Genomic DNA, 72,089 nt, shown 5'->3' with positions numbered 1-72,089 from the left:
GAAAATTTTTTATTACATTTTTTAAAAAATTAGAGTGCTATAGTTTTACATAGTAGTTGGGTTCATTTTGACTGTCATACATGCATGGAATTTTATTTACTTCGTTTTTGTCCTTGCCTCCCAACTCTGCCCCACTTTTCCTGCCCTCCACTCTTCCCTTATTCTCCTTCCTCTACTCTACTGTTCTTCCTTTTGCTTTTTTTTTAAAGGAGGGGGGAGAGAGAGAGAGAGAGAGAGAGAGAGAGAGAGAGAGAGAGAGAGAATGAATTTTTTAATATTTATTTTTTAGTTTTCAGCAGACACAACATCTTTGTATGTGATGTTGAGGATCAAACCCGGGCTGCACGCATGCCAGGCGAGCGCGTTACCACTTGAGCCACATCCCCAGCCCTTTTTTGCTTTTTTATTCTTTGTTTATATTTGACTGTGCATATACGTAAAAGTGGAATTCCCTGTGGTATATTTATATATGTTCATAGTATGATTTTGTTTAATTTATTCTGCAATTCCTCCTTTTTCCTATCCCTTCTCATTCCCTCTAAATCTGCTTCTTCTGCTCTACTCACCTTCCTTATATCTGTATGATATCTAATCCCCCTCTCCTTTTTCCCCTTGACTCAGACAATCAAGGGTCAAATATTTTTCTCACCATTGTAAATTTTGAACACAAATAAACTCTAAGTGGTATCTTAGGATATCAGAACTGGAAGAAACTCAAGGTCTGTGTCTTCATCTTTTTTTAAAAAAAACATGTTTTTAGTTGTAGATGAACACAATATCTTTATTTTACTTATTTTTATATAATGCTGAGAGCTGAACCCGGTGCTTCACATGTGCTAGGCAAGTGCTCTACCATTGAGCCACAACCCCAGCCCCTGTATCTTCATATTTATAATCATTGTGCTATCACTGTTTAAACACACAAATATGCAGCATCACAAATGTTGGAAGTCATGAACTGTACCTGAAGTGAGCTGAAATGATTTTGAATAGTGATGAACTTATTCTCAAAACAGAAATGTGTAGTTGGATCCATAGATGCTCAGGATTGCCTGTGTAATTGGACAGTCTCCAAATTAATTTTATGTAAGTACAATGTTTATGAGAGTATATGTAATTCAAATGTTCCAATATTTAGTTATCTATTATTGCAACTCAACAAGAGCCACAACAATTTGTTTAAACCATAGTGCATCAAACATATTTTATTAGAAAAGAGTATGTTACAAGTGCTAATGTTAAAATTGTTAGCAAATAGTGATAATAGCAAAACAGACCCGCTTATAATTAATTCGTTTTATTGTTTTTACTTCTCTAGACAATGTTTACACCCTCATTGCCTATACCTATGGGTGGATTGCTTTCACTGACCTGGCCTTGGTATGCCAGTAGTTTCCTCAGAAAGTCAGTTTTACAGTTTTGTTCTAAAACTTTCCTAGAAGTCCAGTAGCATCTGCTTCTCTAGCCTTGCCCACCATTTTGTAATCATTGAATTTCCTTTATTAATTTTATTTTTTTCCAGTGGAATGACATTTTTAATATGCTTAAAGAAATAATTGATAAACTGAAAATATCTTTTAAGAATGAGAAACACTTAAAGACATTTTCAGATATCCACTTCTCCCCCCAGATAACAGAGTTTAGCTCTAGGAACCCACAATAAAAAATGCTCTATTGGATATATTTCAGGCAGAATAAAAGTGATTTTAGATGGAAGAATTGGGATGGGAGAAAAAAGAAATAGCAAAGATAATGAGATATGTAAGGTCAATTCTAAATAAATATTAAGTAAAATAATAATAATATTTTGCAGTTTTATAAATGCAAACATACAAATAATTACCAGAGTCAGGGGAAGATTAAAGAAGTTAAAGGTTTTAAGGACCTTATATGAGTATGGAAGGTGAAGACAATGAGTAATTTTTAACTTTGACAAGGTAAAGATACATGTCAGAACTTCCAAAATAAGCATTGAGAGAAGTATAACCTAAAACTAGTGGAGTACAAAAGACTCTAAATTATCCAAAAATAAGGTAAGGGTGGAAAAAATTTAGAACAGGTATAACATATCACAGATAAACTGTGGATTTAAGTAAAAAATATTAGTAATGAATAACATTAAATATAAGAAAGCTAAAGATTTCAGTTAAAGGAAAAAGTATAGGGATTAATCAAGAAGAAATGTGAGCTATGGTCATACATAAAATTCTCCAACCAAAACTGGAGGAAACATATTCTCTTAGTATGTATAAAATATTGACAAATATTGGACTTAAAATGGGTCTTTAAGAAAATTTCAAATGATTGAAATTAAAAAGTGTATAATCTTTAACCACAGTTCAGTTAAATCATAAATCAATAATAAAACAACCTTATATTACTTTATATTTGTAAATTAATAGACATGTTTCTAAATAAGTCATAGATCAAAGAAGAAATCAGTGTGAATTAGAATACATTTTGTTATGATAATAATTAAATTAGTACATATCCAAACATGTAAGATATAGCTATAGGAACATTAACAATAAAATTATAGCATTCAAGTCACATATTGGACAAGAAAGCCTAACTATTAATAAGTTAATAATATACTCAAGATATTAGAAACCAAGGAGTAAAAAGAAAGAAGAAATAATGAAGACATAAGAATGGAGCACATTTAGTAAAGATAACCAAAAAAAAAAAAATTAAATAAATAAAAGCAAAAAATGGCAAAGACTGCTTCTTTCAAAAGCTAATAAAATTTTCCAAACTTTTGGCAATACTCATGGAGAAAAAGAACCCACAAATAACCAATATAAGAATTGAAATTAGAATATACTAAGAAACTATAGAGATTAAACATTAATATGATGTCATGTATGGTGATATATGTCTGTAATCCCATAAACTCTGGAGGCTGACGTAGGAGGATCACAGGTTTGATGTCAGGTTGTACATCTTAGCAAAACTGATTTCACAGATTCAGTCCATGTTTGGCCATCTCCATTGCTCTGGGCTGGTGGTGAGATAGAACATCATGGCAGAAAGGCATGGAGGAGTAAGCTTCTCAGCTCCTGACAGCCAGGAAGCAGAAAGCTCTATTAAATTTCTTTTTGTTTAAACTAATTACCTTTGTATTTTAACCAACCAACTAACTAGTATAGTTATCTGCAACTAAACCCTGACTTGTACAAACAATAAGGGAGAGATATATGTACTTAGAGCAAGAGCTGTTGAAAACATTTATTATTCTTATGTTTATTCATTATTTCAACAAATACTTAAGGATCTCTCTCCATATATAGCTTTTACCTATGTGGTTTTCAAATCTGGAGTGTTTTCTATTGATGTTGTTGAATTTGGGCTATGTGAAGAAATAGTACATGTGATGATATCCTTCCTCATAACATAGATTGGACAACTGTATTGAGAATCATTTGGCTGTAAGAAACAAAAATAAACTTAAAGTGCTTCAAACTATCAGGAAATGAATTATGTCACACAACTGGAAATTCCAAGATAGGTCAAATTTTGGTGTGATTAAATGATATCCTTAGGGATCCAGTTCTTTTTGTCCATCTTTTCTGCTACTGTGCATGTTAACTTTGTCCTTATACTGGTAGTAAGAAGGCTGAAATTTATCTAGAGACAGAAATGGTCAGAGGAAGTAGGGAGAACAGTTCTTTCTTAGGAGTATGTTGATTGCTGTGATATTTCAGCTATACTTACAGGTGATCAATAGGAGGGTGGAGAAGGGAATACTTCCTAGTATGCAGAAGTTTGAGCAGTATAGCTGGTTATCCCTTTTGCCTGGAAGTTATCTCATTTGCTTGGAAGAAAAAGTTTGGCTTCAGAAATTTTAATCCATGTTACTTGGCCCTGTTGTGGCATAGTACTTCATGGTGGGAGTGTGTAGCAGAGGAGGCCTATTTACTTCAAGGTAACTAAGGAAAAAAAGGAAGGGGACAGGAATGCAATATTCCCTTAAGACCATGACCTCAATTACCTAACTTCCTTCCACTGGGCCCCACCTCTTAAAGGTCCCACTGCATCCAATAGTACTATAATCTGACAACCAAGCTTTTGAAACATGGACTTTTGGAGGACAATTTTGAACTATATCATTATTTAAGAGAGGATTTTTTTTTTTCAGGGAACACAACCACGATTACATTCAATTAGAATTTGAGACTGCCAGCATGGTAGGAAGTCAGCAAAAAAGAGAATTACTTTGTTGATTAGTGTGATTGCTCTTGTTCATATTTGGAGTTACACACTGACCCACTGAGACATCTTTGGTATTATTTTCATTATAAAAATGAATGTTGAGAGCCACAGCCAAAGGGGCCCCAGCAAACTTCCAGCTGCCAGCAAGCTTCAGACTGCCCCAGCAACATCTAGCTGATTGGCTCCTCTGCGGTGATGTTCATTGGGCTGTTTCCCTGCCCTTCAGACTGCCAGCTGATGATTGGCTCACAGCTGCCCCAGCAACATCTAGCTGATTGGCTCCTCCACGGAGCTGCTCATTGGGTGACTTCTTTGGCTCTGCCCACGCAACCCAGCCAATCGGCCTCAAGAGGAGGAGGATTGTGGGAGGAAAAGGCTGGTGTGGGGGAGAGAGGCTTGTGGAAGCCGGTGGTGGCAGTTGGGCTCTGAGGGTTTTTCCCTGGAGCTGTTTTGTTTGGCGTTTGTAGTTCTAAAAATAAAGTTAGTTTCTTTTTGACAAGTGGCTCCTGATTTGTGCCAAGCCAGACTTCGGCATTTGGTGGCTCGCACGGGGAGCAACTGAGGGTAAGTAAACTGCTCGCCCCTGAGGGCAGGGCGAGAGGATGGGGAGCCATTCTAAGTCTCCTCTTTTGTTTTGCTTCGTTTTTGTTTTAACTTTCCTGTCCCTGGAGATGAGTAAGAGGGAAGAAAAACCACTCACATCTGAGGAAAAACTATTTGCGTTTGAGGAACAGATAGGGAGAAAGGACGGATGCATATGTCAGGAGGATAGAAAGGCTGTTATAATGATTTTGTGTGGTTCCCTTTTTATTGGATTCTGTCTCGGTTTTGTTTGGCGTCATCTTGTTGGGTTGTATTATAGTAGAAATACGGGATCAGCAATTAGTAAAAAACAAACCGAAAGAGTGTTAAGTAAATTGTTAGAGGAAGGAAGCTTCCCAGTAAAACCGAGAGCAGTCAGGGCATACGTTGATGTGATACAAGAATATAGCCCATGGCTTTTTAAGGAGGAGTTGTTAGATATATCACAATGGAACCATCATGGTGAAGATTTAAAAAGAATAGAAAAGAACAACCCAGGGACTCTGCCAGTTGGCACATTGTCATTGTGGACGTTGGTATCTAGTTTGCTTAGTCCAAAGCCTTCAGTTCAGACAGAGGTAGAGGAAGAAGAAGACATATTGATTCAAGTAGAAGAGGAAGTCTCTCAAGTTAGTCAGAAAGAGGAAAAGATTCAAGTGAAAGAGAAGGTCTTTCGAGATAGTGAGACAGAGGAAGAAAGTTTAGAGCAGAAAAATCTATCAGGGGAAAATTTAAAACAGGAGACTGCTAATAAGACCCTTTTATTAGAGAGCATAAGTGTTCAACCAACAGCGCCACCTCTACAGGAGACTGCTACTAACAGCACTCTATCACCAGAGGGCATAAGTGTCCAATCAACAGCACCACCTCCATATGCTAAGAGACTCCCAACCCCCGCAGTTGATAGTTTGGATCCTGAGACAGGATCTCAAGTATGCCCTGTATTTGAGGTAGGAGGGCAGCGAACTTACCAGGGTTTAAATTTCAAATCAGTGAAGGAGCTAAAAGAGGCTGTAGCAACCTATGGTCCTCAAGCACCCTTCACTGTAAGCTTGGTCGAATCCATTACCAACTTAAGCATGACGCCAGCAGATTGGGCTAGTTTGTGTAAAGCTGTGCTAAATGGAGGACAATACCTGTTATGGAAGGTTGCCAATGAGGAATTTTGCAAGGAGACGGCTAGTCGAAATGCAGCAGCTGGTTATCCTCAGAGAAATCTAGATATGTTGTTAGGAAAGGGACCTTATGAGGATCGGCAGCAACAACTTGCATATGATCCTGGTGTATATTTACAAATTGCTGTAGATGCAGTTAGGGCATGGAAGACTTTACAAGAACCTGGAGGTTTACAAGGTCAATTATCTAAGATAATACAAGGAGCTAATGAACCTTACGCTGAATTTGTAGATAGGCTTATTCAAACAGCTACCAGAGTTTTTGGGAATACAGAACAAGCAATGCCATTTATAAAACAACTGGCTTATGACCAAGCGAATCGTTGGTGTAGAGATATCATTAGACCATGGAAACAGGAAGATTTAAACACATATATTAAATTATGTAGAGACATTAATGAACAAGGGCAAATTGTGGCAGCTGCAGTAAAACAAGCTTTAGATGCCAGAGACATTAATGAACAAGGGCAAATTGTGGCAGCTGCAGTAAAACAGGCTTTAGATGCCAGAGACATTAATGAACAAGGGCAAATTGTGGCAGCTGCAGTAAAACAGGTTTTAGATGCCAGAGACATTAATGAACAAGGGCAAATTGTGGCAACTGCAGTAAAACAGGCTTTAGATGCCAGGCCAAGAACATGCTACAATTGTCAACAAACAGGACATTTTAAAAGGAATTGCCCCATAGGAGGAGGGTTTAACAAAACTAGGTATCAAACAAGTAGAATACCGGGTATTTGCCCACGATGCCGTAGAGGGAGACATTGGGCTAATGAATGCCGTTCTCAAACCACCATAGAGGGTACTCCATTATATTGGGCTAATGAATACCGTCCTCAAACCACCATAGAGGGTACTCCATTATCAAAAAACGAACAAGGACAAGGTGTTTATCCACAATATCGTGGACAAAGGCATCAGGCTCCGTTGCCAAAAAATGGACAGGGGGCCCCAATGCTCCGGGGCCCCAAACCACAAATATACGGAGCACTGGAGGAACCCAGCAACCCCAGCAACCCCGTCAGGGTAGTGCCCAGCACATCAGATCCCTCATCAGACAAACCAGAGGGAGCGCAGGGTTGGACATCTGCGCCTCCACCAAATCAGTACTAACTCCAGAGATGGGAGTTCAAATCATTCCCACAGGGGTAAAAGGACCTCTTCCCAAAGGAACAGTAGGCTTATTATTGGGACGCAGCTCTTCTACTCTAAAAGGACTTTTGATAAGTCCTGGGGTAATTGATTCCAATTATGAAGGTGAAATAAAAATTATAGCCAGTTCTCCAAAGGGTATATCAGTAATTTCACCAGGAGATAGAATAGCACAGTTACTAATAATACCAAGCCTACATGATAAATTTTCCAGTCATGTTGTAGAAAGAGGTTCCAAGAGATTAGGCTCCACAGGTGTAGATTGGGCTATGCTTTCTTTAAATTTAGATTCTCGACCCATGCTAAAACTAAATATTCAAGGACATGAATTTAATGGGCTACTGGATACAGGTGCAGATCTTAGCATCATCTCTCGTCAAGAATGGCCAAAACATTGGCCATTACAACAAGCCACTCAATCGCTTCGAGGCCTAGGAGTGGCGACTAATCCCGATAGAAGTGCAATGCTATTAGATTGGAAGGATCCTGAAGGATGTGAAGGAACTATACAGCCATATGTATTGGATTATCTTCCCGTAAATTTATGGGGACGAGATGTCTTAGATCAATTAGGTTTGACATTAACAAATAATATCAATCAAAATGCACCCACTATTATGGCTAGACAAGGTTTTAGGAAAGGAAAAAGATTAGAAAGACAAGAACAATGTATAGCAGCACCAATACAAATAGATCAAGGAACAGACAGACATGGGTTGGATTTTCACAAAGGGCCACTGAGACAATAAAAATTACATGGAAATCAGAAAGACCAGTATGGGTTCCTCAGTGGCCCTTGACTAAAGAAAAGACACAAGTAGCCCATGATCTGGTCAAACAACAATTAGCGGAAGGACATATACAACCTTCTGTATCTCCCCATAATACTCCCATTTTTGTCATCAAAAAGAAATCTGGTAAATGGAGATTACTGCAAGATTTAAGAGCCATTAACAATGAAATGGTCATTATGGGACCTGCTCAATCGGGGATTCCTCAATTGTCTGCTTTGCCAAAAACTTGGTATGTTTTAGTTATAGATATTAAAGATTGTTTTTTTTCAATTCCAATTCATCCTGAGGATAGTCCACGTTTTGCATTTACTATCCCTGCACTAAATCATGAAGGTCCTGATCAGAGATATGAATGGAAAGTACTCCCTCAAGGGATGGCTAACAGCCCAACTATGTGTCAAATTTATGTTAACAAAGTAATCCAGCCACTTAGAAATCAAAATCCTGAACTACAAATATTTCACTATATGGATGATGTGTTATTGGCACACAAAGCTAAAAACACATTGCTAGAATGTTATGCCACACTTACAAACTTATTAAAAAATTATAATCTAGAGATAGCAATAGATAAAGTACAATTAAATTTTCCAATTAATTATTTAGGAGTTCTATTATCCTCAACCATGGTCCGTCCACCAAAAATTCAAATACGAGTTGATCAACTCAAATCACTTAATGACTTTCAAAAGTTATTAGGAGACATAAATTGGATAAGGCCTTATCTAGGTATTCCAACAGGAGAATTGGGACCTTTATTTGATATCCTAAAAGGTCCATCAGATCCAAATTCACCCCGAATGTTAACGCCTGAAGCAAGAAAGGCATTAAAAATCATTGAAACATATATGGAAAATATGCATTTGGATAGAATTGATATAAGTTTGCCTTTATTATTTATTGTACTACCAACAAAATATATTCCTACAGGAGTATTTTGGCAAGAAGGTCCATTATTATGGATACATTTATCTTATTCTCCTAACACTATTCTTACTAGGTATCCTGAGGCTGTAGGACAATTAATACTCAAAGGAATAAAAACAGCAAAGGCAGTGTTTGGAATTTCTCCCCATAAAATTATTACTCCATATACTATGAATCAAATTGATGAATTAGCTAATGAGTTAAATACTTGGGCAATAATAATGTGCAAATCTAATGTTTCATTTGATAACCACTTACCATCTAATCCTTTATTGTCTTTTTGGTCATTGCATCCTGTAATTTTTCCAAAAATGACAAGAAAAACACCTATCATGAATGCTCCAAATATATTCACTGATGGGTCAAATAATGGTACAGCAGCAATAATTACACCTAATCAAACTTTTACATTTTTAGTACCCAAACAATCAGCTCAAAAGGTAGAGCTTAATGCAGTATTACAAACTTTTGTGATGTTTAAAGATTCTGTATTTAATTTATTTTCTGATAGCCAGTATATAGTTAATGCTATAGTATCCCTTGAAGATGCTGGTAGAATTTCCCCTTCTTCTACTGTTTTCTCTTTGTTTTCCACTATACAAAGTTTAATCTGGGACAGAAAAGATCCATTCTTTATAGGACATATCAGGGCACATACAGGATTGCCTGGAGCCCTTAGTTTGGGCAATGATTTAGCAGATAAAACTACACGTGACATACATATTTTCTCTATACTAGAAGAAGCTATAAATTTTCATGAAAGATTCCATGTCAATGCTAATACTTTACAAAAGCGTTTTAAAATAACTAAGGAACAAGCTAGACAAATAATAAAACAATGTCAAAATTGTGTGACCTTTTTACCACAAGTTAATCTTGGAGTCAATCCTAGAGGATTGATGCCTAACCATATTTGGCAGATGGACGTCACACACTTGCCAGAATTTGGAAAATTAAAATATTTGCATGTTACAGTTGATACTTCTTCTGGATTTTTGATGGGCTCCCTTCATGCCGGTGAAAAAACTAAAGATGTTATAGCTCATTGCTTACAAAATTTTGCCACTGTGGGCATTCCAAAACAGTTAAAAACAGATAATGCCCCTGGTTATACGTCTACTTCTTTTAAACAATTTTGCTCATCATTTGGCATTACTCATATAACAGGAATCCCATACAATCCACAGGGTCAAGGCATAGTTGAAAGAGCTCATCAAACTATTAAAATGTACTTATTAAAGCAAAAAGATGGAATTGGGAAGGGGTATATATTCCCCAAAGATAAACTTAAAATAACGCTTTTTACTCTAAACTTTTTAAATTTGGATTCATCAGGACTTAGTGCTGCAGAAAGGCATATGTGTCCAAAAAATGTACATAAGCCCAAGGTACTTTGGAAAGATATTCTAACAGGACAATGGAAAGGTCCTGACCCAGTAATTGTCTGGAATCGGGGGTCTGTTTGTGTGTTTCCACAGGAAGAACAGCAGCCGATTTGGATTCCAGAGAGATTAACCAAGGTTCTGACCCAGAACAGCAGCCGATTTGGATTCCAGAGAGATTAACCAAGGTTCTGACCCAGTGATTGTCTGGAGTCGGGGGCCTGTTTGTGTGTTTCCACAGGGAGAACAGCAGCTGATTTGGATTCCGGAGAGATTAACTAAAATCCTGACCCAGTGATTGTCTGGAGTCGGGGGTCTGTTTTTGTGTTTCCACAGAGAGAACAGCAGCCGATTTGGATTCCAGAGAGATTAACTAAAGCGATTTCTACAGACCAAAAAGAAGATGATTTAGCTCAAATCCATAATAGCTGATATCCAAAACTCCAATTTGGCTATCCTTACATCTGCGACAGAACCAGGATGCTTTTTTCAATATCTATTTTATTATTGCCCTTTCCCATATCATGAAGTTCTATTTTATTTTTTTGAGCTCATACAGACCTAGGTTAATGTTTTGCTGATCAGTTCTATTTTTTTTTGACTATAGAGTTTTTAAACATTGCAATAGAGATTTTACCTGTAAAAAGTTATAAGGCCTTTACTATTATGTTATGTGTTGTATGTATTATATTATGTGTGCACACTTGTGTTTTGTGTTATATGTTTGAATTTATGTATGTCCAATGTACGTATTTCCATATATCATATATGATGAGCGCTCATGAAAAGATGGATCCAAATATTTTTTTTTATTCACGTGATTTAAATGGTTTAATTTAAATTGGGTAAATAACTGTTAAGAATTGTTTTAATATGTAAACAAAAAAGGAGGTTAACAGATCTGTTTGTTTACTCTCACCTTTCGTTTTCATTATATTTAATAATTCTCTTCACTATAATGTAAATTGTTAAGAAAATTGTTTTCTTTTAGTGCCTTCTGAAATGTTACCTAATTTTTTCTTTAGCCATTATTGCCAGAATTTCTATCTTCATCCCAGTGCCGATGAAGATAATATAAATTGTTAAGAAAATTGTTTTCTTTTAGTGTCTTCTGGAATGTTACCTAATTTTTTCTTTAGTCATTATTGCCAGAATTCCTATCTTCATCCCTGTGCCGGTGAAGACAAAGAAAAAACTAATCTACAGTTTCTGCAATAGCCATCACTGAACTGCTTACAGAACTTGCACTGAACTGCTTACAGAACTATGTGTCATTTGTATGCATTGTGAACTATCTGTTGGTGCAGCGACTTGTGGTAGTGTTGGGGTATTTTTGCTGATGATATCATCGGTGGTACAATTTTCCCAAAAGGAGCCGTCAATTGACTTGGTATATCTTCCTCCCTTCTGCTTGTCATGATCATTCAGCTAAAATTTGGGGGTCAACAGAGGTGAGGCAAAGAACCTCACCCCCCCCCCCCGCTGAGACCTCTCCACAGGTGTGGCTGTACTGGACCGGTAGTCAATGACGGGTAAGATCCAATTACAATGGTACCAACCTAAGACAGGAGGCTGACGCCCTGAGGTCAGCTCATCCGAAGACGGGTAAGGACCATATGTATTGGACAACCTAAGGCAGACACGGTCCATAAGCCACATGCTTGTTGTTTAAACAGAGAGGGGGAGATGTTGAGAGCCACAGCCAAAGGGGCCCCAGCAAACTTCCAGCTGCCAGCAAGCTTCAGACTGCCCCAGCAACATCTAGCTGATTGGCTCCTCTGCGGTGATGTTCATTGGGCTGTTTCCCTGCCCTTCAGACTGCCAGCTGATGATTGGCTCACAGCTGCCCCAGCAACATCTAGCTGATTGGCTCCTCCACGGAGCTGCTCATTGGGTGACTTCTTTGGCTCTGCCCACGCAACCCAGCCAATCGGCCTCAAGAGGAGGAGGATTGTGGGAGGAAAAGGCTGGTGTGGGGGAGAGAGGCTTGTGGAAGCCGGTGGTGGCAGTTGGGCTCTGAGGGTTTTTCCCTGGAGCTGTTTTGTTTGGCGTTTGTAGTTCTAAAAATAAAGTTAGTTTCTTTTTGACAAGTGGCTCCTGATTTGTGCCAAGCCAGACTTCGGCAAATGAACATCTTTGTACATCTCTCTTTGTATACATAGTGAAATAGTAAATACCTAAAATGGAATTTGAGTCACAGAGTAGGTGAATATTTAACTTTACAAGGTTTTGTCAAAGGAAAAAAAAAAACCCCAAACCACCCTGTCATTGTACCCATTTGCACCCCCATGAGCAATGATTAAATTCCTATTTCTGTAAATTCTTGATGTTATTGATTTTTCTAAATCTGATAGAGTGAAGTGATATGTTATTGATTCAATTTGTATTCCCCTGATCACCTGAGGTTGAACATTTTTTTCATTTTTGTCTATGGTGATATATTTATTGTGGTATAATTATTCAATAACACAGGAAAATAAAAAAAAGATATCAAGCAAGTTAGTTACAAGTTGTATATAGAGGATAACTTCACTTTTGTTAAAAAAATTAAGCGAATCAACAAGCGTACGGAAAACTGGAAGATTATATACCAAATTATCAACAGTATTACCTCAGTACAGTGATTAAATATTTTTCCTTTGCTTTTGTGTTTTTGAAACACAATTATTTCTGAAACAAACAATAGGTGCTAAAGAGAGATACAATTATTAAAAACAGGAGTTAGGAATGCAAGAAGCCAAGCCAGGTGCCTAGTTGTCAAGGTCTGAAACCCAAAGCAAATTCATCCAGGTGACAACATTCAAGGCTAGAGGTAGAACACTTTTCTTTTCTTATTGAAATGCTATTTATCCAATTGTTTCCTTTAATTGTGATGATCTCTGTGTAATTACATTTAAAGAGACTTTATGAATATTAAGTGGCACCATAGCAAAATGATGCTAGCAACTTGGTTTTGAGTTGCTATAAAAGGCAATTATTTTAGAGTAGTTTCTGTGGTAGTATTTTAAAAAATAGTGTCAATTCTCTGTTTTCCACAAGAACAGTAGTTATATTCTGGGCAATGATATGTACCATATCACAATTCAATTTTTTTTTCATTTTTTGTTTTGTTTTCATGAAAGAAGAAAGCCAGTGCAGGATTTTAAATTTATATTTGATAATCTGTAAAAGATGCTATGCTCTGAATGTGTTACCCAAATTTCACGTGTTAAAAACATAATTCCCATATTCCTTTCTTAATGGCATTTGGTTGTGTAACCTTGGAATAACCAGGATAAGAAGAAATCATGGAGGTGGGGCCCCCACAGTAGCATTATTAGCTTTTTAAGGAGAAAAGAGATCTGAGTCAGCAGCTTGCTGTGTCTCAAGTTGTGATGCTCTCTGCTATGTTATGATGTAAGAATAAACCTTAGGTGTAATAGTAAGAATTTTGATCTCTGAGTTACTGTTAGTAAAGTTGGGTGTCCAACAGTATAATGTGGATTGCTTAGGAGTGTTGCCTGTTTAGAGCAACTCCAAATACTGCAGTTAAGTATGGGTCACAGCATGCCAGAGCTAGGAGGCATCCTCACAATCAGGCTATCCAGAGCTCATTACTGGTGTCTGAAGGTGTTAGGTGCAGAACAGTCTGAACTATGTTATCTGCAGGGCAGGCTGAACAAATGTTAGCTGTAGGATAGCCCACACACTCAAAACCCCCTCTGTCTGGTCCTTTATCACCTGTTTGCGTCAAACCTGAACATTCAACCCACTCCCCCTTGTGCCAACAAGGCAGCTTGCAGACCCAGAGGCCCCGTTAGATTTGGGCTATAAAAACTCCTTCCTGCTGGGCCCCTCTCTCTCTTGCTCTCTTGCTGTCTTGTTTTCTTGCTCTGTCTCTCTCTCTTGATCTCTCTGTCTCCCTTGCGTGCATGCTCCCCCCCCCCTTTCTCTCTTTTCTCCTCTGTTTCACTGCTACAAAAAGATCTCTTGGTCGCTCCCAGTGTTGTGGTCACTTTCCTTTCAGAAGGCAAACTGCAATTTGTCTCACTTATAAGTTCTTGTAATGTAACAATAGGTTGAATATCTACTATCTTCACTGTAGTCATGTTAACATCCAATACAGCCCAATAAAACTTTTTGCCATGATGGAAAAGGTCCATACCAGTACTATCTCAGATAGTAGTTAAAAGCCAGGTGGCAAGTGAGCCCTTGATATTGTGGCTATGATGATTGAGGAATTGATTTCTTAACTTCATTTAATTTTGAATAATTAATATTTGCATTTAAATAGTACTATTTAACTAGTGTTGGCTGTAGAGTAGTGTGGTGACTAATTGCAGTGACTGTAGCAACTAGCGAGCATATCATAGGAATGCACGTGAGGAGGAATAAGCATCCAAGACAGGAATATAAACAAGTTATTTATTTGTGTTGATGTATGATAAACAGTCAGGCTACTGACATGGCCTCAGCCTAATACATGCATTTATTGAATAAGCAGTTAACAAGAACCTATACGGGTTTTAAACGGGGCAGGGGTACACAAGGCACCATCCAAGGAGTTTAAAAGGCGCAAGACATTGGAAAGAGACGATATTTCACTGGGAAGGATCCTGACTCAGGCCTCGCGAGGGCTTCACGTGCCACGAGAGCTCCACTGCCCAGGGGCTTCTGGGTCATGGGCTGGCCCCAGGGGCTTCTGGGTTGTAGAGCAGTTAGTGAGGTCACAATTCTGTGGGGTGGCATACTAGAGTCATGCCATCCGAGCTTCGGTCAACAAGGCGGAGGACTAGGTCCAAGAGCCGGGCAGTGCGGGGGGCACGAGCAAGGCTGGTATCTTGTGAGGCAGGGTGTAAGGTGGAGAATCCGGCTACCGCCACTCATCCAAGGAATATCATTTCTGGTCGCGAGGCCATCATGGCAGCCATGCCTCAGACTAGCTGGCTGACATCTCTAAGAGGCTTCAGGGCCAAGACACGCCAATCTTTGATAAAAATGTGGGCCCGCAGGAGATTGGGATTTGTCATGCTGTCCATCATGGCCCTACTGTTGCTGGGCTGCTACTTCAGCTGTGGTGAGTGCTGATTCCGGACTATACCAAGCGTCACTAGCGATCGATGGGTGGGGGGCACACCAACTGTGTTCCTTTCGTCCTCTCAGTGGTCTTCTCCCTGCCCAAGCCAACTTTGGCCTGGGCACGTCTTGGCGTCCTTCCTGTGTTTTGTCCCTCAGCCTCCTCAGTCACCCTCACAAATTCCTTCCCTCCCTCCTTCCCTCGATGTCCTCACTGCCTGTCTTCTTTCACCTCCAGCCTCCCTAATCTTCCCACTTTTTTTATTGAGCAGAAGTTCAAACAGTGTAAGGGTATGTTATAGTGAGTGGTTCCGGTGATTTAATGTATTGAAATGTTCAATTATTACGTTTATTTGGTTCTAAAATATTTTAATTCCCCCCAATTAAAACCCCCACCACTGACTTGTAATTCCCCATCCTATTTTACAGCATTGTATTCAGGACTCAGTAGTATTCCATTGCATGGATATGCTACACTTTGTCCATCTGTCTATCAAATTTACCAGATTTGGGTTTCCCTTTTAGGGCACAATTGTGCTTTGGATTTTTGTGTACAAGTTTTGTTGTCATTTCTGGTACTACAGAGTGAACCCACAGGTGCAATACCACTGACCTACATGCTCAGACTTTTTTTTTTTTTTTTTTGGCACCCGGAATTGAACTCAGGCACTCCACTAGTGAGCCACTTCCCCAGACCTATTTTATATTCTTTATTTAGCTACACTCAATTCCTTAGCCCTCCCCATTGCTGAGGTTGGCTTTGAACTTGGAATCCTCCTGCCTCAGCCTCCCAAACCAATAGGATTATAGGAGTCTGTCACCATACCTGGCACTATTTTTTTTTTTTTGGTACCAGGCATTGAACTAAGGAGCACTTGACCACTGAACCACATCCCCAGCCCTATTTTGTATTTTATTTAGAGACAGGGTCTCTCTGAGTTGCTTAGTGCCTCCCTGTTGCCAAGACTGGTTTTGAACTAATCCTCTTGCCTCAGCCTCCCAAGCTGCTATGTTAATAGGCATTGGCCACTGTGCCCAGAATTTATTTATTTTAAGAAATGGTCTGGCCAAGTTGTGAAGGCATCTGAAACTTGTGATCCTTCTGCTTCGATCTCCTGAGTGGCTGGCATTGCAGGTGTGTGCCAGCATGCTAGGCCTTTTACAAGTTCTTCTGTAGACATACTTTAAGTTCTGATGAATTTGTGGATTTATTTCTGGGCCACCAGTGTGGAATTATGGAGTCACATGGGAACTCCATATTGAACTTTTGGAGAAACTCTCAAGACTGTTTTATAAAGTGACTAAATAATTTTATATCTCCACCAAAAATATTTGAGGGTTCCCATTTCAACATTTGTTATCCCTACTTTTTGATTATGGTCGTCCTCATAGATATGAAATGGTATCTTCTTATGGCTTTGATTTGTGTTTCTCTAATATCTAATGAGATTAAGCATTTTTCAGGGACTTTCGTTATGCTATTTGTATATCTTTGCAGAAATATATTTTCAAATCATTGGACCATTTTTTAAAATGCATTGTTTGTGGTTTCATTGACAAATTGCAAGAATTCTTTATGTATTTTGTATATTGGATCCTTATCAGATAATGTGATTTGCAAATATTTCTTCCCATTCTACAGATTATCTTTTTACTTTCTTGATAATGTTTTTTGATGTGCTAAAGTCCTTTTTATCTATTTTTCCCGTTTGTCTGCTTGGGTGTTTTTAGTAGTTGTGTGTGTGTGTGTGTGTGTGTGTGTGTGTGTGTGTGTGTGTGAGACAGACAGAGAGAGAGAGAGAGAGAGAGAGAGAGAGAGAGAGAGAGAGAGAGAGAGAGAGATATCTAAGAATCCATTGCCAAATCTAAGGTCATGAAGATAACTCCTATGCTTTATTCTGAAAGTTTTATTATTTTAGCTATTATATTTGAATTGTTGATCTACCTTGTGTTAATTTTTTTATATAAGGTATGTTAGCAGTGTTTTAACATTGTTCTTTTGTATGTGGATATCTATTTGTCCCAGCATTCTTGGTGGAAGAGATAATTCATTCCCTAGTAAACAGTTTTGGCACCCCTGTTGAAAATTAGTTGACCATAAATTTGTGGATTTATTTCTGGGCACCTAGTTTGATTCTTTAGATATTCATGTCTATCTCTTTGCCAGTACTATATACTCTTTTGATTACTACAGCTTTATAGCAAGTTTGGAAGTTGAGATATATGAGTCCTCTGATTTTGTTCACCCATATTGTTTTGAGTATTTAATATATCTTGCAAATCTATGTAAATATGGGAGGAAGCTTTCCTATTTCTACAACAAGGCCATTGAAATTTTTATAGGGTTTTCACTGAATCCATAGCTCACTTTGAGCCATATTGCCATTTTGACAACCTTATTTTCTGATCCATGAATATGAGATGTTTTTCCTTTATTTGTATCAGTTTCCAGTTTATTTGAGTAAGGCTTTGTAGTTTTCACTATATAATTCTTTATTTTTTAGATGTTATTGCAAATGAAATGGTTTTCTTTTCCAATTGTTTATTGCTGTTATATAAAAGCACAACTGATTTTTATGTATTGGTTTTGTATCCTGCAAATTTGCTACATTTGCTCAATAGCTCTAGTACATTTGTTTTCTTTTTTGAATTCTCTTGTCCTAATGCACTTATAGGCTGGTTCTCCCATTCAGTGTTGAATGACAGAGCATGTCATTTTCTTTTACCAGACATTAAAGGGAATTATCCTATAATTATATCATTATGTATAATGTTTCTGAAGGTGTTTTTTTGGTAGATCACCAAATAGCAAATATTGGTGTGAAACATATTACCATAATACCTATTCACAGTAAATTATTTTTACATTTTCTCACATCTTTATCAAGATTCAATATCAACAGTATTCTGGATTCATAAAACATGAGATTTATACAGCTGTTCCTTTATCATGTTATAACAATTTATATGTGCAACTATTTATGAAAAGTGTGGTATCTAATAAAATTTCCTAGAACTCATGCTTAAATTTGTCTGGATCTGATATTTTCATTTGTCTATTTGCTAGTAGGTATTTTTGTGGCCTTTTCCAATATTCTAGATATAAATTTTATTTGTAAATGGAGATAATTTTACTTCTTACTTTTGACTTCGGATGCCTTTTATTTCCTTTTGTTGCATAATTTCTCTTGCTATTATACTCAGTTAGTATAATATTGAATAGCAGTGGTGATTGTGGGCCTGTTTGTCTTAATGGGAAAGCTTTCAAACTTTCACCATTGATTATGATAATAGCCATTGATTTTTCATAAATGTTCTTTATCCATGCTGAGGAAAATTTCTTGTTTCTAGTTTGCTGAGGAAATTTATCAGGATAGGGTGTTGTATTTTGTCAATTTTTTTCTGCATCAATTGTAATGATTTTTCCTTTCATCCTACTAATGTGGTGTATATTACATTGGTTGCTGTGCTTGTGATTTCTGTTGAAACATCTTTGTATTCCTGGGATAAACTACAAGTGGTCACCATGGATATCCTTTTAATTATGCTGTTCCATTTGGTTTTCTAGAATTATGTTGAGGAATTTTGAATGCATATGTAAAAATAATAATTGTGTGTAGTTTTCTTGCTGTGTCTTGGTCTGGCTTTGGTATCACATTAATACTGGCTTCATAGAATTAGTTATGAAGTGTTCCCCTTCATTTTCCCTAAAACCTTCTTTACATTATCTCTGCCACATCTAATAAATTCCCTTACCTCACCACTTAAAGTACTAACTTCTGTCTATTCTCTAAAAGCCTTTTCACCTCTAACCTCACCTTACTAATCTCCCTTACTTCACTGCTCAAATTATTTATTCTTCTTCCCTTTATAAATATCTTTCTTTACATATTCCCCCTCACAAATCCCTTCCCATCCTCACCTCTTATTGCAAAACTCTAATCTTTCTTATGTTTACTCACATAAAATGCCTTCTTTTCTCTCTAAAGCCTTCCCATCTCAAAGTATTTCCTTTTCTTACTTTGTGCTTAAAGGCCCTTACTTCCTCAATGATATGCTCAAATTTCTTCTCTCCCAGATCTCCACTTACAAACACATTTTACTCCCATCCCCCTCCCAGAGTAAATAACCATCTTAACTTCCCCTAACATGGGCCTTCTTTCTCTCACTAATGCATTCACTTCTTCACCTTCCCTTATATAGACATTTTCTCCCTTGCCTCTTCTCAGAGAGTTCTTACTTCGCTTATCTCTAACATTTATTATCCTCCTTCCTTTATCAAAAATTTTTTACCATGCTCTCCACTTACAAAATTATAAACTCCCCCACCTTCTCTAGCAAATACCTTCACTGCTTCCACTATCCTCACAGTTTTATTTTCCTTCCTTTCTTCCACTTGAAAGGCTTTCTTCCCTCAATTTCCCTTACAAAGAAAAATTTCCATTTGCTCACAGAGTACTAAATTCCTTTACCCCCTTTCCCTATAAAATTTACTCCTTCAACCATGTTCACAGAGGTCTTTTCTGTGGTTTTTGCCTAGGTCCTCCCTTTCTTATCCTCACAAATACTTTCCTTCCCTCATCACCTTAAAAGTCACTTAAAAGTCCTTATTGAACTTCCATTTAGTTTCCTTCATTTCTCAAAAGATCTTCAGTCCCCCACATCCTTTGAATAGTCTTCATTATTGTTCTTTCCTCTGTTTTCCTCCTAAGACTTTCCCTCCCTCAAATTCCTTCCTTTACCTCTTTGTTTATGTTCCTCCAATCTTTCGCTTACTGCCTTCTCAGTATCCTTCTTCTAGCCTTTCAAAAGGTCTCCTCTCCAGATTTTCTCTCTCTCTCAAGTATCTAAAGGTAGTTGACTTCTTCCTTCAAAGCCTTATTTTCTTGCTCTACTGAATGATCTTACTGCCTCACTTAAACTTTTCCTCCCCACCTCCTCCAAATTTCTCCCCCACTCACTCAACTATTTTTTTTTCTTTCCCCTACTATTCTATCCTTCCATCCCTAAGTCTAACATGGCTTTCTGAAAAGAGCCTGCTCTATCTTATGGCCATGATGGCCTGTTCTTTCTACCAGTTCCCTCACAATGGTATTATACCTCCCCATCTGAACAAAGGCCTTAGATTTCCCAGTGTCCCTTACTATTTCCAGCTAATGTCCCAAGTCCAATGACTTTTCATTCTTCTTACCTCTAATTTCAGTGGCTTCTTTCTCTTTGCCATCTTCAGATGCCTTTTACCTCCCAACCCTCTGCAAAGTTTTCGTATAAGAGATAGACAAATAAATATGGGGCAAGGACATTGCAAATAAAAGAACAATATACACTATGTTCCAACTATTTGGATTTATACATTTTTTCAGGGATTAAATTCAAAGTTAAAAAAATGTATGCTGTGCTTTATCAGCTATTTAAAGAAAAGTTACAAAATAAGATTGCTTTTGAAAAATAATAAAGATACTTTAAAATTATTTATCATATTACCAAAATTATTTGTATTTATTTTTCTTCCAATTTGTATATAATACCAAAGTATTTCTGAATTATTTGTATTTTATTTGAAAGTTAGTACAACACTGAAAGCCTCCTCATCCTCTTAAAAGGCAAAAAATAAAAATAAAACCTAAAATTTAAATTGTACTTCTAATTTTGAGTAGAGCTCCCAGAAGAGAACTGTCTATTCAGTGGGATTTATTTATTTTAATGAAGACTTTTTCCATTGTAGGTTAATTTTCTTCTAATATAATTCACAATTCATTCTTTATATTATCAGATTTCCCATATTCCCAGGAAGTAATATGTAACTGTATGGGTTAAATATAATTTTGCATTGAAAATGTTTTCACTTAATTAATGTAACTAAAATGCCCTATGTTATGGGTTGAGCCATAGCTCCCCTCAAAATGTTCAGCATTTTAATCCCTAGTACCTGAGAATGTGACTTTATTGGGAGATAAGGTCTTTATAAAAGTGATCAAGTTACAATGACGGGATCTACAGTGGACTCTAATAGAATATGACTGGTGCCCTTATTAAGTAAAGGGAAAATTTGTTTCTAGACCCAAATGTTGAGTTCTAGGAAGAGGTAAGAAAGACTTTTTGAATAGATATATAGAGAAGGCAGACTTCTTTAAGTCAAAGAAAGAAGCCTTTTCTCATAACCCTAAGCTAAACCCCTTAATTTTGAACTTTTAATCACCAGAATTGTGAGACAATACATTTTGGTTTTAAGATACTCAATTTATGGTATGTTATTTTAATAGCAAAGTAATACATATCCAGAGGTAAAATAATTTGTCCTTGGCCTTGGAGAATTATAGTGAAAGCAGAATATGTGGTCCTGGTATTAACATTTCCTTTGTCTTTCTTAGACCCTTCTGAGTTCTCTTGGATTTAATACCACCAAGAGGAATTGAGGTTGAGTGACTGAAGGTAACTCTGGGATATCTCTAGTTTATATTGTAATTTGGATTCCTGGACAAGTTACTTTTTGGGTTATACTTATACAACAGTCATATGGACCAGTGGCATGAAAGATGAGGAGCAGATTGGAGACTGGCATTTTGATCCCAACTCTCCCACCAGTTCTTTAGAAACAGGGAGCACTTCCAAATTCATTCTATGAGGCCAGTATCACTCTGATTCCAAAACCAGGCAAAGACACATCAAAAAAAGAAAACTTCTGACCAATATCTCTAATGAACATAGATGTAAAAATTCTTAATAAAATTCTGGCAAATCAAATACAAAAACATATCAAAAAGATTGTGCACCATGATCAAGTGGACTTCATCCCAGGGATGCAAGGTTGGTTCAACATACAGAAATCAATAAATGTAATTCATCACATCAGTAGACTTGAAGATAAGAATCATATCATCTCAATAGATGCAGAAAAAGCATTTGACATAATACAGCACCCCTTTATGTTCAAAACACTAGAAAATATAGGGATAACAGGAACATATCTCAACATTATAAAGCTATCTATGCTAAGCCCCAGGCCAACATTATTCTAAATGGAAAAAAATGAAGGCATTCCCTCTAAAAACTGGAACAGGACAAGGATGTCCTCTTTCACCACTTCTATTTAACATGGTTCTTGAAACACTGTCCAGAGCAATTAGACGAAAGAAATTAAATGGATGCATATAGGAAAAGAAGAACTCAAATTGGTACTATCTGCTGATGATATGATTCTATACTTAGAAGACCCTAAAACTATTGAATCAATTCTTATTGTGTATCCTTTCCAGAGTAGATAAAAAATGAGAAATAAAGATGAACTCAGGTAATATCATCATATTGCTTTAACTCCTGGATAAAATATAGTAACTAGATTCTGTTTCATTATATTATAATTCTTTATCTGTTATTCTTGGGGTGTGAATGAGGCATTGCACATAGAAAGTGTCTGCATGCCATATATATAATTGAGCAACACCTTACTCTTGCTTTAACCATGTGTGCATGTGATGTAGTTGGTGAATCCCTAAACTAGGAGTTAGGAGACCTTGATTGTTGTTATTCTGCCACTGATGTGCTTTATGACCTTCAGTGGATCATTTTACCTTTTAAGACTTCAGTTTCTTTGCTTTAAAAATAAAAAAAACTGAATGCATATTATGCCTGATTAGTAATTTGTATTATATCTTCTTAACTCTTGGTTATCTTAAAGCTACCAGTTAGTTATTTTTAAAATTTAAACTACCTCAATTTGCAATGTATATTTATTTAAAAAGGGAACTGTGGCAGTTATAAGTGGAAAACTGGTTGTATTTGCTGTGATGAGATGACAGTATCAAAATACATACCCTGAAAACATAGTAGTGCTAATTTAAAATTTTAAATAATAGAAATAAATGATGAAAGACACAGAAAATATTTACTCATTTTACATTGTACTGAACACTTCATGTAAGACTTCATTTAATCATTATAATCTTTCAAAGTAAATATTATCCCCATTTTGTACATAAGTAACCTGAGGCAAAGAGAAGATTATTAACTTGCCCAAGTTCACCAGCTAGTATGTGACAGAGCCAGAATGCAAATTCAGGTCTTTTTTTTTTATTGGTTCTTTTTGGTTGTACATGACAATAGGATTCATTTTGATATAATTATAAAGGCATGGGATTTTTGAGACCATGGTCCAGAAAAACAACTGCATAGGTAGACCTTCAAAGTCCAAACAGAATCTTTTGAAACACCATTAGCTGCTGTTCTCATTCTGTCTCCTCACCTTCTTTCATTCAGTTCCCTAGTGCAGACCTGGCAACATAATTTGTAAATGAAAATACAGGCTCCCTTGTAAGAAATTTATTATGGATTTCAAGTTGTCAACAGCCAGTAGCAGAATATTAGATCAAGCATAGGGCCCCTCTAAGAGAAGGGACCTGGCACAATTGTAAACACCACATATCTAGGAAGTTCTCTAAACTGAGTCTGATTTTTCTTTTCCTTTGAAATGCAGTTTAGATTTTCAATCTTTTTTTTTCATAACAGGGAAATTAAAAGATAAAAACTCTTTGTGACAGGGAAACATAATTGGTTGTTTACCATTTCCTGCTGCCATTTAAGGAAGCTGACTCCCAATAATCTTTTATTTGCTGAGCATGCTAATGAGTCTAAGGATGCAAATTAAAGGCCAAGAGGATGAAATTATTCTGCATATGAAAAGCGTTGCAAAAGGGAAAGGAAGCTGGAGGCAGCATGGCTGGAGAGGAAGATCCAGGAAAAGATTTGTGTGCTGGCTAGCTGTTAGGAAATTTGGAAGAGAGGGAAGGAAAGATGACAGTGAGCCTGGGGAAGAAAGAACAAGGATGTTTAAAGGGATTTTATAAAATTTTACCATTTGATGTCACTTTTGTAGGCTTGAAATGCTACTAATATTTTTCTTTTACACTTTTAAATAAATACATAAATAACAAAGAATTATACATCTATAAGTATTCCATCTGTATTCCACCTAATTGTACTCATACCACATTTTGAGTAATAACTGTTCAAGTTAATTTTTAAGTAATTGTCTTTAATAGTAGAGAAGAAACCATAGGTGAGCAAGGTTAAATGTGTTTGAAATTTGTTCAGGCAACCACCAGTGGTGTTATTTGAGTAAATATGTTTAATTCTCTCCCCAATTTCAAATACCTGTTGAAATTACCAAAAGATTATTATCGTGGACAACTGGAAAACCTAGAAGAGTGCCATCTACTATTTGTATGCCAAGAATATGGTCTTCTGAAAGAATGAAGGCCAGACAAAACTGAGAGAAATCAAAGCAACCTGTGTTTCTCCTCAGATTCAGCACAAGCATATCTGGAGGCTAAGGCATTTTGATCTAGGGATTCTACAAAGAGGAATAAATCTCTGTCTTTGAGGGACTCAAGAGAAAACACCACTTTTGGGATATAACCTAAAGTGGAGACTCAGTGTGTGGTATGCTATCACCAGCCAATGCTGCAGATGACATGCTGAGTCAAGTGGTAATAAGTATGGTCAGTTGGATAGGGGGGCCACTAAGAGAAGGGCAGTACAAAGATCCTGGTAAAGCCTCTTTTAACTATAATTGCCTCCTTGTGTCATGTAGGACAGTGAACCCCCTGTAATCATGCAAAATTAATTTAATTTTGTGTCCCCTGATCTATAAGTGCTCTTCCAGGCCCTTAGTGTAGCCAGCTACTTCAAATCTTAATTTGTTTTAGCTTAAATATCACCTCAGAGAGGCTAACCCATATTTAAAGCAGGCTTTCTATCTTATTCTGTATTAGTATTTACTTTGTTCATAGCACTTATTACAATTTGGAATTATTTAATTCATTAGTTTACTTGTTTTTTGTCTGTCTTTTCTACTGTATTATAATAAGCTCCATGAGAGAGGGAATCTTTTTTTTTTAAAGAGAGAGAGAGAATTTTTTAATATTTGTTTTTTAGTTTTCGGTGGACACAACATCTTTATTTTATTTTTATGTGGTGCTGAGGATCGAACCCAGTGCCCCGCGCATGCCAGGTGAGCGCATTACCGTTTGAGCCACATCCCCAGCCCGAGAGTGGGAATCTTGTCTGACTTGTTCACTGATGTAACCTACCCAAATGTAAAATATAATAGGTATTCAATAATAAGTATAACTTTAAAAAAATATTGACAAGATATGTCATGTGCAGCAAAGATAAAATTTTCATACACTTATGCATAGTGTTGAATACAAAAACAGTTAAAATTCAAGTAGAAATGGAAAAAAACTACAATAATGGTAGGAAACTAATATATATCTTTTAGTATTTGACATAGAAAATATAGTTCATTCAGATAATAGAATTTAGCTTGATTTAATATTTATAATAGAATTCATTGTGAGAATACATTTTCAAATGACTTTGGAAGTTTTTATTAAAATGAGAAAGAAAATTTATCATTGATATCAAGGAAATTTAAAAGTGTAAGTCAATATTCCTATGATTCTGTTCTTATATTACTTTTGTAAGTGGATAATTTCCTAGGGAAATGAAAATAATGAAATTGACTCATGGATAAGAAGAAGTAAAAAGTTAAAGAACTATACCCCTCCAAAAAGTAGACTCAGAATTGAATTGATGAATTTTCTTGAAACTTAATGGATAAAATAATTATTATACTGTTTAAACCATCTCACTATAGAAAAGATAGGAATCTTCCTAGATTATTCTATGAAGCAAGTATAACTCCTATGCCAAAATCTATAGGTACAGCAAATAAAACTACAGATACACTTAAGAATGTTGATCCATCCTGGCATGGTGGTGCATGCCTGTAATCCCAGCAGCTTGGGAGGCTAAGGCAGGAGAATCGTGAGTTCAAAGCCAGCCTCAGCAAAAGCAACTTAGTGAGACCCTGTCTCTAAATAAAATGCATAATAGGGCTGGGGATGTGTCTCAGTGGTTGAGTGTCCCTGAGTTCAATCCCCGGTACTCCCTCAAAAAATGTTGATCCACAAAGCCTACAATAGCATTAGAACTTGTGGGCTTTATTTCAGGTATGCAACATTATTTTAATATTGGAAAATATTAATATTTAACAGTTGATATACAAGAAGAAATATGGTCATGGAAATAAATAATGACATCATTTGATAAAATCCTGCTTCTATTTTAGATTAAAACTGAAACAACAGAAAATTTGTAATAAATTATGATTAGGGGGCTGGGGATGTGGCTCAAGCGGTAGCACGCTCGCCTGGCATGCGTGCGACCCGGGTTCGATCCTCAGCACCACATACCAACAAAGGTATTGTGTCCGCCGAGAACTAAAAAATAAATATTGAGAATTCTCTCTCTCTCTCCTCTCTCACTCTCTCTTTAAAAAAATTATGATTAGATAAATACATCCTTTATTTAATAAAAGATATCTGTCTTAGGGCTGGGAATGTAGCTCAGTGGCGAGGGCACTTGCCTAGCATGTATGAAGCCTGGGTTTAATTCTCATTTCTTATCTATCTATCTATCTATCTATCTATCTATCTATCTATCTATCTATCTATCTATCTAAAGCTAGCATCCAACATTATACTTGATGAAAAACTAACATTCCTATTAAAGTCAAGGAAAACTAAGAATGCCTATCATTATAGTGGTTATTCACCATAGATTTAGAAGTAAGTTCTAAGTAGTGGAATGAAAGAATAAAAAGAACCATGTAAAACCACAAGAATGGGAAATTATACTCCATGTATGTATAATATGTCAATATACACTCTACTGTCATATATATCTAAAAAGAACAAATAAAAATTTTAAAAAAGAACTATTAATATTGGAAAGAAAGGAGACAAAACTGTCTATACTTATGATAATATGATTGGCTATATGGAATAAAACTGAAGAACAATAAAACTAATGAAAGTAAATTTATGGGAGTAAGTAGGTAAGAAAATATTAAGAACAAAAACAAATAACTCTCTTATGTACCAGAAATCAGCTATAAAATGTGGTGAATGGATAATATTTATATAACAACAAAATATTTATAATACCTGAAAATAAATATAAGAAAGGTGCAGGATATACATAAATGCAACTATAAACTTTTACCCAGTGATATAAAAAGAGACTTGAATAAATGGAGAAACAAAACAATAATTAGGTGAGAAAACTTAGCAAACTACCACTTCTTTCCAAATGAATCTGCATTTAACTGAATTTATGCCTAGCATGGGACACACAGTAAATAGTTTTTTGAAAAAATGCTTAAATAAATGAATGCAATCACAGTAAAAACCTAATTAGGATTTTTTTTGACTTGACAAAATGGTTCTAAGGTTCATCTAAAAATTCTTCAGAGTTCAGAATAAAATTTTGATAAAAAAGATTAATGAAATAATTGCTAGTTAAGCTTATTAAAACAGAACAATAAAAGATCAATTTTCACTGGTATTGGTGCATGAACACATAAATTAGTGGAATCATAAAATGTCAAGAAACGGGTCTATATAAAAACTTAGAATGTGATGATCTTATAAATAGAAATGATGGATTTAATTTTCTTCACTTTTTTTGGTTTATTCAAGAATTCTAGACAGAAAAGTAGGTTTTTGTTCTATTTCTTTAGCAATTTTAGCTATTATGGCTACACAGTAGCACCAACATTTTTCTTCATAGTCTCTTAGATAACTTATTTCTAGTTTCCTCTAGTCATAATAACCTATTATATATTTTATGAAGATCTGAAAGAGAGGAGTTTGAAGGCTCCAAACCTAAAGATATGGTGAAAGGGAAATGCTCATTACCATGACCTGATTGTTGTGTGCTATATAAATTATTGAAATATCACACTATAGAAAATATTGACAATTAATACATGCTAATCAAAAATATAAAGGATGAATTTAATAAATAGTATTAGGAAAGCTTAAAATGTATCCCTAATTAATAACATATCCCAAAATGTATAACAAATGGATTAAATATTTTAATTTTAAAAGTGAAATGTTGAAGGAACCATTAGAGTGCAGAATGTCTTCCTAAACATGACCTGAAAAGCAGAAATAACAAAAAGATTGATAGATTTTAAGAAATAATAATGAGATTGATAGATTTGATTACAAACAAAACTTGAAATTTCAGAACCTCCCATACATCATAAATCATGTAACTGACTTCCTTGAAAAAATATTTGTAACTTGTGGCAGATTAAGACTTAAGTTCCCTATTACACAATTGAATGTATGAAAGATGTAAACTTTTAACTGATGACTAAAGGTGCAAATCAAAACAAAAGGCATTTTATTTTAATTTGGCCACCAAATTAGGAAATTACAAAAGACAGAATGGAAGAATATTGGTACTTTCTTGTACTACTTGTAGAAGTATACTTTGGGGTAGCTTAGTTGGAGAGTAATTTGCATATGGTCAAGAGCCAATCAATAAGAATTTATGTTAAGAACTTTTTCATTAATATCTTCATATATATATAGCTCCAGTGATAATCTGCAAACCAGTGATAATCATTGCAGTGTTCTTTATAACAGCAATAAATTGCTAACAATCTAAATTTTTTTATATGGAAATAGTTAACAGTTATAATTGAGCTTTATATTGAAATACTGGGATATTATTTTTTTAATATTTATTTTTTTAGTTATAGGTGGACACAATACCTTCATTTTTATTTTTATGTGGTGCTGAGGATCCAACCCAGTGCCTCACGCATGGTAGGTAAGCGCTCTACCTCTGAGCCACAACCCCAGCCCCCTGGGGTATTATTAAAGAGAATGATAGGTAATAATGATATGGACAAACCTTTGCTAACCTTCTATTTTATAGGAGAGAATTGTGTAAATATGGCAAAAATGTTCTTTGAAATACTGAGAAAGGAGGATAAGGAAGGTTTTATTGTACCTAAGACCTTAATTTTTATCATTATATAAGGAAGCCAACATATTTGCCAAGAATTTCTGTGATGAGTTCTGATTTAGTTGGAATATATACTTTTTCAATTTATAGGCCTTTAAATGTCAGTGTTGTTTGTCAGAGGGAAGTTCACTATTATAAATCATTTCACAGGGCAATAATAGAATTTGTCAGCCTAAAGTTTAAGCATTTGTAAATTGAATACTTTCTTAGTTTCATAGGAAAGGAGAACTATATTTTGATTATTAATAATACCTATGATACTGTGAGATTAAAATACAATATCTGTTAGCTATTAGACTTTCCATAATTAATTTCAGCAAAGATAATTGCTGTTAAAGGGTCATTGATAGTAATGAATGCTGTATATGCTGTGATTAATAATTTTAATTTTTCCAAAGGGTTCTCAGATTCTGTGACTGCAAATGAATTAATCCTATGGAAGAATAAAGATGCTGATGGCCAATCTTTGGAAGAAACATCCACTTGGAAAACTCTGTTGATTTTTCTCTTTCCAACAAGTAAGTTCTTATTTGACCTTTTTGTCAATATCCTTGTTTTGAAAACAGAAAATGGATCCTGCTCTGCCCTTTGCCTTAGGCAAGATAATCTCTCTGAATCTCAATATCCTCATCTTTAAAATGAAAATATTTACCACAAAGTCTTGTGAGGGTGAATCAAGACAATTATTTGTAAGGCATTACATAAAGGTTTGCTATTCTTCACAAAATATATTTCCTTCACGAATACCTAAAGCTTTCACAATTTACCTGAATAGCATTGCCAGAAATTTAGTCATTGACTCAGTATTGTGAAATTGATGTTGTCTGTGGCATTAAACAGAGTATTGTGTGGCTTTGATGTTTTGAAGTATAACAGATGTTTTCCCATCTGTTTTAATGATAAAAAGTACAGGTTTCAAGTCACATCTTCTTTTTGTGATTCTGTATATAATGTGTTTATCAAGCACATGATAACCCTTGAGAATTATTAACTACAAATAAACATGTTTCTTTTTGTATAACATGTGGTGCACTTTCAAGCAGAAGCTTCACATAAATTGACCTGTGTGAATTGCAAACATCAAGCTTTTATTAAGAATAGTGCAGAATTTATTCTAACAAAATTTGATGTATGTTTATGAGCACAAATTGATATCCACTGTTTAATTTCAGACCCTACCACCGAATTCTATGACCTTGCATAAATCTTTTCCTATTTCCATATACTGCTTCCATTAAGTACAAAATAGTCATTAAAATACCTACTATCAATGAGAATAGCAGAATAATTGAGTTCTTTAAAATAAATTAAAATACTGGAATGGTCAAATTGAGTGAAAAAATGAAAAACTGGGAAGGTGTTAATGTTATGTAGGCTAAAAGAATGTTTTACTGAGTGCCAAAGTTGGTCATAAATAACAAAAGACAATTTACACTTTAGAGCTTATGTAAATTGTCACATATTCATAATAGCTATAATATACAAACACTGAAACCATATTTTAAAAGTTATTTGCATTTCCCCCAAATTTCTCTTAACCTGATAAAATTAATTGAGATAAAATCATTTTTATGGAATAATTTTTTCAACAAAATCAAATTGTTTCCTTTTTTAGAAGCATCTGATCTATACTGATTCAAATCTTGAGTGATTAAATATTTATAAAATGTACATATTATCTTGTTTGAAAAGAATAACTAAAAATAGCTAATGGAGAGCATTTTGAATGTTTCAACACAAAGAATTGATAAATGTTTAAAGTGATGGATATATCAGTTACCCTCATCTCATCAACACACACTGTATACATGTATCAAATATCACACCAGAACTCTATAAATATGTATAATTAATATGTGTCAGTTAAAAATAAAAAATAATAACTACATGTTCAAAAAATGTGAACTATTTTAATCAATTTGTTTCCTCCTCTATGTAATTGGAGATAAACACTCTTACTGTTCAAGCATTAAAAATAGCCTTGTTTGCCATTGGACTGTTGTTTGCAAAATATTCATCTTTTAAAGATTAAAATGATAACCTTGAGACAGACTGGTAAGGAAGCTTTAGAGGTCAACTGATCCTTCTTCCTCTTAGACAAAATTTCATATTTCAAACTGATAAAATAGCTTTACTCTTTCTTTAAAAGTTTGACACTGTTTGTCTTTGATATGCATTTTCAGTGTTACTTAGGATGTGAGGAAGCCATAAAAATTAAATATGTCTTAATAAGTGAGCAATACATTAGAGCAAAATTGCTCTGTTCTTTAAAATTACAAGTGTCTCTTATTGAGTTTGAAAGTTAATTTTAATATCTAGCAAAGTTCATCAGATGCAATTTAATTATAAAATAATAGAAGTTCAGCATTAGAAGGGACTTAGAGATTATCTAGTCCAGTATCTACTATGATTTAAACCCTCTTTTTAGCATTCCTGGAAAGTAGTATTTATACAATGCTAATAATGGTGAGAAACTCAGGATGAAGGCATTCTATCCCATCTCTAACTAGATCCTGACTGTTGTCACCCTTTCCTGGGTGTCTGACATTAGAACTCAGTGGGGTATTCCAGATGAAGTCCAACTTGGGGAGAGGAGAGTTATTGTGGGCCTAGCAGAACTGAAGATTTCTTAGAGTATATAACAGTAGGATAAACTTATATATCTCAAATGTCTAGAAAATGAATATCCAGGTCAATTGGTAATACATTAAGTTTTTAACCTTGTAGAATTTACTGTGGTTCTTTATTTCCTTATTTTTAAAATGGAGATTATAAAACTTAGTTTGGGAATTTGTTGTGAAGTTTAGTAGTAATGTGGGTAAAGCAAGGTGTCTGTCCAAAGATGTGCTTAATGAATGGTATCCATTATTATTTTTATCTTAACTTCAGGAATTGCCAGTCTTTAAAGAAAAAGAATATAATAAAATGTATTGAGAGGTTAAAATATACTTAAAACAATTTAATTGTTCTTTACTGATGTTTTAGAATGATTATAAAATATTTGTTTTTTCTTTAAAGCCTGTAATAGTTGAACAAAAGTTTGAACTGAATCTATTTTTGCCTTAAAACATACCTTAATGTATATATTAATGTATAATTTTGTTTGGTATATGTCTGTTTATTTAATATATGTATAACATATTTAATATATGTCTGTTTAATTTATGTACTAATGTAAATCTTTGATGTATGTTTTTCTTTTTTTTTTGTTTTGTTTGGTATTAGGGATTGAACCCAGGGGTGCTTAACCACTAAGCCATATCTCCAGCCCTTTTCATTTTTATTTTTTGCTTTTCTTTTTGAATAAAAATATGATGTTGGCTCTTTTAATAGTTGTTTCTTTTTTAATGTAGTATGTTGTTTTAAAAATTAGCTGTTTGAGCTTGAAAACTTTTAATTTTAGATATACATTATTTTTTAAAAAAAATTTATTCTTAAGTTTCACATGGACACAATATCTTTATTTTACATTTTTTGTGGTGCTGAGGATCAAACCCAGTGCCTCGAGCATGCTAGGTGAGCGCTGTACCACTGAGCTACAACCCCAGCCCAGTACATTAATTTTTTTTACAGTTGCATGGAACCTTGGTGTTTATGACCAAAACTGCTGCTTTTTAAAAGTTATAGAATCATAACTTAAGGGTAAATGGAAGAATATTAAAATATATTATAGTGCCTGTATGATAAGTGTACACAAATGTTGGTCAATACCAGTGAAATCACTTACCTTACTCTTTCACAATAAAACATATGAATTTTACTTATTGATGCATTCAGTGAGTTACTGTAGCTTAGTAAAATTAAGTAAGAAGTTGTCTGTGATATTGTCTTAATGGAGTATTAACTTTAAGAGCATTTAGCTTGTGATTTAGATCATTATGTGTTATATTTTTATCACTACCACTCAGTTCGTAATTTATATTTCCATTTTTTTCTCTTTGATACTGGGGATTGAACCCAGGGGCACTTAACCACTGAGCCACCACCCTGGCCCTTTTAAAAAATATTTTATTTAGAGAAAGGGTCTCTCTGAATTGCTTAGGGACTTGCTAAGTTGCTGAGGCTGACCTTGAATTTATAATCCTCTTGGCCTCAGCCTCCTTAGCCACTGGGATTACAGTTATACGCCACCATGACTGGTTTCCTATATTTTTTTAAAAACTGCCTTACCAATGATTTGTTGACAATTTGTATTTTTCTTCATTACATCTACAATTAGAAATGTGATGTTAGCTAGGAATGGTGGTACATGCCGGTGATCCCAGTGACTCAGGAGATTGAGGTAGGAGGATCTTAAGTTCAAGGCCAGCCTCAAAAACTGAAAGAGGCCCTGAGCAACTTAGTGAGACCCTGTCTCAAAATAAAAAAAAAAATTAAATAGGACTGGGAATGTATTCAGTGGTAAAGTGCAGAGTTCCATCCCCAGTAGTAGTATAATAGTAGTAGTAGTAGTAGTAGTAGTAGTAATGTGATGTTAAGTAAATCTGGTAATTTTTCTTGTTTTCTCATTTAACTCTTATTTTTCAGCATTCATTTGTATTTCTATATGTCATCCAATTTTTCAAAATATACCAGTTTGTTTTTCTTTTTCCTTTATTTAATTGTTTAAATGGGGAAAGTGCTTACTAACCATGTTGATTTCTCTTTTTTGTATTTCTGTATTTTTTTCCAATCTTATTTCTGTATTTCTGTTTTGAAAAGCATGCATTGTAAAGGAGAATCAAGAAGTAAAGCCTTGTAAAGAACTGGAGAATCTTAATGAGACTGAATGTTTGAGATACAAGTGCTGTTTTTCATCATCTGGGATCAAGGACTTGAGTTGTTTTACCCCATTACCAGATAGTAAGTCATCCCAATTCATTTATTTTATTTATGTTTTTAAATTGAATAAACATTTCACAATGGTGTAAGTTCACATTTGGATCTCCCAGCTTAACACTTGAAGAGACCTCCCAGCCCTAGAGCAATGCTGTCATTAGAAAGTCCTGAGGTAGTCAGGAGTATTCATGCACAGTTTCTGCTTAGCTCCTGGATGGTGACTATCACCATTCAAAATCAGTCTCATTTTTACTTTTGCTTTAATCATTCTCTGCCTTTTGACTCAAGTGTTCTATGCTCTATTATGCATAACACTCAGTGCCTAGAGATAGTACTGTAGGGGTAGAAAGGGGATGATACCTTTCATGCTCATCTTAAAGGGTCATGGATGATACCCCTGTAGCAAAAGACAGATTAATAAAAGAAAATCATAAAGAAGTTTATTTGATAATAGTTTTATGAGACACCGGAACCATCAGGTTAAAGATCCAAAGGTGCAGGGTGAGTGATCCAATTTTATATTTACATTACATGATGCATGGACAACCATGTAGAAATAAGTTGGACAAAAATAGTATGATCTAATTCTAACAAACTAGGTGGAGAAATCCAGTGAGTCCTGTTCATATTGTTCTTGATCTCTGTGCAGCATTTCTTCATCACCAGTATGGGGCAGGGCCCTTTCTGAAATTAGACAAATTAGGTCATAGAATTTCTTTATGGTTAACTCCAAGGAAGAAAGGTGGGGAAAATAAGAGTATTATTTTAGGCATATATCTTATTTTGGATAAAAGGTATTCTAGTTTCTATGACCTGTTTTAGGGAAGAGAAAGTCTAGTTTTTATGCCTTTTCTTTGAGAGAGGTTAAGTGGAGCAGGATATAGGAGCACAGGAAGAGGTCAGAAAGAAACTCTGCTTCTGAGTCCTTTATTTTGGTTTATCATTTTCTCAGTCCCAACAATATCAATTGGCATGCCTTAACTTTCCTTTTCCTAGCTTTTTTTCCTGAGTAGAATTTTTCTCATTTATGTTGTTTTCAATATCTCAGCATGAAGCAGTAGACTCAAATGTTTCTTGTTAAGGTATGTTTATTAGCTTTTCTTTGTTCTATTGTTTTTGTGTTATGTTCTTAATTTTTTTTCCTAAAATTTTGAGAGCTAGACCATCTGTTTTTATTACCTTTATTTGGATAGTAAGGACATATTATCAGTTGGTCCCATGATGAATGGATTTGATGTGATGGAATACTAACAAGCCCTATGAAAAGGATGCATGCAAAACAATAACTTAGGTTAATATAATCTCTATTCAATTTACAGCTCTTTGTTGGATATCTAGTATTAATAATGAAAACTAAAGCCTGATCATGAATACAGTGTTATAACTTCCATAATGTCACATGGTATTTATAATTCATTCATTAATTTGGTCTTTATGTTTGTGTGAAGAGACATTTGGTTCTTTTAGAGGAAAAAATTGAACCGTGTCTTACAATTCCCCAATCACATTAGAAGGAACTTCCCAATGAATATGAGACTAAATTATGCTTATTCACCTGCAAATTCTTGATTCCTTATTTAATTTAATATTTTGTAATTTTGAAGTAAACATTTAAGAAGCCATTTCTTTACCAAGTTAACCGTTCATAGATTAATTTTCTCCTCAAGTGCTCTGGGATATATAACATATGGCCACAGAAAAAAAGCTCACTTAGGGACAAAAGAGATATATACTATGCATTATTATAATCTGTTAACAAAAACAGTAGGATCATTTTGCTAAGGTATTCATCAGGGGCAGCATATTGAAAATGCTGCCTTGAATTGCATTTCAAGAACATTTCTTAAACTCTTGCAGCTTCTAGATTCATAAGGATATATACCTGTTATATAAGAATACCTCCTTATTTTACTTTATTAAATAATAATTTTATAAAGACTTTATGAAAGAACCCAAATTTGCTTCTCTTGCTTAAGTCCTAAAAGTAACAGGATATAATTAAACCAACAGAGCCTACACAGATGGTCCGGATGTTTGGGCTTGGTGTGATCAGCATGATCACCCTGGGATGTCTGCCCATTTATTGCTGCTCTCTTTGCCAGAGGAGGTAGGCAAACATAAACTTTTATTCGTGAATTACTAAGTAAATGTGAATTTTTGTGTATAGGCATATTTATTTAGATGCTTCAGAAATACAGCAATTATGTTTGAGTTCCTTTTGTTTAAAGGAAATAGGTTGGGAAAAACTTTAAAAAGTAGAGTTAACATGATATTTTTTTTAAAAAACATGTTATTTTTCCACAAATTCAAGACATTTTCTTGCATAGGGTCTATTCATTCCCTTGTCCAACAACATAAAGGAAATAATAAATTGGCAAGCTGGAGGTGTGTGGAATGGGAGTATTAGTTCCCAAAGCACAGTGATTTCTGGAAGGGTTTGTCTTTATTAAGTCATCTGCCATTGGTCTTTAATGGTCATCTACCATTGGATTTCAAAGCCTTGTTCTGTCTTCAATCAAGCAAAACTGTACTAGATTTCCTCTTAGTGTATCATAAGAAATTCCAGCGGGCTACTAGCACAGTGTTTCCAAATTTGTTTATTTTTAATAGCTCCCCACCTACTGGGACAGAGTGGGTACGGAGTATCAGAGCAGAGCCTGGGCTAGGGTAAGAATTATGCAGTATTTAGAGCACAGACATTAATAGGAAACAACTCCTTCTCACGTATGTGCAAATGTAGAGGCAATATTGTCATGACCCTGAGAGTAAGTACTTCCTTAAATTCTCAGGAAAATTACATATTGAAGATTAAGCATCTTTGATGTTTTTGTTCAAGTTAATGAGACAATAGTATCTGCACTCTCAAAAAATTTGGTTAAGATTTCACTGGAAGATTTAGACTACACACCTCTTCCCTTACTTTCCATAAAGATCATCAAGTTTTGGTTACATTACCGTAACAGACTATTTTGAATCCACTGTTGGGTCACAGTATTTCAAATTCTCTAGCTTGCATGTGACAATCAATTCTTTGCTCAGATTTTGCTTAGCTTCCTACTCTGAGCTAGTAATGGCTATTCCTTGGCCTTTCTCATTTTTTTTTCAAGATAATTGGGTGTAAGAATGGAGTTTTTTTTTTTACCCCTACTTCTCTTCAAAGCTTAGTTTCATATAAAAATAGCCCATGATGAAAATGAAATATTTGCTAAAATTTGGTGGTTAGGATTATGCCATATAGTGTATTGGGGAAAATAAGCATGACATACTATTTCATTCCAGTTCCTCTCTTAGTCCTCCACCAATGAATTTTATGAGATATACAGGTCTGCAGGATTTTTTTCTTTGAAATGAAATCCAAAGGATTATCCCCTGATATGAATATATTGTACTTTTTCTATGTAATATAAACTATTTGAGAAACATGAATAGTGAATATGTACGTGAATTGAACACCATGTGTTTTGCTCTATGTTTTATTTACTTTACTCTTTTGTGTGAGACCAATATGCTATCATCCTAAGCTAGCCCCAGGGCCAGTGGTCACTTTTAGCTTGATATTTAGCTGAGTTTCTAGGAACAATGGTATAGGGTGGATGGGACACTGTCAGCTTTTCCTGGTAAGCTGATTTTAGAAGCAAGGACAATAATTGTGTGAGAATGGAAATCCCATTCCTGATACCAGGTAAGGAGCTAAATAGATACCAAAGGCTGCTAACTCCCCTTTTGAGGGACAAGATATCACCTTAGAAAGCTCTGATTAACTCACTTTCTGTTCTCCATTTCAAAGAATAAGGAGGTAAACAAACTATTAGAGAAGAAAAAAATAAATGATTCTATAAAAGGGAAATAGATACAGCAGTAAAATCAATATGTAGCAATCTAAGAAGGAAAAGAAAGAAGCCGAATACAGTTGTTTATCTAAATCACTGAAACTAAAAGCCAAATACAGATCTGCAGTAACATGATACTGGCCTCTTCTCTAAGAAACTTTTGCTTTTTCTGCATTGGAAGTTATCCTTATGTTCTTCCTTCTGGGTTCTGTCTTAATACATTAAATACTTGAGAATTCCTTGAGGAATTCTCTCTTGGCCTTCAGTTGCAAGCAAAAACATAGAAGGTTTGACATTCCCCCACTTCTGCAATTTTGATAGTGACTTTTTTTAATAGACTACCTAAGGAACTAACAGCTGGAAAAGTTGGGGACGTGAACAATTAGAAGTAATCTATTCAAGTAGAAGAAGTGAAAGCAATTCAGGTGAAAAGGATGATCACTCCCCAGAGCCAAATGTACTTCATTCTTTTGGTGCCTCATTCATGCTTTCCTCAGTTGACTATGATCCATTCAGTATTTACTTGTGCTAGATAGATGGAGGATACAGGAACATCTTATAGGCCCTACTTTTAAGGATCTTAAAATCATCCTAAAACAAATCTCAAATATGACACATTTAATTAACAACATAAAGTAGAATATAATTAAGGAATGAAAAGAGTGCTAGAAATAACTTATAAAAGGTTTGAAGCAGTGGGGAGCAGGGTGAGTGGGAGAGGGCAGGGCAGGTTCCATGGTAGATGTGCCATTTGAGGTGTTTTTTTTTTTTAATTTGCTCTTTTTATATACACAAGACAGTAGAGTATATTTTGACATATTATACATACATAGAGTATAACTTATTATAATTAGGATTCCATTCTTATGGTTGTACATGATGAGTTTTTAAAGGGAGGACAAAGACTCTTTCCATAGAATTCATTACCTACAGATAGATTTGATCTCGTTTCCTTAACTGCTTGTCATTTCTTCCATTTTTCTTTTTCTTTTCCTTTTTTTTGTACTCAGAATTGAATACAGGGATGCTTTACCACTGAGCTGTGTCCCCAGTCTCCCTCCCCCTTTTGAGACAGGGTACATCTAAGTTGCTGAGGCTGGCCTCAAACTTGTGATTCACCTACCTCAGCCTCTCCATTTTCTCAGATTACAGGCATCCACCACTGTTCCCTGCACTGTTTGTCATTTCTAAGAAGAGGTGGTTTAACATTTTCCCTGGAATAATCTGTAACTGAATCTCTAATTTACTTTTGCTAGACTTGAACTTAGATGTTGTATGAACCAGGTGCACAAAAAAACTCAAGCTAGCTTGAAATGGTTGCACATGAACAACAAGGGAGGGGAGAACATAAGTGAAAAACCAGTATTTGCTACAGGTAGCCTTACTAAACTTGCATATTAGATGTGTTTTGAAGTTCATTGCATCCTCAAGGTTATGGAAGATCTATTTTTATCCTCATTAATAGGGATCAGAAGCATCATTAGGTTTAAGTATCACTGATGTGCTTAAGACTTATTTAGAGGAGAAGGAGGGAAAAGATCAAGTTGATGGGGACAAAAGGAAGCATAGGAAGGGGGTTCTAGGGAGAGAGAGGAGGAGGGTAGCTGAATTGTTTGCATTACAGTAATAGAATGCCAGTGATGGTGGCTTCAAGGGCTATATTTACTTTATAATCTTTTTCTGTTCTTAAAGTTTAAGTCTGTGTTCAACTGCCAGTTAAACAACTGCATATTAAATAGTGATAGGATACTTGAACTTGTACATAACTTAGGTAAGATGAGAAAAATCTTTATTAAATTCAGATGAAATGCATTTTCATGTTCTTTCTGTGAGATTGAATTTGTAACTCTGAATTATGAAATTTTAGAACTAAGTCTAAAAATTGAAAACTATATTTTGCCAACTAAGAAAAAGCCATTTTTATAAGATTGTTGATTATCTGATACACAGGTGATGTAAAAAACATATTCTCTATTATACTTTCAATGTTACTACTTTCCAGATGGTTGTTATTGAAAATTTTTATGTTTAGACAAATCCTGTTGCATGATTCTCTGTATTATAATATGGTCTTCATTTTGCACATAGTCTTACTGCCACTTATTTTCTTAGAATGGGAATTAAAGAATTGGGAATAAATGTGTTAAAAATTGCCTAAAATCATCACCCATTGAATTTAACAAAATAGACATTTACATTTTTGAAAGCCCATGTTTGTATGTTTTATTATATTGTATAACATAATTAGTAATGTTTTTCTTTTTCTTTTTTTTATTGTTGGTCGTTCAAAACATTACATCTTTCTTGATATATCATATTTCACAGTTTGATTCAAAAGGGTTATGAACTCCCATTTTTACCCCGTATACAGATTACTGAATCACATCAGTTACATCAATTACATTTCCGTTGATTTACATATTGCCATTCTAGTGTCTGATGAATTCTGCTCTCTATCCTATCCTCTACTATCCCCCCTCCCCTCCCCTCCCCACCCCAGTAATGTTTTTCTTAATTTTTTTAGTTGTAGTTGAACACAATACCTTTCATTTTATTTATTTATTTATTTATTTATTTATTTATTTATTTATTGTGGTGCTGAAGATCAAACCCAGCACCTCGCATATACTAGAGCACTCTGCTGCTGAGCCATAACCCCAGCCCCAGTAAAGCTCTTTTGAAAAACTTATCCAGTAATTAGCCAACTGCTGGAAAGTTTGAAGTTCCTAGGATTATACATATATTAATTTAGAGAAAGGAAATAAAATCTATAAATTTTAAAAATATGACTATGTTCTAAGTACTTTGATAAAATTATGTCAGATGAGAATGTGAGTGAACTCAAATGCTCTTCTAACGTCACTATAGATTTGAAATATGTATAAATCCAGTTCTTCTTGGACTCTGTTCAAGCTAATTTAGTTATTAAAATAATAAGAGAGCTTTATTATATGTGGATTATATGACTTAGGTATTCTTATGCAAGGTCTCCCAGGGCAGCATTTTAGAGAATTCTGAAACAGAAGGTATTATTGAAAAGAACAGTGTCTTGCCAAGTAACTAAAAACTTTATTGCAGAATGCAGTGGCCTTTTTGCTGAATTCCTGTTCAACTTGACCTTTTGGTCAAATAATACACCATTGACTGTTCCTTTCTTGAGCTATCCTCCCTTGGAATTCATTATGCCTTACTATTCTGATCCATTTCAGTGTGGTCTTCTTCCCCTTGCAACTGTGGTTGTTTTCCAAATCTTTGCTCTCATTTATAAGAAGATGTAATAGAAAGAACATTTTAAGATCTGTAATTCTACTTTCGCTCCAATTTCATAGATAAGCTGAAACTATTTACATATCGATTTTCTAATAAAACTGGAGAATTGAATTACAGAATTTCCAAGGTCCTTTCCAAATAATCATATTCTGAGATTCTTTGGGTGAATGTCTCTTAAAATCTGAATCCTGAAGTCTTCACTTTTACTTATTCCATATTTCCAGCTGCTCTTGGGAATTACAAATTTTTTCAGCACCCTAAATGCAACACATGCAAAAGTGAACTCATCTTCCTTTTCTCCCAGATCATTTTCTCTTGAAATCTCACTGATTTCTTTAGTTTCACAGGTTATAACTTTGGAGTCATCTGTTCCTATTTCTTTTCCTTTGGCCTCAATATATATTCTGTTTGCCTAGCCTTCCTGTCATTTTTTTTCCTTTTTAGTGGGTCTAGTATTTGCCTCTTCTCCCATTTTATTTTTTAAAATATTTATTTTCTGATTGTAGTCATAAATACCTTTATTTTATTTATTTATTTTTATGTGGTGCTGAAGATCAAACCCAGTAGGCAAGCACTCTACTGCTGAACCACAACCCCAGCCCCTCTTCTTCCATTTTATTGTCACATCTTAGTACAGTCCAGGCCTTATATGCTCTCTTTCTCCTGGTAAAGTGGTTTCAGGAGAGGAGCAAAGGCGAAACCAAAGCTAGCATCTACAGTGCAAAGAGTTTGATAACTGAGGAGGGTATGTATATCCAATCCAGTGAGTAACTTATGTCTAGGATGGCTTAGGAGCTTAAATGGCTGGAAGGCAGGTCCTGGAGATGTTTCCTGGTACTTAACCAAGAATGTATGGTCTTGCTTTAGGTAAAGGGGGAATGAGTAAGCCTGTTTGCCAAGCCAGTTTGGACATATATATTACTAATCTGGACCCGGACCACTAATCTGTACTACTGGTCCATCCTGCAATGTCCTCTGAGATTCATCTTTATAAAGTAGTAGTATTTAATTTCATGATGTCATTTAATAACTTCCAATGCATTTTCATTCAAGAATGCCTGCATTCCAGGCCTCATATTAGGTATTGTGGAGGACAAAGTGGTGAATTAGATCATGATCTGATCTCAAAGGACATATTGTCTAATAAGGGATATATTCTAATATACAAGATAGTAAGTCACAGTACACAGGAGCAGTGCAGATTAAAAACAATTAGCATATGTTTGGCCTTTTCAAGTTTGTGTAGGGTTTTCATACACATTGTCTTATTTGACTTTCAAAACTGAGAGGTGCAGGGGAGTTTAGCCTCTTGTTCAAGAATGCATAATGAGAGACTATGGAGGTAGCTCAGTGATAGAGTGTGTGCTTAACTTGCAAGAGGCTCTGCGTTCTATCTCCCAACACCAAAAACAATTAGATACTCCAGTGTGAATAAATATTTTAAAGGATTACCTAGTGATATAGCAAGCAGTTCCAACCCAACTTTTTATTAAGTTCTTTACTTTTTCTACTATAGGAGAAAAAGTATAGATTAAAACATAACAACCTCTTCTTGCTTCATGTCAAAGAACTGTAGCTTTCAAAGCCATCTATATTAGACAATTCTATAATGCCAATAATATATATTCTAACATTCTATACACAAATAATATATATTCTAACATTCTATGCATGAACAACCCCTGATGTATTCCAAGAAAAGTAAAGACACCATCATGGATGGGGAAAATCTTTACTTTTCTTGGAATAAACCATGGTTTATACTTGCCTCTATTCTTTTGCCCATGTTGCTCCTATTTCTTAGGATTATTCTTCTTTATCCTCTTCACTTCCTTGAATTCTTTCTGTTCTTAAAATTGCAGCTGCCACAACTCCTCTATGAAGTGTTTTTCTACTGCTCCAGTGTTTTCTCTCTCCTTGGAATCTCTTTCTGCATTTGTGTTCTAATCCACAGAATTTAGCACATAATTATCCTTTACTTCCTGTGAGTTGTTTTCTTTCTCTGGCTAATTTATGACTTCCTTGAGGAGGAGGCCTCATACTCTGAGTCTAGAGTTGTGATTCTCAAATTGGAGTCTCTGAATCAGCATCATCAGCATCCCCTGGGAATTTTTTTTAAAAAATTATGTTCTTAGAACCCATTTCAGATCTACTGAATCAGAAATTTGGGGGTGGGACCCAGCAGTCTGTTTTTTTTAACAAGTGCTTCTTGTTTACATTAAACATTGACAACCCCTGGCTTCTAGACCATGTAGTAGGGAAATCAATAATTATTGATTGCAATAATATAATTAGTTGTTTCTGTGGATTTTCTGCTTATCTTTGTGAATTTGCAAATAGCAAATTAAATTGTTTCCTATTCATAAAATTGACAGTATGCTTTTAATCATCTTAAAGGATTTATATTTATATTGATGAATTAAAATTTAAGAATCATGTAAAATTATCAACCCACTAGCCAGGCACAGTGGTGTGTGTCAGTGATTCCAGCTGCTTGGAAGGCTGAGGCAAGAGGATTGCTTGAGCCCAGGAATTGATGGAAGTCTGGGCAACTTGGTGAGACTCCCTTTGCAAAAAGTAAATAAACAAAAATAAAAATCAACCCAGTAGACTGGTGTTTCTCAAAATCTGGTAAACAGCTTCTATGGAAGTGACCTTGGGAATATTTAACAAAACAGACTCCTAGGCTGTACCCTAGACATTCTGATTTAGTCAGTCTGAGGTGTTCTCCTGAAATTTGCATTTTAAGGCTCCTAAATGAATCTGATAGGCAGCCTATTTGGAACTGCACTAGACTTTCTCTAGTTAAACTCTTCATTCATCCATTCATTCTGTAAATGTTTATGGGCTCCTAATTGATCCAGACACTTTCTAGGCATTGTGTTCTTTTCTGTCTGATCATATTTTTCTGTATCCTCACTGTCCATGTTATAAGCTGTCTGAGACTCTAGCCTCAGAGTTTCCTAATGTATTCAATTTTGTTGAATGTATTCTGAGCTCATCATTGGCTCCCCATTTTCATGTCCATATATTGAACATTGCCATTCACCAAAAATTGAACCTCTGAAATCTTAAACTTCAAAATCTTACTCTTTGACAATAGGTACTTTGTCTTGTTGCTTTACTGTTGCTGCACCTGTTCTTTAATTCACTAGGAACTCTAGTCTCTTTAACTGTTTTTCCCTTATCTGACATCTAACATCATCTGCTTTCTTGTATCCAGCCAACTGTTACTTCAAACCATTCTTTCTAGCGCCACCCACCACCATTTCACTGAAACCAGATCTATACCATTTCTCTGCTATTAGATCTGGGTTCCTGGGAACTCCTAGAGAGGAAAATAAGTCCTACAGATTTGTAGATCTGTATCACTAGATATTCCCAGTGGGCTCACTTAGTTTTCACAGTGACAGCCCTCTACCTGAGGTTCACAGACAACATGCCTCCTTACCATGTTGAGTGTTTCATACAATGAACCCACTCTTTGAAATGCCCTTATGCATCTCCCTACCTCTACTCTTCCTTATTTGGCTTACTCCACTCAGAGTTCAGGCCCTAGCTTATATGTCACCTTTTCTAGGAAGCTCATCCCAGACCTTCCCACACTGGGTTAGGTATCTTTTTGTTTGTCTCCTACCATTCTCTACTTACCTCTAGTTAGACTTATCTCAATGCAATATAATTATCAGCCCATATATCTGCCTTCCATTCTAAATTTTATACTTCATGAGGACAGCTCCTATGTGTTATTTAATTTTATGCATCTAATATTTAGGATAATGTTTATATTTCACAAACAAGCAAACATAATAGTGAAAGAGTGTGCAGTAAGTTAACCTATACTATTCAAGTGTGAGTATAGTGACTATCCTATAGGACATTTTTTATGAGAACACCTGTAGAACACAGGCCAAATCTTTTCACCGTACCTTTCTCCCTTTGGCATTCTCATTAGATTTTAGGATCTCAGTAATGGATGTTAGTTTTATGACTAGGTTCTACCGAAGTGACCTTGGGAATATTTTGAACCTAAAACCAAGTCTGCTGAAACCAAGACAAGTCAGTACAAAGGTTTTTTGTTTATTTTTTAAATATTTTTTTAATATTTATTTTTAAATTTTTGGTGGACACAACATCTTTATTTATTTTTATGTGGTGCTGAGGATTGAACCCAGCACCCTGCACATGTCAGGTGAGCGCGCTACTGCTTGAGCTACATCCCCAGCCCTGTTTGTTTGTTTTTGTATTGAGAATTGAACCCAGGGGCTCTCAACCATTGAACCACATCCCCAGCTCTTTTAGTTTTTTTTTTTTTTTTTTAATTTAGACATTGGTTCTTGCTAAGTTGCTTAGGGCCTTGCTAAATTGCTGAGACTGGCTTTGAACTTGTGATCCTCCTACCTTAGCCTCCCAAGTCACTGGAATTACAAGCATGCATTATTGTGCCCAGCAGCACAAAGGGTTTTGAAGTAATAAGGCTCTGTTGTGTTTTTCTTTGTTAATCAAAGTGAGATGTACACACAAAATTTAAAATAAAACCTATGTATAGGGCTGGGGTTGTGGCTCGGTGGCAGGAGTGCTTGCCTAGCATGTGTGAGGCACTAGGTTCAATTCTCAGCACCACATACAAATAAATAAAACAAAGGTCCATTGACAACTAAAAATAAATTTTAAAAAATAACCTATGTATAAAGAAAATCTGGTCATTTTAATTATGGGAAGATACATTAAAGTCAGTAGTAGACTGAATTTCTTATCTAAATCATAATTTCTTATCTAAAATTCTGAATTTCAAAAAGTTCTGTAAAACTAAATATTTCCCCTAATAATTTAGCAGCAAAACCTGATCTGATTTGACCTGTGATTCTTTATAGTCATTACTTAATTCTTAAGAGTAAATATACATATATTTCATTGTAGAAACATTATTATTATTGATTATGAGTTACTTCCCAGACCCCATGGGAGTGACATGTAATATTTAGTGTATCATGCCACATTACCTTTCTAAAACTCCAAAAATTTTGTGTTCTGAAATATATGTGGCCTCAAAGGACCGAGAACTGTGACATTGCTGTGCTTATTATTTTTCAAGACTATAGTCAACAAAATGGCAACATAAAGAAGCCACGAATAAATCATATAAATATATTTTTGGCTTTCATTCACTATTTCATTTATGTTTGGAGACATTTTTATGATTAATTGAGAAAAAGGTGTTTCTTCTCTCCATATCTTTCTTATCAAATGCAGTTCAGTGACAACCTAGTAATGCAGTTTTAGGGGAGAAAAGTGAGTAATACCTTGAGAGTCATCATTTCAAAGGCAGGCTTATCTACCTCCAGGCTCCATGTGATCAGAACCTGGTTGTTTTTTATAGCTAAGTAGTACTGTTAGAGTCTGGATATTCTTTTCTGTATGCTACTTAACATTGAGCTGAAGATAGGATTATTATTTATCTCTTATTACCTCTTCATAATATTATAGGCAAATCATTTTTTGGGGGGGGGGGGTTCCCACCTTACCTCTATCATGAACATTTCTGTTTTTTTTCTCCTTTGCTTATGTTTAGTTCCTTAGAAAGTGAAAACTCTGTAAACAATAATCAACTAAGTTTTCCTGGCAGAAGTCTAATATTTACATTTCCTCTGTAAAGCATAAAAACACGTAAGATAAGATTTCAGCCTAAAGATTAACAAGCTCCAAGAGGAGAAAGAGAAAGGTTAGCATGGGATTGGGGGGAGAAATTGTGTTTTAGATTTAGGCAGATCTAGATTTGATTTTATTTTTTGGTACTTGGGATTGAACCCAGGGGTGCTTAACCACTGAGAAACATCCTCAGCCCTTTTTTTTGTATTTTATTTAGAGATAGGGTCTCTCTAAGTTGCTTAGGGCCTCCCTAAGTTGCTGAGGCTGACTTTGAACTTGCAATTCTTCTGCCTCAGCCCCCAGAGCTGCTGGAATACAGGTTTGCACCACTGCATTTGGTTACATTTGATTCTTAGCTCCATAGTAGTTTGGCTAACTTGGGCAAATTGCTTTACTTACTGGTACCTTAATTTTCCCATCTGAAAAATGGGGATGATAAATAGTACCTGCCATAAAGTCATTATGAGGATTAAATGAGGTCATGCACATGGAAGTTTTAGCACATAGGTAAGCTACCCTACCTGTTTTTAACTATTGTCAGATGACACTGCGGTATGATTCTATGGAAAGAGCCTGTAGACGAACCTAATTATGTCCTAGTATCTCCATGTACTAGCTATGTGTGACCTTGGGTGAGTTATCTTACCTCTCTAAGACCCAGTTTAATAATTTGCAAAATAGGAAATGTGCTACATAGTTTCTAGAGTTATTGTGAGATTAAATGAGATCAAATATATAAGGTACCTAGGCAAAGTCTTGGCATATAGTAGAGTCTCAAGTGGCCTTTCACTCTCTGGCCACACAAACGCAAGGGAGTATGATTAAGGGAGTATGGTTCTGAATACCAAATGACATCAATAGTAAGAGAAAATGCTTTGAAAAAAAACAAATATTAATATAATAGGAGCCATTACTATTTAGTTTTGAAGGTCATGGGAAGGAAGAATTTCTTTAGACTAGGAGTGAAAGGGAAAGCTTCTTAGGCAAGAAAATATCTAAGCTGGGTATTTAAGGGTGGGTAACATTGATGTCAGTAGAAGGAAGCAGAATAATATTCCTCTTGTGGAGGATCAAATAATCAATATTATGGTGTATAGATTAATAGTGATGGTTGCAACAATAAATATGAATGAGCCAAGTATATTACTCCTATCAGATTTATTAATGTAATGATTTAAAAAATCAGATGGGAACGGGTAAAGAATTATTTTGGCAAATATCCTTTTCCTTATAACCATCTATGATTCTTCTACCACTGTTGAGAAATTTTTTTTTAAAATTTTTAGTTGACCTTTATTTTGTTTATTTATATGTGGTGCAGAGACATAAACCACGTGCATCACAAATGCTAGGCAAGCCCTCTGCCACTGAGCCACAACCCAGCCCCTGAGAAATATGATTTTAATTGAGCTTTTCATATTACAGCAAATGGGCCAATCCTTTACGAAGGAAGGTCAACAGAATGTTGAAGGGTCTTAAGAAACAAAGAAACAAACCGAAGTCTGATGCTGAAATGTTAGGGACAGCAATGGAAGATGAGGAAGGTGATGAGAAGGAACAGGAGACCAAAGGTAATCAATTCATAGTAGGACATAAAGTTGAAGCACTCAATCTCTGATTCTTGTGAATTTTCTATTTCTACCATCATTTTGGTTTGCCTAACATTTTTATCCCACAAATGTTTGGGCCGCAAGAGGGTCAGCTTCTGCAGTGACATTATCACTAGTGATATTTAGATGGTAACAAAGTGGACACAAGATGTGCCAAATTATTGGGAATTATTTGGTATGCATATTTCAGTCCTTCAGAGAGAGCAAAGAAATGGAATCTGCCTGCTCTGACTCTAAGGCCCATGATACATACCCTTGCTAAACAATTATGGCCATAGTCCTTAAAGTATGTTGACCATATCACCACATATCCAAAAAAAGGAGTATGACCACAGGATTATGACAGATCTGGGTTCATATCTTAAAACTTAGCTATTAGTCTCAGGTATCTTCTCTCAAAACATGTAAAATGCAGTATAGGTTGAGAGAAGGATCACAGAATCATATGCAGATTACTTGGCCTCCCTTTTATAGGCTTACAGATTCCCTAACATTAGCCTGGGTCTCCTTCTCCCCAGATAGCTGTGAAGGGCCAAGTAAGAATAAAGTGAGAAAAGAGGGACTAAAGTACTGGACTGTGAGTCAGGAGTTGGTTGTTAACAAATGGTATTTCCATGAGCAATTAAGTAAATTTTTCAACTCTCTTTTTTTTTTTTTTGGTACTGGGGATTGAACCCAAGGGTGCTTAACCACTGAGTCACATCCCCAGCCCTATTTTTTATTTTATTTAGACACAGGGTCTCACTGAATTGCTTAGTGCCTCGCTGTTGCTGAGGCTGGTTTTGAACTCCTGCTCCCCCTGCCTCAGCCTCCTGAGCCGATGAGATTACAGGCATGCACCACCTTGCGAGGCAATATTTCAATTCTTTAATGCTGTCAGCTGAGATTTTTATGTAACTTAAACAATATAATGTATGAGAAAATGCTTTGAAAATTGCAGCATGCAACTCAAATTTAGGATATTAGTTCCTAGTCTCAGTTACAAAGTACAGAGTTTTGATTAACAAGGAGACTCAGGCTTTAGTCTCATTTCTGCCATTATTTATAATGTAAACTGGGGTAAGTCCCTTAATTATTCTGGGCCCCAGATTACAAATCTATAAAATGAAAAGTTTGGATAAGATGAATAGAAAAATGACAAGAGAAATTCTTATAGAAAGTATGATATATGTATATGTGGATATATATTATTTATTTAAGGCAATATGTAAATATATAATAATAATATATGTATATTATTATTAATACCAGCATTTTGCCGGTATGTACAAGATCATAGCATGCACCTATATGGCACTATAGCTTCACTAATGAAACTTGATTTTCTGTATGCCATTCAATGAAGCATGGAAGTTAACTTTGTTTTTCAGAAATCATCTCTGTAATGGTATTTGCTGTGCTCTCTTTTGTCTCTATGTCTCACAGTAACATAAGATGATGTACTGAAAAACTTTAAATATAGCAGTTAATTATAACATTTAATATATAGAGTTTAAGAATTTTGGTAGACATTTTCCTTGAGAATGGAGTGGGATGTATGTGTACTAGTTAATTCAAGTTGTTTAACACTGCTTTACTTTTTTTCCATAGCATTATTTTCCCGTTGAAATGAATGCAAATCTTCCAGAGCAAAAGGTGACTCTCCCAGTCATCCAAACCTGATGGTGCATTTATAAAAAAAAAAAAATTGTTCTTGTTTTTCCATGTTTACTTTTAAATGTTAAATAAAATTGATAATTTTGTTTTTATGCATCAAACCAGATCCAAGTTGCTTTCATTAAAAATAGTTTCTACGGAATTTAAAAAAATACGTAAAGCACTGGTGGCATTTCAGGTCCTTGATATTGATTTTTGCAACTTGGGTTACCAACATATACTTGTTTTAATGCTAAGTAAGGGTAAAGACTTCATATTATTTACTTCCATCAAAGTGAGGGGAAAATGATGGTGATTATATTTACTATATGTGATATTCTGTATATTTTAAGGAAAAAGAAAATATTTTGGAGTAGATTGGTTCTTTTTATTTTATAATTTATAACATTGTTTTCCCACTGTTAAAATAATACAGATTCATTATGGAAAAGTTGATAAATAAGGATATGTAGGAGAAAGAAAAAAATCATCTGTATTCCTACTATCCAGTACTAAATACTATTGTTATCTTACTGTTTTCCTTTTCACAGAAAATAGTTGAGTTGTGATATACACCATTGATCACTTTTTTAAAAAATAACTTTTTAAATAATTCATTTTCTATTTTTGAAATGTATAGGACTCAAGTTTACCTGGAATTGTTACTTATTCATTCAACAAACATTCATTGAACTCCTGCTATGTTCCAAGCCCTTTCTCTATGCTGGAGATAGTTATACACAAGACAGACTTTACACTGCCCTCTAGCTGAAGAAAAAGTTAGGTAAAGAAGTAATGACAATTCTCAACTATGAGGAGTATCAGGTTCTTTAGGACCACATTAACAGGGGCATCTAGTCCACTCTAGTAGTTGCTTGGAGAATGACAGGGACTAAAAAGGGGAGGACATTCAAGGTTCCCTTTATTGAGTTATGATCTGAATAGATTGCATTTCTGAGGGAAGACCTTTCGGATTTTGCTGACCAGAAGAGAAAAAGTTCCACTGGTGTGGTTGCTCATATCCGTAATCCATCTCTTGGGAGGCTGAGGCTCGGGGATTGCAAGTTTGAGGCTAGTGTGGGTAACTTAATGTGATCATGTCAAAAAATAGGTAAAAATAAAAAAAAATTAAAAAATTTCATTACAGAAAGTACAGGTAAATTCAGGTTAATTTAGAGCTTACAGATGAAATGAATGTAAAACAATTCTTACAAAACACAGATTCATAAAGAAATCCCATTTGGGAAATGCACACTTACTTTGAATATGTGCTTTGCTGGTTGAAGCACCATTTGATCCAACAAAGTCCAAAGCCCCACTATATGAAATACTTGGTGAGATAAGATCCATAACATTTGCACTCCAAGATTTACCAAGGTAGAAGAGTCATCATTTTCTGAAGAAGTTGCTAAGGTGATTGATAGGAATCATACAGAAAGAGAGACCTGTTGCTGATACCCTTTTGATTCAGAAGTCCAATTTTTTTTCATGGTCTTCCTTGAATATAAATGAAAATAGTGTATTTATTCATTTAGTCACAATACTAACTAGATACTATAATACTGTGGTGACAGAAGTAAACAAAGCATTTTTAAAAAACATTCTGCCCTTTTAGAATTTATTTTCATATGAGATAGGCAGAAAATAAACAAATAAGTAAATACATGTAATATGTTAGATAATATATGCTAAGGAGAAAAAATATAAAAGGACCAGGTTATGTGAGGGAGATTTGAGGTTTTAGATAAGTTGACCAGAGAAGGCCTCAATGAGAATATGATACCTGAGTAAAGACCTCAGGAAATAAGGAAGCAGGCTGTGCAGATATCTCAGGGAAAAGGATTCCAGACAGAAGATACAAGTACAGAGGCCTTAATGTGGGGTTTGCCTTGCATGTTCCAAGAGGATTGTTGAGAAGGAATATCAAGAGACCAGTATGACCAAAGAATAGTGAGCAAGGAGGATAGAAGTGGCAGCTAAGGTCAAAGGTATAATGATGTAAAATCTGGGAGGCAGATTGGTTTTTACTTTGAGTTATGAAGTCATTGGGAGAGTTTTAAAAGAGGTGTGACATAATGTATTGCTTTAACATGAACACTCTGGACACTATTGATAAAAGACTTGAGGGAGCTTGTGCATAAACATTGAGACCGGCTGGGAAACTAGATGGTGGTTCAGACCAGGGTAGTAACGGTAGAGGTGGTGAAGTGATTTTATTATTGATATATTCTGAAAAATGACTGACAAGATTTGTTAAAGATTCACATATGGAATAAAAGAAAGACAGGAATCGAGTTTTGGCTTGGGAAACTAGAACTAGAAGATAAATCTTGTTGTGAACAAATGCACTAATAAGAGAAAACTAGAAAGGATAAAACTACATGAAGCCAATAACATAAATCAGTCACTGATGATTCTAAGAAAACTCATGGAAGTTCTGTGAAGTATCAAATGTTTGAAACAAGAAAAATGGGTCTGTATTTTGATTTAAAGGAAAACTACCTTCAAGAACTATTTTTCTAGGAAAGAAAAAGTTTTATGATTGGGCATACATAAGTCCGTATAGTCAAAGTCATCAGCAAAGTTTGTAATTAATGGTTAAAAAGTAAAATAAAGGTAAGAATTCAGTTGTTTAGAGAAGAATTTATGAAAGTCCTGAAGTATCTTTAGAAACTGCAACTTGCCTTCCTGATTCTCATATTACATTGTTTTGTTTTTTAAAAAGTGTTTATTACCTGTGAAACTACTATATAATTTATTCATTTTGTTTATCATTTACCACTTGACTTCTGACAGGTTTTAAACTCTGCTAGGGCAGGGATTTTCATGTGTTTGGTTCATTTATATATACCTGTATTAGTGTTCTCCAGATAAAGAATGTTCTCTGTGTGTGTAATTGTAAAAAGATTTATTATAAGGATTATAAATGTGATTCTAATCATGCAATTATGGAAACATACAAGTCCTAAGATCTTCATGGTAAGTCAGAAACCTGAAGATATAGGAAAGCTGATGGTTTAGTTTTAGTACAAATACAAAGCCCTGAGCACCAGGAGAGCATATGGTGCAGTTCCCATCTGCAGGCTGAAAGGGTGGCTTAAGACCCAGGAAGAGCCAGTAAGCCAGTATTTCAGTTCAAAGGCATTCAGGCAGGAAGAATTTTTTCTTTCTCAGGGGAGGGTTTTTTTTCTAATCAGGCCTTTAGCTGATTGGATAATGCCTACTTTTATGGTTTGAATATGAGGTATCCCCCAAAAGCTCCTGTGATAATATGGGAGGTGAAATTATTAGCTTATGAGAGCCATAACCCAATCTGTGGCTTAAACCATTTGAATGGATTACTGGGTAGTAGCTATAGGCAGATGAGGCTGGGGGTGTACCTTGGGGTTTATATTTTGACCCTGGTGCCTACATTGATTACTATGCTTCCTGGCTCCTGTGAGGTAAGCAGCTTTCCTCCACCATGCCTTTCTGCTGTGATGCTCCATCTCATCTTGAGCACAGAGCATTGGAATCTGCTGACCATGGACTGAACCTCTGAATGTATGAACTCAAAGTAAACTTTTCCTCCTAAGTTGTTCTGGGTAGTTATTTTGGTCACAGCAATGGAAACCTAACTAAAATACCCACTGAACATGGGGGAGAACAAACTGCTTTAATCAGTTTGCAAACAAATAGTAATTTCACTCAAGAAAATACTCTCTCAGACACAGCCAGAATAATGTTTGACCAAATATTTGGATACCCTGTGACCCAGTCAAGGTGATGCATAAAATTAACTGTCACAATCCCAAATGCCTAGGAAATTGTCTGGAACATAGTAGATATTCAAACAAAATACCTATTGGATGGTTAAATCAGAAACAGATGATTTATGAAGTTCTTATCTTCTGTTATGATAAACAGGCATATCCAAGGCAAACTGAAACCTTACAAAATATCTATCTATCTCTATCTATCTATCTATCTATATAAAAAATGATCACTAGAGTTTCATAAACAAGTGATTGATTTAGGAAAGAAAATGAAAAAGAACAATGAAAAAGTTCTTTGGATAGAAATAAATAATAACTACATAAGGAAAAATATAAGATCAAAATATTAATGATAACAGCTGTAATCTATGAATAATCTAAGCATAGTCTGAAGCAGTACTTTAAAAGAAAGAAGACCATTTAATAGATTAAGAAGTTAGGTTGGAGGTTGTGCTAACAAAGATTGCCACTAAGTGGACAAACAATATGAGCTTAGTGTGGCATTTGAACAAACTAATGCAGAATAAATATTGGACCAGAGATGAAAAGTTGAGCAATTGAGTATTGTTATTATTAAAGATTCAAAGCCAAAGCACTACTCAAAAGAAGAGTGGGAAGGAAACAAGGTTGTTCAGGGTGCTGTCTTCAACTTCAGTGCCTAATGCACTGCAAAATCATGTCTGACATGGATGATCAAGCCCTGCCAGAAATAGATGGGTAAATCATAAGTGCAAACATCAACAGTCAGTCATATCCCTCAAACCACTACTATATCTGTTCCAAATGAAAAGATGCTAGTAAATGAGAAGTACCTCTGTTGCATAGCCTGAACATATATCTGATTAGTGACTGCTTTAAAATAAGAGGTAATGCATGCTGTCCCTAACTCCATGGGTATTGAGGCTTTGAATCAACAGTTACCATATTGGTTATAAACAGAATCTATTTCATCCCTTGGGCAGTCAGACTGGTATAGAGTTTTGATAGTTGTAAAGTTCAGTCTGGTCCCACCATGATAATGAAATGAATAAAATGTAAATATCATGACTAGCTACAGATAGTGCAAGAAAAGAATATTAAAGTTCTGTTTAACTTACAGATTTAGAAAATCCTACAAGTTGTATATGTCTGTGTGTGTATATAATTTTATATATATTAATATATATAAAATTATATATAAATATATAAATTATATATATAAATGTGTATATGTGTATATATTATATAATATATATATACACACATACACAATCTGACTATAATTCAACAATTTATATTCAACAATTTATTTTATTCTGGGAGTGCAAAATTGTTTCAGTTGTGGAAAGTATATGGATATAATCACATTAATGGACTGGATTGATAGGAAAACTATTACATGATTTTCTGAACAGATACCCAAAAAAGCAAAAGCAATTGATAAATATCAGCAACCATTTATGATTTAAATAATTCTTACTAAACTAGAAATAGTTGGGAATTCCCGTAACCTTATAAAAATAAGTACACTTAATGAAGAAAATTAGAAGCATTCCCTTTAAGGTCAAGTGCAAGGCAATGGTTCCTGATATCACAGTTACTATATAACAGAAAATTAGAGGAAATAACCAAATAAACTATATAAGAAAACATTAATGACCTCTAAAGACTAAAAGAGACAACTTATTTTATTTGCATACAGTATTATTTACATAGAAAATTCATAATTAACACACAAATAATTGAGACTAATAGAATAATTAAGAGTGCTAGACCCAGTCTTAAAAGCCCATGAGTGCCTATAATTCCAGCATCTTGGGACACTGAGGCAGGAGGGTTGCAAGTTTAAAGTCAGCCTCAGCAAAAGTGAGACAGTAAGCAACTCAGTGAGACCCTTTCTCTAAACAAAATACAAAATAGGACTGGGGATGTGGCTCCATGGTCCAGTGCCCCTGAATTGAATCCCTGATCCCGCTCCCCCCCAAAAAAGAGCCCATAAGTGTCCTGAGGCACCTAAAGTTTACTGCTGTGAATAAGGATGGTCAGTCATATTGGTTGTCCAGTATGGAGGAATTTCCTGAGAAGCAGAACATTTCATAGTAAACCTGAGACACTCACCCTAGTTATGGCTATGATTTGTTTCTTCCCTTAGAGTCCCTGGATATTTATTTTTCTTCCATCCTAGGCTATATATTAAATTTTAGTATTATGTTTTATCCAGCATTCCTAGATGTTTTTAGCATAAAGTATGGGCTCATGTAAGTTCAGTTTGCTCTTGCCAGACTTCTCCTTTGTCAGCCCTTAGGAATAATTAAGTCTTTAATAGCATAAAAAATTGTTATGTGTAGTGAAAAAAACCCAGAATACAGAGCTCTATGTATACCTGGATACTGATTATGTTGTAGAAAATGAATTATATATTCATATACTTGCAAATTGTGTAACAGCTAGCCAAACTTGTACAAGTAAAATTGACTTTAATTTTTTGGGGGGAGGATTATTATAGAAAGACACGGAGAAGAAATCCTGTTATAGGAAGAGAAGTTGCAATAGGGAAGGGAATAGTATGGTAGGATACATAAAACAATGAAGTTGGGGAGAGATAAAACAGAGGGAAGGTTTCCATTGTATGAGAAGGTTTGGATTTTAAATACTTAGGACCCATAGCTCTTTTGCACATTGGAGAGAGACAGTGATACAATATTATTCCTCAGAGCCCTGGATCCAGATTGCATTGTCTTATTGAGCATGTAACTAGGTCATTGGAACAGCCATTTTAAACACTTGCTTACTAAGGAGATTTTTTTTAATCCATGTTTTAACCAAGACAAGAACCAAGTTAAATTAACTAAAATGTATTTGAATGTTAAAACCACTATAAAGGCTCTGATATGTGTTAGTTTTTTTATGGCACTAAAGAAAAGTGATAGATGTTATCCCAGGCTTAAAACAGAGGTCTGACAAGTTTTCAGTGATTCCTTGCCTGGAAAATGATACAGGGCTCTTCTTGAAGCTTTTAGGTATACATGTGGCACAATAGGAAAATCCCATCTGAGGCAGCACATTTCTTCAATAGTTAAAAATGGGCTATGTAGAGAAGAGTAAGAAGGGTGTAAGTGCAGAGTAGTAGCACTAGGAAAATCTTTGAGGTAGCAATGTACATATGTGATCAAATGCTATAGAACTACAAACTCTATACCAGCACTAATTTCCCAGTTTTGATATTTCACTGTAGTTATAGAAGATATAATTATTGGGGAAAACAGTGAAGGATGACTAGATCCCTCTGTTTATCTTTGCAGTGTCTTATCAATCCAAAATTACTTCAAATTAGTTTTAGAAATTAGAAAAAAATAATAAAAATAGGCCATGAAGCCTGGCACCTCCTAGCAAAAGTCATCATGACCCCTTGAATACTCTGCCTACTCGGACTTAGTTTAGCACCAAAGCTGAGAGAAGAGGCTGGGTGACTGATGCCAAATAATGTGTTAGGTAAGGGAAATCTAAATTTAGTCCAGAGAATCTTGTTCATTTTCACTTTTATATAGGCCGGTGGGTCTTGCTGCAGCCAGAGAAATGCCTTTCCCAAACACTCTTCTACAACTGGTTTATTTCGATTGTTCAGTCAAATGACAAAATGATTCACTGGAGGGGAGAGAGATCACCTAATGAATAATCAATAAGAAATATCCTTTACTTAATATATGCATGTTTGTGACATGATAGTGCCAAGAACAGCTTTTAGGTCATTTGGTCTACAATTTGACTTAAGACCTTTTGAGTAGAGAATCAGAACTGGAATAAACATTAAAATAATTAGTACATTGACAAATGAGCCTTAATTATTAAAACTAAGTTGAAATGTTATAATGACATTTTGAACTAGAAAAGATCAGAACTTATGTAATACAATCAGCTTGGATTTATTTTGTATTATTTTTTGATGCTGGGGATCAAATCTAGGGTCTCACACATGCTAGGCAACCATTCTACCACTAAGTTATATCCCCAGTGCTCAAACACCTTATTTTATAAATAGAAGAAATGTGTATATAAACAAAAACTAAGATTCAGAAATATCCATGCATTCATTTCCATAGTTTCATTACATCTGGCATGGGGCTGGAAGGAATTGGGTTACTTTATGACCCCTGGCAGGAAGAATCTTAGTGATGGATGGGTGAGCAAAACGCCTGTTCCTTTGATTGGCTTCAGAGGCTAGACCTAAGTCCTATGAAGAGATGAGAATTGTCATTTCTCCTTAAAAAGTAGCATGTCTTAACTGCAGTGAGGACTGAATGAAAGCTATAGGTTGGGAGCGTTGGAAGGCCGCATTTCAAGGAGAAAAGTGATGGCAGTGACTTTTCTGGAAGAACAAAAGCACTTTTTTTCATTCATTCAATGATTATTTGTTGAGTAAGTACTGTATTCACATTTTTTTGAGTCCTTGGGATATAATATGGGACAAAATAAAGAGGCCTACCCTCAAGAACTTTACATTTTAGTGGAGGGTTAGACAGAGAAGAAACAATTGTCATGATAAATATAGGTAAATTAAATGGTATGTTAGAATGTTGTAAATACTATGGTCAAAACTAAATTAAGCAGAAGGAGAGGGGTTCAGAGTGGCATTGAGATGGGGCAGAGATTGTAGTAATAAATAAGGTGGACTTCATGAAGCAGGGAAGCTTTGAAGGATGTAAAATGGCAAAGCTGGTAGCTTAGCTGAAGAAAGGAGGTCCGGAATAGCCCACGGGTTAGCTAGACTAAGGCCCGAAGACGGGAATGTGCCTGGCAGGTTTGTGGGGACACAAGAGGCTTGTGTACGTGACAGAGAAAAAGCAAGAAGTGTGTTAGATGGGGTGGTTAGAGAGGTGATGGGGTCAGATGATATATAGAACTTTGCAAAGTGTGGTGAAGACTTGCCTTTTAACTCTGTTTCAGATGGAAGACAGTGGGAGACAGGATTTTGAACAGAAGGAGTGTTTAGCTTTCATTTCTATGGCTCACTTGAATTATTGTGTTGAGAATAAACTGTTGAATGGCAAGAGGAGAAACAGGATACCAGCTATGAACCTGTTGCAGCAATGTGGCTGTCTCAAACCAAAGTGGTAGCAGGTAGAAGGTGGTGTTAAGAGGTTGGATTTGGGGCTGGGGATGTGGCTCAAGTGGTGGCGCGCTCGCCTGACATGCGTGCGGCCCAGGTTCGATCCTCAGCACCACATACCAACAGGGATGTTGTGTCCGCTGAGAACTAAAAAATGAATATTAAAAAAAAATTCTCTCTCTCTCTCTCCTCTCTCACTCTCTTAAAAAAAAAAAGAGGTTGGATTTGGGGGAGTGTTTTGAAGGAAGTGTCCATAGAATTTGCTGAAAGATTTAATGTGAGGCATAAGAGAAAGAGAGTCCAGGAGGAACTACAAGAATGGGGTTTCTATCAATACTGAGCTGTAAGGCTACAGTAGGAGTGGGTTTGAGGGGGCTCTCCAGATTTGGGCATGTTGGATTTAAGATGATTATTAGACATTCACATAAAGATGAAGAGTAAGTAGTTAGACATATAACTTCAGTATTTAGGGCTGGAGATATACATTTGACAGCTTTCAGAATATAGATAACATTTCAAGCCATGTAGTTGGTTGAATACAAAAGTTATAGAAGATGACTAGAAGCAATCTCAACATCGTTGAGGGGCAAAAGAGATGAGCCAGTAAAGGAGACTGAGAGTTTTACATGAACGAGAAGGAGACCCCAAAGTGCATAGTATCCTGCAGATCAAGAGAAGGATGCAGAAGTTCATGATCCATAGTCAGGTGTTGATGTTAAGTCAATTAGATGAGAACTTAGACTTGAAGGTAGCTTGAACAGTAGTGATGTCATATAGACGTTGATGAGGGCAGTTATGATGGGTGACAGGAGTGAAAGCCTGACTGTAGTGTGTTTATTAACACAGAGGAATTGGAGACTTCCCAGAGGCACTCTTGAGAAATTTTGTTTCAAAGATGAACAAATAAATCAAGCAGTAGTTGGTGGGAAGTATGAGATCAAAATGATTGTGTGTGTTTTAAAGTAATGCATTTCATAATTTAAAAAGGAAATCATTTGCACCTTTAAATTTTATTGGCAAATACACAACTAATACAAATTGAGTTGCATTGAGACAATATGTGTTAACTGTAAAAAGAAGCTTTTTAAAGCAGTGGTTTTCAAAGTGAGGTCCCTGAAAGAGCAAGATCAATATCACATGGGGATACATTGGAAATGCAAATTAAAGGGTGCCAGACCCAAACCACTAATCAGAAACTGTGCTTAAAAAGTCCTTCAAGTGATTCTAATCACACTAAAATTGTGAGTCACTGATGCAGAGCACCATCATCAGGTGAGTAACATACAGTAACATACAGTTCTCAGTTTCTTTAAGAGCAGAAGGTATGTTTTTTTCCTCTCCTTGCCTAACCTCATTTTATTCCGGTAACTCTCTTTTGATGGGAGAAATCATGGCATATATGTATGCGGATGAGAATGATCAATTACAGGGGAAAATATTAATGATGTAGGAGGGGGTATAAAAATGTTGGAGTCATGTACATGACTTGTGAAAGAGGAGGGATCCAATGCATAGAGAGGAACACGTGACTAAAGGTTCATCTAAGGTAATAAGCCTGACTGCAGAGAATATGGTTACAAAAGTGGCAGCAATAGAATTCTCTGGAGGTTATTATCACTTTGGTTTTCGAATTTAAGTAGGAAGGAAAATCATTAATTGAGAATGAAAATGGAGAGGGTTGGCAAGCTTGACAACATGTTCTGTGGGCAATACTCTATAAAAACAGTCACTTTCCAACGATAGTAGTCAGAGTGTGAAATTATAATGACTCCTATGGAGAGAGATTTAGCAATATTTTTATCCTTTGACACAGCAATCTCACTTCTAGTAATTTAGCCAGAAGATAACTCTCCACAAATATGAAACAACATGTGTGCTGAAGTTATTTATTGTAGCATTGTTTTTAATAGAAGAATATTGGGAATAATTTAAATGACAGCTTTTAGGGAACTATATGATATAGTACTATATAGCTGTAGAAAGAATAAGGATGATCTTTAAATGCTGACATAGAGTCAGCTCTGGGCTACACTAATAAGTGAAAAATTCAAGATACAAGAGAGTTTATATAATATTCTAGTGTGTAGACACCTTTTCATCACTGTGACAAGTACTTGGAAAAATCAATGTAAAGTAGGAAAGATTTATTTTGGCTCACAGTTTCTCAGGTTTCAGCTAGCTCCACTGCCAGAAATATGGTGGCAGAAGGGTGTGGCAGAACAAAGGTACTCAATTCATGGCAGCCAGGAAGGAGAGAAGAGAGGGAAGGACAGGGGAGGGGAGAGGAGGGAAAGGAAAGGATGGTAAGGGAAGGAAGAGGCACAGGCCACAGACAAGATATACCTTTCAGGGCATACTCCTAGATCCCACCTCCTACAGTTTCTACCACCTCCTAATAGTCCATTTAGTTGTAAATCGCTCAGTGAATTAATCCATTGATGAGGTCAGAGCCCTCATGATCTAATCAGTTTCCAAAAGACCCACCTCTGAACATAGTTGTACTGGGTATCGAGCCTTCGACACATGGGCCTTTGATGGATATTCCCATTCCAAGCCACAACAACTATCTTTTGTGTAGGAAACGGAATGAGAGTATATACTTATTTTTTTTTGTTTATTTTTTTAAAAAAAAACAGAAAAGATAAACTAAAAACTAAGAAAAATGATTGGATATGGATAGGGTAGATGGAACAGGGATGGGGGTAAAAATTCTTTGAGAATCTTTCTTGATAAAACTACAAGTAGACTTATTAAGATATAATTTAATACATAAACTTAACCATTGTTTTTTGTGGTGCTGGGGATAGAACCCAAGGCCTTGTGCATGTGAGACAAGTACTCGACCAACTGAGCTATATCCCCAGCACCCCAAACTTAACCATTTTAAAGTGTACAATTCAGTGGGGGTTTTTAGAACTCTCACAAAAGTTTTTCATTGATGGCCACCATCTAATTCCAGAATATTTTCTGCACAAAGAAACCCCATCACTCCTTAGCATTCACTATCCCATTGCCAGCCCCCCCCCACCATTCTACTCCCATACCCTCAGCCTTTGACAACCATTTATCTGCTTTCTGTCTCTATGAATTAGCTAATTTGTATATGTCATGTAAATGGCATTGAAAAGCATATGTGTTTTTGGTCTGGTTTCTTTCACTTATAATGAATTCAAAGTTTATACAAAGTACACATGGCTTCCTCGTTTCTTTTAACAACTGTATAATATTCCATCATATGAATATTTTGTTTATCCAATAATTGAACATCTGGGTTGCTTCCAATTTGAAGCTATTGTGAATAATGCTGCTATAAATATTCATGTACATGGTTTAATTTTTAAAAATTTTTATTTATTTTTTTCAATACTGGGGTTTTCAAACTCAGGAGCACTTTTACCACTGAGCTACATCTCCAGCACTTTTCATTTTGAGACAGTATTTCACCAAGTTGCTGAGGCTGGCCTTGAACTGCCTCAGCCTCTCAAGTTTCTGGAATTACAGGTATGCACCATTGTGTCTGGCTATGTATAATATTCTATGTGGAAATATATAATTGTTGGTCATACATATCTAGGAGTGAATTTGCTTAAGTACCATGCTTAACATTTTGAAGAAATGCTAGATTAGCAGTGTATGAGGTTTCTAATTTTTCCAAATTCTCACTAAAGCTTGTTATTTTTCTTTTTGATTGCAGCCATTTTAGTGTATGTGAAGTGTATGTGTTTTTTTAGTTTAATATATTTTTTTTAGTTGTAGGTGAGCACAATACCTTTATTTTATTTATTTTTTTAATGTGGTGCTGATGATCAAACCCAGTGCCTCACTCATGCCAGGTTAGTGGTTTACCACTGAGCCACAACCCCAGCCTTCACATTTTTTAAAAAATTTTCTTAATGGTTGTTGATGCTGAGAATATTTTTTTGTGCTTTTAGGTCAATTCTATATTTTCTTTGGAAAAAGGCTACTCAGAGCATTTGCTCAATTTTTAATTGGGTTATTTCTCTTTTCATTGTTGGATTATATGATTTTTATATATTCTCAATTAAAGTCCTAGTATAAATGATTTGCCAATATTTTATCCTGTTCCATGGGTTGTTTTTTCACTATCATGATAGTGCCCTTTGAAATGAAAGAAATTTTCATTTTGTGGAAGTTCAATTTATCTTTTCTTGGTTGCTTGTGCTGTTGGTATCATATGGTGTCCATATGGGTTTTCATTTGGGCAAGCATCACTTATTGAAAAGGCAATTCTTTCCCCCACTGCACCTCAGTCACTGAGGCCATTGCCAAAAAATCAGTTGATCATATAGTTATGGTCTGTTCATATAATTTCTGTTTTTCTCCATCGTCTTATGTGTCTACCCTTTACCTAATAACACACTGTCTTTACTATTTTAAATATTATAGCTCTGTAGTGGGTCTTTTTTTTATTGGTTGTTCAAAACATTACAAAGCTCATGACATATCATCTTTCATACATTTGATTCAAGTGGGTTATGAACTCCCATTTTTACCCCAAATACACATTGCAGAATCACCTCAGTTACACATCCACATTTTTACATAATACGATATTAGTGTCTATTGTATTCTACTATCTTTCCTATCCCCTACTATCCCCCCCCCCCTTCCCTCTCATCTTCCCTCTCTACCCCCATCTACTGTTATTCAATTCTCTCCCTTGTTTTTTCCCCCTTTCCCCTCACAAACTCTTATATGTAATTTTGTGTAACAATGAGGGTCTCCTTCCATTTCCATACAGTTTACCTTCTCTCTCCCTTTTTCTCCCCCCACTCGTCTCTGTTTAATGTTAATCTTTTCCTCATGCTCTTCCTCCCTGTTCTGTTCTTAGTTGCTATGTTTATATCAAAGAAGACATTTGGCATTTGTTTTTTAAGGATTGGCTAGCTTCACTTAGCATAATCTGCTCTAATGCCATCCATTTCCCTGCAAAATCCATGATTTTGTCGTTTTTTTTAGTGCTGCGTAATACTCCATTGTGTATAAATGCCACATTTTTTTATCCATTCATCTATTGAAGGGTATCTAGGTTGATTCCATAGTCTAGCTATTGTGAATTGTGCTGCTATGATCATTGATGTGGCAATATCCCTATAGTATGCTCTTTTAAGGTCCTCAGGGAACAGACCGAGAAGGGCGATAGCTGGGTCAAATAGTGGTTCCATTCCCAGATTTCCCAGGAATCTCCATACTGCTTTCGATATTGGCCACACCAATTTGCAGTCCCACCAGCAATGTAGAAGAGTATCCTTTTCCCCACATCCTCGCCAGCACTTGTTGTTGTTTGACTTCAGAATGGCTGCCAATCTTACTGGAGTGAGATGGTATCTTAGGGTGGTTTTGATTTGCATTTCTCTGAATGCTAGAGATGGTGAGCATTTTTTCATGTACTTATTGATTGATTGTATGTCCTCCTCTGAGAAGTGTCTGTTCAAGTCCTTGACCCATTTGTTGATAGGGTTATTTGTTATCTTATTGTTTAATTTTTTGAGTTCTTTGTATATTCTGGATATTAGGGGTCTATCTGAAGTGTGAGGAGTAAAAATTTGTTCCCAGGATGTAGGCTCCCTATTTACCTCTCTTATTGTTTCTCTTGCTGAGAAAAAACTTTTTAGTTTAAGTAAGTCCCATTTGTTTATTCTTGTATTTAACTCTTGGGCTATGGGCGTCCTATCAAGGAATTTGGAGCCCAACCCCACAATATATAGATTGGAGCCAACTTTTTCTTCTATCAGGCGCAGAGTCTCTGATTTGATATCAAGCTCTTTGATCCATTTTGAATTAACTTTTGTGCATGGTGAGAGAAAGGGGTTCAGCTTCATTTTGTCGCATATGGATTTCCAGTTTTCCCAGCACCATTTGTTGAAGATGCTATCCTTTCTCCATTGCATGCTTTTAGCCCCTTTATTAAATATAAGAAAGTTGTAATTTTGTGGATTGGTCTCTGTGTCCTCTATTCTGTACCATTGGTCCACCTGCCTGTTTTGGTACCAGTTCCATGCTGTTTTTGTTACTATTGCTCTGTAGTAAAGTTTGAAATCTGGTATCTCTATACCTCCTGATTCACACTTCCTGCTTAGAATTGCTTTTGCTATTCTGGGTCTTTTGTTTTTCCATATGAATTTCATGATTGCTTTATCTATTTCTACAAGAAATGCCATTGGGTTTTGATTGACATTGCATTGAACCTGTAGAGAACTTTGGGTAATATCGCCATTTTGATGATGTTAATTCTGCCTATCCATGAACAGGGTACATTTTTCCATCTTCTAAGATCTTTTATCTCTCTCTTTAGGGTTCTGTAGTTTTCATTGTATAAATCTTTCACCTCTTTTGTTAGGTTGATTCCCAAGTATTTTTTTTTTTTTTGAGGATATTGTGAATGGGGTGGTTTTCCTCATTTCCATTTCAGAAGTTTTGTTGCTGATATACAGGAATGCCTTTGATTTATGCGTGTTGATTTTATATCCTGCCACTTTGCTGAATTCATTTATTAGTTCTAGTAGTTTCTTTGTAGACCCTTTTGGGTCTTCTAGGTATAGGATCATGTCGTCCGCAAATAGTGATATTTTAAGTTCTTCTTTTCCTATTTTTATGCCTTTAATTTCTTTTTAATGTCTGTCTAATTGCTCTGGCTAGTATTTCAAGGACTAAATTAAATAGAAGTGGTGAGAGAGGGCATCCCTGTCTTGTTCCAGATTTTAGCGGGAATGCCTTCAGTTTTTCTCCATTCAGAATGATGCTAGCCTGAGGCTTAGCATAGATAGCTTTTACAATGTCGAGGTAAGTTCCTGTTATCCCTAATTTTTCTAGTGTTTTGAACATAAAGGGATGCTGTACTTTGTCGAATGCTTTTTCTGCATTTATTGAGACGATCATATGGTTCTTATCTTTAAGTCTATTGATGTGGTGAATAACATTTATTGATTTCCATATATTGAACCAACCTTGCATCCCAGGGATGAATCCTACTTGATCATGGTGCACTATTTTTTTGATATGCTTTTGTATTCAATTCGCCAGGATTTTATTGAGAATTTTTGCATCTATGTTCATTAGAGATATTGGTCTGTAGTTTTCTTTCTTTGAAGTGTCTTTGTCTGGTTTCAGGATCAGGGTGATGTTGGTCTCATAGAATAAATTTGGAAGAGCTCCTTCTTTTTCTATTTCTTGAAATAGCTTGAAAAGTATCGGTATTAATTCTTTTTTAAAGGTTTTGTAAAACTCCGCTGTATACCTATCCGGTCCAGGGCTTTTCTTGGTTGGTAGTCTTTTGATGGCTTCTTCTATTTCTTCCTTTGTTATTGGTCTGTTAAATTGTGTGTGTCTTCCTGACTCAATCTAGGCAGATCATATGACTTAAGAAATTTATTGATATCTTCACTGTTTTCTATTTTATTAGAATATAGGATTTCAAAATACTTTCTAATTATCTTCTGCATTTCTCTAGTGTCTGTTGTGATATTGCCTTTTTCATCCCGAATGTTAGTAATTTGAGTTTTCTCTCTTCTTCTGTTTGTTAGCATGGCTAAGGGTCTGTCGATCTTATTTATTTTTTCAAAGAACCAACTTTTAGTTTTATCAATTTTTTAAATGTTTTTTTTGTTTTAATTTCATTGATTTCTGCTCTAATTTTAATTATTTCTTGTCTTCTGCTATATTTGCTGTTGTTTTGCTCTTCCTTTTCTAGGGTTTTGAGGTGTAGTGTGAGTTCATTTATTTGCTGTTTTTTTCTCTTTTTGAGGAATGAACTCCAGGAAATGAATTTTCCTCTTAAAACTGCTTTCATTGTGTCCCATAGATTCCGGTATGTTGTGTCTGAATTGTCGTTTATCTCTAAGAATTTTTTTGATTTCCTCCTTTATTTCTTCTGTAACCCATTGATCATTCAGTAACAAATTGTTTATTTTCCATGTGATGCAGGATTTTTCCTTCCTTCTTTTATCATTGATTTCCAGTTTCATTCCATTATGATCAGATATGGTGCATGGTATTATATTTACTAAGAGTTGCCCTATGGCATAATATATGGTCTATCTTTGAGTAGGATCCATGTGCTGCTGAGAAGAACGTGTATCCACTTGAGGATGGTTGATATATTCTATATATGTTGGTTAAGTCTAGGTTATTGATTGTGTCATTGAGTTCTATAGTTTCTTTATTCAGCTTTTGTCTGGAGGATCTGTCTAATGGCGAGAGCGGTGTGTTGAAGTCACCCATAATTATTGTGTTGTAGTCTATTTGACTCTTGAACTTGACGAGAGTTTGTTTTATGAACGTTGCCGCACCATTGTTTGGTGCATACAAATTGATAATTGTTATGTCTTGTTGGTGGATGGTTCCTTTTAACAGGATATAGTGTCCTTCTTTATCCCTTTTGATTAACTTAGGTTTGAAGTTGATTTTATTTGATATGAGTATGGCCACTCCTGCTTGCTTCCGGGGGCCATGTGAGTGGTATGATTTTTCCCAACCTTTTACCTTCAGCCTGTGTATGTCTTTTCCTATCATATGAGTCTCCTGAAGACAGCATATTGTTGGATTTGTTTTTTTGATCCAGGTTACTAGCTTGTGTCTCTTGATTGGTGAGTTTAGTTCATTAACATTTAAGGTTACAATTGAAATATGATTTGTACTTCCAGTAATATTTATTTATTTATTTTAGTTTGGCTAGTTTTTACTTTTTGGTTATTTTCCTCCCCCTTTACTGAGATACCTCCCGCTGTTAGTTTTGGGCACTATTTTTCTATTCCTCTTGTAGAATTTTGCCCAAAATGCTTTGCAATGCTGGTTTTCTGGCTGCGAATTCTTTTAGCTTTTGTTTATCATGAAAGATTTTAATTTCATTGTCAAATCTGAAGCTTAATTTTGCTGGATACAGTATTCTTGGTTGGAATCCATTATTAAATACATTGTTCCAGGATCTTCTCGCTTTCAAAGTCTGTGATGAAAAATAAGTTGTTAACCTAATTGGTTTAACCCTGAATGTAATCTGCCTCCTTTCTCTCGTAGCTTTTAATATTCTCTCCTTGTTCTGTATGTTGGCTATCTTCATCATTATATGTCTTGGAGTTGGTCTATTATGGTTTTGGATGTTTGGGGTCCTATAGGCTTCCAGGATTTGGCAATTCATTCCATCTTTCATCTCTGGGAAGTTTTCTAGGAGTATTTCATTTAATAAGTTGTCCATTCCTTTAGTTTGAACCTCTGTGCCTTCTTCTATCCCAATGACTCTCAAATTTGGTTTTTTGATGAGATCCTATATCTCTTGGATAGATTGCTCGTGAGATTTAAGCATCTTTTCTGTGTTGACTATATTCTTTTCAAGTTGATAAACTTTGTCTTCATTATCTGATGTTCTGACATCTACTTGATCTAGTCTATTTGTAATATTCTCGTTAGCGTTTTTAATCTGGTTCATGGTTTCTTGCATTTCTAAGATTACTGTTTGTTTTTTTAAGATCTCTATCTCCTGGTAAAGCTTGTTCTTTGCAGTTTGAATTTGTTTGTTTAGTTCGTTTTCAAAATATACTTTCAATGCTTGGATTTGCTGTCTCATGTCTTCTCTAATATTCCGTTCCATCTGAGTTAGGTATGCCTTGATTTCTTTCTCTGTCCATGTTTCTGATGCTTCTAGGTCCTCCTGTAGATTGAAGTTGTCCTGCATTATCTGTAATCCTTTTTTCCCTTGTTTTTTCATGTTGTTCACGTTACTTTCCAGCTCTGTTTGACTGCTTTGTAACTGCTTTCTCCTATACATTTGTTTTGGCTTTGTATATCTCTGTTGTCTCTCCTTTGTGGTGGGAGATTATGCCTAGAGATGTTGGGCTTTATTGTACTTTAGAGCTGATTCATTCAATTTATAAAGGGCTTCCGGATTCTGTATGCATATAGTGATTTGTTGTTTGTTCTTAGGACTTTAGGTTAGGTGCTATGAAGGTATAAGTGTTAGTATGTCATGGCTACTTTAAAAGGTTGCTCTACTGAAGGGGGATACTAACCGTCGATTGGATCAGGGTGTTGGTAGTAGCTAGGTATTTAGGAGCACTATAGACGGCCTCGCAACATTCACCTATTTGCATTTAGACAGTTACACGTAATGGAGGACGTAATGCGCTGGGATGAAAGTTGGGGGGAAGGGGAAGGAAGGTGCTCTTGAAAAGAAAGAAGGAGAGGGAGATAGCATAGAGGAGAATGGAAAGAACAATAAAACTTGGAAGGGGAAAGAAAGAGGGAAAAGGGGAGAGAAAAAATAAAATAAAATAAGAAATAAAATTAGGTCTTAGAGATCCATTTTCTTCTCTTCCCGTAGGCAAAGCTGTGCCCTCTGAGCTGAGTTTTGCATTCAGTGTGTCGACAGCAATCCCTATAAGGCGGCTCCTGGGAGTCTCTCAATACTGTTGGTCCAGAGCCGTTTCACTTCTATGGCCCCTCCTCCCCTTCCTCCTGCCAGCCAGCCAGGTCCTGCTCACCGGAGGCGGTTCCCCAAGGATCTGGTTACACTTTCAGCCCTACCGTGTGCCCTATTTCCCGAACGACTGAGCACTCTCTCTGTCATTCATCTAAGCCCCAGTGCTGTGGAGCTATGGTCTGGGAGTCAATAGTTTAATTTTTCCGGACCCCTTTGGTGGCCACGCCCTCGGAAGCTGGCGGCTAAGACCTTTGGTGTCACCACTGGTGGTAATGAGAGTTGGGGATCAAGGATCCCCTCTGCTTCCCTCAGCCCCTACAATCACGACCACTCCACTGGCGGTAGGAGGAGTAGGGGGTCTGGAGTGTCCTCTGTTTCCCTCCGCCCCTACCATCATGCTCTCTCAGTTGGAGGTTGGGGGAGTTGGGGGTGGGGACTCTTCTCTGCTTCCCTCCGCCCCTACAGTCACGCCCACCAGTCACGCCCACGTCACTGGCATTAGGGGGAGTTGGGTTCGGGAGTCCCTTTACCCTTACGGTCACGCCCACGGAGAGATTTTTGAAGTTTCCTGGTGTTTGTATCTGGTGTGGGTGGGAGTCACACACCTGCTAAAGTAGATTCTGCTGGGAAGGAATCTCATTGGCCGAACTTTGGTAACTTCCCCTCTCTGTTATGGCGGGCCCCTGGCTCCTTGCCAGAGTGTCCGAAGGGAGGGGTGGAACTGGCTTGTCTCTGGTCTGACTCAATCTCTGGTTTTAGTTCCCAGTTTGCTATTTCATAAAGGCTTGGTTAGATTCCCTTCACATCGCCTCCTGAGCCGGGTGGGCGGCGGGGAGGGGGGGCTGTTTGCCGTGTGGGCGGGGCTGTTAGCAGAGCCGGGAGGGCAGGGCCATTTGCCGGGCCAGGCGGGGACCCTTCTCGCTGCGACTGGCCGGGCCACCGGGGGCCGTTTGCAGAGCCGGGCAGGCAGCGGCTGGCGGCCGTTAGGTGGCGGCCGGTGGGACTGGACCTCTGCGCCATGTGGCCAAGATTCACTCTGGGACAAACTGTCACCTCTAATAAACTTACTAATTCCCTGCAGATCTCGTTTCAGCGGAATTTTGCTAGAAGTTCCTCAGTAGGTAGAATCTAGGTGTATTAATGGGTCTTTCTGATCCCATTAATGTGGAGATACTGAAAGTGCTGCTTCCTCGCCGGCCGCCATGTTGGGTCCTCTATAACTGTTGCTGTCTGCTGGATCTCCTGGGATTATCTCCAAAAGACAGGTGCACTTATCTCAGGATAGTCCACCTCATTCTCTGGCTTCCACCTCAGTCTGCTGGGCCAGAGGAAAGTGCCAACCCAGCTGCGTTGCAGGACATGGTCACCTCCCAGCAGCCCCCAACGGTTCTAGAGCGGTGCAGCATGCCCCATTCTGGGCTGAGCCAGAATGCCAGAGGCGCAAGTGCTTCGGGCGCTTCCCCCTCGGAGAGTTGTTCTGTAGTGGATCTTGATATATAGCTGTATAAATCTTCCAGCTTTGTTCTTTGTTTTGGCTGTTCTTAGATTTTTGCATTTCTGTATATTTCCCTCACCAGCTTATCAGTTTTCATAACAAACCTGTTGTGATTTTTAATTGGAATTTTATTGACTCTATAAATCAAATTGGGGGATATTGGCATATTAACAATATTGAGACTCCAATGTATGAACATGTAAATTCATATATTTACATAGGTTTTAATTTCTCTTAACAGTATTTTGTATATTTCAGTGTAAAGAGCATACTCATCTTTTGTTAGGTTTGTTCCTAGGTATGTGGTGACTTCTGGATGTTGTATTGTTTTTAAATATTTTGTATTTGTTCTGATCTATAAAAGTGAAAACAATTTTTATATTTTTACCTCTTACCAAGCTTGTTAAGTACATCTATTATAGATCTTTTGGGATTTCTTATGTATACATTCATATCATTTGCAAATGATAGTTTCTATTTCTTCATTTCTAATCCTTTTGCCTTTTATATCTATTTTCTTTCCTGATTAGACTGACTAGGCCCTCTCACAGTACTGGATAAAAGTGTTGCTAGTAGACATTCTTTCCTTTTTCCTAATTTCAGGGTAAATTTTAAATATTATTAGCAATAATTATGATGTTTGTTACAGGTTTTTTGTGGTTACTATTTTCTCAGATGTTTTCCTTCTAAGTTTGCTAAGAGGTTTTGTTCTTTTATCACAAATGTGATTTGAATTTTATCAAATGCCCTTTTTCCATCTTTTGAGGTGATCACATAATTTTCTGTTCTTTTATCCTATTAATGCAGTTAATTACATAAATTGATTTTCCCATAAGCTTCACTTGGTGGTGATATATTATCATTGTTCAATATCACTGGATTAGATTTACACACACATATTACTGGTTTTGTAATTTTAATTTCTTAAAATGTACTTGTGAAGTGTTGGTTATGCTGGTTTTGAGAATGCTGGTTGTTTTTTTTTTCCTTTATGTATTCTTTTGAAAGCCTTTGTATAATATCAATGTTATTTTCTTTTTCAAGTGTTTGAAAGAATTTAAAAAATGTAGTTGTAGATGGACAGAATGCCTTTATTTTATTTATTTTTATGTGGTGCTAAGGATCGAACCCAGTACCTCACACATGCTAGGCAAATGCTCTGCCACTGAGCTACAACCCCAGCCCTGAAATAATTTTTTAATATTTTTTTTTTTTAGTTTTAGGTGGAACCAATATCTTTATTTTATATTTATGTGGTGCTGAAGATTGAACCCAGTATCTCACGCATGCTAGGTGAGCACTCTACCACTGAGCCACAACCCCAGCCCGAAATACTTTTTTTA

The 72,089-nt window shown here is 35.8% G+C and overlaps 1 protein-coding gene across 1 annotated transcript; it reads left to right on the top strand.

Moving 5' to 3' along the window:
* The first annotated feature begins 14,901 nt into the window (after positions 1-14,901).
* Positions 14,902-50,100, top strand: Fmr1nb (FMR1 neighbor). Its single transcript, XM_005325187.3, has 6 exons — positions 14,902-15,280; positions 29,565-29,684; positions 33,868-34,008; positions 35,995-36,091; positions 48,159-48,304; positions 49,934-50,100. Exons 1-6 carry the CDS (start codon positions 14,962-14,964, stop codon positions 49,948-49,950), a joined length of 840 nt encoding a protein of 279 aa, XP_005325244.2. The 5' UTR covers positions 14,902-14,961; the 3' UTR covers positions 49,951-50,100.
* Positions 50,101-72,089: the final 21,989 nt, after the last annotated feature.

Source organism: Ictidomys tridecemlineatus, chromosome X (genome assembly GCF_052094955.1).
Source record: "Ictidomys tridecemlineatus isolate mIctTri1 chromosome X, mIctTri1.hap1, whole genome shotgun sequence".
Classification (NCBI taxonomy): Eukaryota; Metazoa; Chordata; class Mammalia; order Rodentia; family Sciuridae; genus Ictidomys; species Ictidomys tridecemlineatus.
Note: the sequence above shows the minus strand (reverse complement) of the source record. Positions and strands in the feature narration are given on the sequence as shown.

Coding starts and splice junctions, on each gene's coding strand:
- Fmr1nb (XM_005325187.3), top strand. CDS start 14,962: ATGCCATCCGAGCTTCGGTCAACAAGGCGGAGGACTAGGTCCAAGAGC. Junction 15,281..29,564: donor GGGCTGCTACTTCAGCTGTG/GTGAGTGCTGAT, acceptor ATTTTTCCAAAG/GGTTCTCAGATTCTGTGACT. Junction 34,009..35,994: donor TTTTACCCCATTACCAGATA/GTAAGTCATCCC, acceptor TTAAACCAACAG/AGCCTACACAGATGGTCCGG.